We start from the raw sequence: 68,738 nt of genomic DNA, 5'->3' as shown, positions 1-68,738 counted from the left end.
TTTCTGTCTTTTTTTTCAGTACAACAAAAGAGATGATTCAGAATGAATGGTGTTTTGCCCCAGGGCCATGGTTTTAACACTTGGAAGGCAGGTTCATCTCTGCACTCAGGGAGAACAGCAAGAGTAGCGGGAAGCAAACTCGGATCACTCCTCAGCTCCCAGGCCTCCGCCTGCAGGGTGGGAGCAGCTCCAGCCAGATCTGCTCTTTCCGGACCTCTCTGCGGCCACCAGCCCAGGACCCCCACACCAAGGCGGCCAGCTCCCCGCTCTCAGTTTGGGAGTCCACTCCCCACTCACAGACCCCACGTGTGAGCCTGCAAGGCCCAGGGAGAGCGGTGGCCTTGGGGGGATGGGTGGGCAGAGGCACAGGCTTGGGGCAGGAAAGGCCCATGGGGACAGGCTGAAGACAGGAGAGTGGGGTCATGAGTCAAGTTGCAGCTAAGGTGATCAGAGAAGCCTGCATCTGTCACTTGCCTGATGCTGCAGGACTCTCCTCCTGCAGCCTCTCCTCCCCTCCCCACCCAGCTCCCCCCAGCCCCATCGCACTGGCACTCTCCCAAAGGCCAGGAGGCTCGGGCTGACAAGCAACTGATGGATAATCCCGACACCTGCCAACTGCACATGTCACTGAACCTTTGCTTGCTCCTGGGACACGTTGGGGCAAACCTCAGCAGATAAGACTGGAGAACGGTCCAGAAAGCCCCTGCCTTCTCCAGAGAGAGGCATGTCCCTGCAGAGCAGGGCCAGATTAACTCCGTTTGTCCTGTCAAGCACTTTGGGGCCGGGGAGGGACCCGACCCAGAGGGCTCTACGTGCCTGAGTGTCGGGAGGGAGGATTCAGGGAGGCCTGACAGGCAGACTGGAAGACACCTCTTCTCAGAGCAGGACGCTGAGGCCAGAGAGGGGAGCCGAACACTCAGGAGAGCCCTTTTCTCAGCCGCCAGCGCAGGGGCCGGCTTTCAGGGATACGTGATACCTGTGGGCAGTACCACCTGGAGACACAGCCTGGCCTCTGGCCCAGCTCCGAGCTTCGGGAGAGCCAGGGGGTTGGGGAGGGAAGCAAGGCTGATCCGGAGAGTCAGGAGGACACCTGGTCCAGGGCTGAAGCGCAGTGAGGCAGATAGAGCTCCGCAGTCCCCCAGGCTCCAGTTCAAATCCTGGCTCCATCAATGACTACCTGTGAAGCCCTGGATGTGTTCCTGCGCGAGGGGCACTCTCAGCTTCCACGTGAGGCCGAGAGCCCCCAGCCTGCCTCCTCCCACCTCCCCATCTTCTAGGAAGCAGACAGTGGGGCCCAGGACTTGGGGTTCCCGTCCGAGCCGGGGCGGTGCGAGAAGGACGGCAGGCCTAGGTGGATTGAGGTGCCTGAGCCGGGTCTCTGAGCGCGGGGCGCAGACAGTGCGGTATTGTCTCATGGGTGAGAGGGTATTGTCTTTTCCTCCAAAAGAAAAATAATCAAACTCAGATCAGCCACAGCTCATTAAAGCCTCTGCAGACATCACGGCCCCAGCAATTAACAGGGGAACAATTACACGCCATCACCCCAGGCTGAGGGAGGGCTGGGCCCCAGCCAGCCCCTCTTCTGCCCCCTGACTCCCCTCCAGCACCCCTCCAGAGGTGGCTTTCGTACACTATCAGGCCCCTGCTGGCGTGGCAGCTGCCCCAGTCACAAATCCCTGTTTCCAGTGCAAACAGCTCCTGTGAGCTCAAGGTCTGGGCCACTTGGTGCCGCTCATTAGCACCAGGTGGGGAGGCTGGGCAAAGGTGGGGCCCAGGTCTGTTTGGCTCCGGCCCAGGCTGCAGCCCAGGGCCCTGCCCCAGGCAGCACGCCCATGACGCTGTGCCAGTTTCTGTCCTTTGCCCACTGCAGAGACGCCATCCCCGGGGCCTTTCTGTCCTTGGGATGGGATGTGCGGCCCAGGGGAAAAGCCTGGGCTGGACTCCACCTCTGGGTGTGACTCTACCTCTCCGAGCCAGGCTCCCGACTTAACATTGGGCCATTTTGCCACTTACAGGAGGCGCTTAGGGTAGTCGGAATCACAGGAGTTACTGTTTAACAGATTTAGAGCTTCGGTCTTACAAGATGGACACAGTCCCGAGCATGCATGGTGATGCTGGTGGCCCCGTAATGTGAACGGAGTTAAGGCCACAGAACTGTCCACTTAAACACAGCTAAGATGGTAAATTACGTGTGTCTTTCACCAGAATGCACTAAAAGAAAAAAAATGGAGCCGTTAACACTGAGTCCTGCTACAGGGCCCAGTGAGCATCGGATGACACATGGAGGGGTGGTCTCCCTAGATCCGCCCTCCCCTCCCCACTCCCCAGGGAGATGATGGGGACAGAGAGAGCACAAGTCCTAGGGCCCGGATAATTCCTCCTCTCTTAGGTATGTGGCTCTCTGAGTAATCCAGCCGCCTCTCTCAGCCTCAGTCTACCAACCCAGAAAATGGAAATAACCCCTGCCCAGCCTGCCGCACGGGGATGGAGCTATGCCTATGACTGACAGGAAAGGCTCTGCAAACTGAAGTGGTCACAAGGACCAGGAGGGAGGGAAAGACCCACCCCCTGAATTCCCTCCCCTTCTCTCTCCTTCCCTCCCTCTCCCTTTCCTCCATCCCAGCCTCTGTCAACACAGCACCCCTGGTTTCAGCTCGCAGACTGAGACAGGAAAGTGTCCCTGCGCTTGCCTCTCCCGCCACACACAAACACACAAAGGAAGGCTTCATTCCTGACACCCAGACCTAGGACCCAGTCACCTGCCCCACCTGTGTGGGCCCAGACCCCGCCCCACGGCCACATTCCTGGGGCCTCTGGGGCATAGGGGAGGGTTTCAGCTGTGACAACAGAGGCTTTCATGAACAGGAGACAAAAATCTCTGGGCAGTCCCAGGCTGGGGGTGAGCCAGGCCTCTAAAATTAAGAGGGAGAGTGGGGCTGTGGGTGCTGGAGGCCACAGCAGAATAGCTAGGGAGGTGGCAGAAGGGGCTCCGGGCCCAGGGCGAGAAGGCAGAGCTGGGTTCTGGGGTCCCCAGTTCTGTGACCCAAAGCAAGTGAAGGAAGATCTCTAAGACCCACGGGAAAGTGGCAGAAAGGACACCTACTCAGGATGCCTAGTGCAGGGGACGAATGGGTCACAGCCTCCTCACGCACAGCGCCGGGCACTCACAGAGCCAAGCGCTCCCCTCCAGGAGACCTCCTGGGGACATGGGGTGGAGGGTTCCTCACTGCCGCGCCCCCCCCCCCGCCCCCATCACAGGATTGGGCAGACTCATGGGACCTAACCAACCCACTCAGCCTGAACCTCTCGGCCAAGGGGAAGTGGAACTACTTATTTACCTTTAATTGGCCTCAGTTCTTGGCAGCCGTCCTGGAAACCACAGGGGCAAGACCATACCCACACAAGGGCAGAGTTAGACCGGGAAGCTGGGACTCAAGTTCATTTGCTGGCCTGGGACCAGCCTCAGGCAAGCCAGGTCGGGGGTCTGTACGGGAGGTCCGGGTCACCGCTGGGTCCCATTCCAGGCTCTGGGCCCAGGTATGAGCTGGTGGGCGTAAGGGGCTTATGTGGGGCTGCCCAGGGATGGACGAATGTGTTAGTGCATGCACGCACGCTGATACACACCGACAGGTACACCCTCTTCGGCCCTCCTAGTGGGATGCCTGCCCCCATTACTCAGGCTCTGACCCCCAAAGCCCCAGGCTCTCTTTCAGTTAGATGGAGCAATGTATCAAAAGGAACTGCCCCAGGGGATCCCAGTCCTAGACCCTCACACGGAGCAAGACTGGTAGGTACTGAGCACCTGGCACAAGAAGTACCAATCCCAGGAGACTGGGCTCCGGGGTGGCACCACGGGCTCATAATCAGGAAACCTGGTTTCTGGTCCTGGCTCTGCCATGAAGTCACTGTGTGACCTCGAACAAGTTACTTAACCTCTCTGAACCTGTTTCTTGCTCTCGAAGATGCTACTCATACTACCTTTTAGGGTTGTTTGATCAAATGGTACATACTAAGTGCTCAATTAAACATTCATTTCAGACACACTAATACAACCCTTTAGGGACTAAAATGGAAAGAAAACTAAATCTGAAAAAAAAAACCACAGTTCAAATCCCAGCTTTGCCACATGAGAAGAGTTACGTATACAACCAACCACTTCACCTCTCTGACCCACAGTAAAAAGGGAGCGATGCGGGGCGCCTCCGTGGCTCAGTCTGTTCAGCTTCCGACTCTTGGTTTCGGCTCAGGTCATGCTCTCCTGGGTCCTGGGATCTGGCCCTGCGTTGGGCTCCGCGCTCAGCAGGGAGTCTGCTTGGGGACTCTCTCCCTCTGCCCCTCCCCCCCCACTCACACGGGCTTGCTCTCATGCATGCTCGCTCGCTCGCTCTCAAATAAATAAATAAATCTTTAAAAAAAAAAGCGGGGGGGGGGGGGACAATGCTTGTTTCACAAGATTGTTTTCAGGAACAGGTGAGATAAACGAAGAGTCCTGCAAACAGGAATTACCCTACCAGCAGGAGTTGGTGGGCACCTCCCTCCCCACTCCTGGGACAGGGTGCACTCCGATCCAGATAAAACCGAAACAGGACCAAGAAGTTCTGGCCCATCTCTACGAGCCGAAAAAACAAACCCAACATCCTTCTTCGAGCCATAAAACTTTATTGGCAGGTCAGGGGTAAGAGCCAGGGGTAGGGTCCCTCTCCTCCCAAATCCTCCCCTCCCTACCCAAGGGATCCCCTCTGCAGGAGGGCAGGAAGCCCAGGAGGCTGGCGGACTCAGAGAGCCTTGGGGGTGGGCAGGTTGTTGTAGTGGGCATCCTGGTCCTCCAGCAGGCTGCGGTAGGTGGCGATCTCCTGCTCCAGCCGCGACTTGATGTCCATGAGCTGCTGGTACTCCTGGTTCTGCCGCTCGGTGTCCGCACGCACATCGCTCAGCTGGGCTTCCATGCTGCTGATCAGAGCCTGGATCTGGGCCAGCTGGGCTCCAAAGCGGGCCTCTGTTTCCGCCAAAGTGCCTTCCAGGGCGGCTTTCTGAGGGCAGGGAGAGGGAGAGAGACTCAGCGGAGACTGGTTCCCAGAGAGGGCACGGGCACAGCCACGACCCAGGCTGCGCCAGGCTGCATCCCACAGGGCAGGGGGGTACAGACCATGCTTAGCTGAGACTGCAGCTCGATCTCCAGACTCTGGAGGGTGCGCCGCAGGTCAGTGACCTCCGACTTGCTCATCTGCAGCTGCTCCGTGTGGCCGGCCACCTCTCGATTCAGCTCCTCAGTCTGCAAGAGAGGAGGCAGAAGGACTAAGCATTGCAGCAGCCCTCTGCCAGACAGCATGAAGCCCTCTCTCCCTGCCGCCTCTCCAAAGGACACCTGCTATCCCCTGCGTACCCGGCTGGTGAACCAGGCTTCGGCATCCTTTCGGTTCTTCTCAGCCATGACCTCATATTGGCTTCTCATGTCACTCAGGATCTTGGCAAGGTCGATGCCCGGAGCGGAATCCACCTCCACACTGACCTGGCCACCCACCTGGCCCCTCAGGGCACTGATTTCCTGGAAAGACACAGCAGAGAAGGGCGTGTCAGAGCCCAGAGCCTGCTGGGCCTGGGCCAGGTCACTCCCCCATCCCCCAGACGGAAAGGGGCTGGTTCAGGTGCAGACCTTGGAGCCAGCACCAAGAGCCAGACTAGCACCTTCCACTGCTGGGATAGGAGCCCTGCTCCACAGCCCGGGCCACACCGAGGGTGCCGCAAGTGTGGTCATCCTCAAAAGGATACAGGATAAAAAAGTGTCCTCCGCCCTGGGAAGTTGGGGTCGGATGGACAGAAGGCCCAGCCTGAAACCCACCTCCTCGTGGTTCTTCTTCAGGTAGGCCAGCTCCTCCTTGAGGCCTTCGATCTGCATCTCCAGGTCGGTCCTGGCCAGGGTCAGCTCGTCCAGCACCCGGCGCAGCCCGTTGATGTCGGCCTCCACGCTCATGCGCAAGGCCTGCTCCGTCTCAAACCTTTCAGAGGAAACAGGTGTAGTCAGGCCAGCATTTCCTCTGAACCTCTGAAGACTTCCCCCATCTCCCCCAGGGTTCAGGAGTCCATGGTGGGGGCGGGGGGGGGGCTTGAGGCCAACTGGGGTGAGTGAGGACAGAGTCTAGTCCCCCCACGGCACTGAGCCCCCAAAGGGTCTGGGATTGCCCCTCCTTCCCTGCCCTGGCTTCTGCGGCTCTCCAAGGCAAACACATACTCACTTGGTTCGGAAGTCATCCGCAGCCAGACGGGCATTGTCAATCTGCAGGACAATCTTGGAGTTCTCGATGGTGGCACCAAGAATCTGGAAGATAAGAGGCAGGAAGTTGGCACCAGCTTAGTATATGGCACTGCCCACCCCTTTCTTCCTAGAAGAGCGAGGAGAGCCAGTGAGTATGCCTCTACCCCCTAGAGACCAAAGCCCCAGCCATGTCTCAGCTGTCCAGTGGCCGGCTCTCTGGGAGGTCTTGGAATCAGTCCATGCCCAGGAGCTGGAGCAGGAGAAACCATCGTCAGGGACGCTGAGCCAGGGGGTAGGGGATGGGGGTGGGAGGGCCGGGAGGTAAGACTGGGAGGAAAGTGTCTGAGGCCTGTCCCCAAGGAAACTCTAAATGGTCTTAAGGGAGGCAGACTCTAGTGATTTGCAAACCAAACAAAGTGTTGGGGTACTTTTGTCCGTAGCCCCATTCAAAGCACATTCTGCCTCAGGAAAGGGAATTCCCATTTGTTGAACATCAGTTATGTGGCAAGCACTGTGCACCCCATCGTTCATGCCAGGTCAGTGGGTATGCCTATGTCATAGAGGCGGGAAATGAAGCTCAGGATTTCTTGTCCACGTTCGCTCCCATCTGAGGTCCCTCTGCTGTGATGGCCATGTTCCCACCATTGATTAAGGTACTTGGGTTCATGTTTTCAAAGAGCAAGTCATGACTCACTAGTCATTGTACTCAGAGATCATTTGCAGAGTTTTTTAATGAACCTGAACAGAATATAAAATATGGGAAGAGATCACCCACAGTACGATTAAGAATTGTTTCAAGGAAGTTTTGCTGGGGCGCCTGGGTGGCTCAGCTGGTTGAACAGCTGACTCTTGATTTTTTGCTCAGGTCACAATCTCAGGGTCCTGGGATGGAGCCCCGCATAGGGCTTCACACGGCGGGGGGGTCTGCTTGAGGATTCTCTCTCTCCCTCTCCCTCTGTCCCTTCCACCACCCTGCTCTCTCTCTCTCTCTCTCTCTCAAATAAATAAATAAATCTTAAAATAAGTAAATAAAGTTTTGCTTCCGTTTTGGGTGTGTGTATGACAGAAAGAAAATGGGTGAAGGTACATGGTATAATGTATTTCTGATGGTTAAGTTACAATTTTTGAAGTGTGTAAGCAGTATCCTACTTTGTTTCCAACTCCAGCTGTCCCTCCTTGTCCACGGTCTGGTCTATCTGCTCTATGCCCCTGGCACCCAGCACCACGCCGGCCACATGGCAGGCACTGGGCAACATTGTGCGGAGCTGCGAGCTTGGAGCCCCAGCATGCGGGATCATTAAATATCCCACTGGCTTCTGATACATTTCTGGGGACAGAGCTCCCAGCTTTTCCCTGAAGGTGGAGACCAAGCCCCACCCTGCATACCCTTAGGGGCTCCCTGTTAGACCTGTGCCTCCAGCACCCCCAACCCCAGGACTCTCCACCCACAAAAAACTATTGCTGAAAAGGATGGGGGGGAGGGGGCTCTGCTTGTACGTGTGTCTGGCCTTTACCAGGTCCTTAGGCTATTAGCATTTGTCCCCTCCCATTCTTCCTAGAAGTTCCTAAGTACGTGTGCCCGCGCCCCCACCCCCGCGGGGCAGGGCAGGAGGGGTTTCAGCCTGAGCACGATGGAAACCAGACCTGCCCCACCAGAGAAAAGAATGCCGAGGGGCCCATGCCGGGGGCAGCAGAGGGTAGGTTTGGCCCGGGTGGACTGCATTCCTCTCCGGCCAAATTCTTCCTTGTCCCTGCTGCGACTGCAGCCCGGGCCAAGGCCTCTGGGCAGCCCCTAGCCTTGTCCCATCATCTCCTCCCACTCCTTCGGACCCTCTCTCCCAGGCCTCCCCACCCACCAGCCCCCCCACCACGCCGCCTCTGCACACCCCACCCACCCCACTAACCCGCCCCCTTCCCGGACACCCGGACATCCACTTCCTGCCCATTGTCCTGCCCCTCCTCACCTGCCCCCTGCTCTCTGCCCCACCCTGCGGCCCTCCCACGTCCTAACGGGCTAGCTCCCGGGCTAGCTCCCGCCCCGCCGGGTGGTGGCTCCAGTGCCTGCCGTCGCTCCTCGGGCCTCGCCCGGCCCGCGGGGCTGGGTTTGCGCGGCAGGTGCACCTCCCGCAGCTGGGCCGCCGCCCACCTTGTCCCGCAGGTCCTCGATGGTCTTGAAGTAGTGGCTGTAGTCGCGGGCGGGCCCGGGCCCCTGCTTCTGGTACCAGTCACGGATCTTCGCCTCCAGGTCGCCGTTGGCCTCCTCCAGGGCGCGCACCTTGTCCAGGTAGGAGGCCAGGCGGTCGTTGAGGTTTTGCATGGTGAGCTTCTCATTGCCCCCCAGCAGCCCGTCGGACCGGGCCAGGCCGCCCGCAAGGCTGCTGCCGAAGCCCCCGCCGTAGCCCCCGCCGTAGCCCCCGGAGGACGAGGACACGAAGCGGGCGGAGGACACAGACACGCCGCGGCCGCCCGACCCCCCGTGGATGCTGGGCGCGCGGAAGGCACCTCCCGCCCCGAGGCGCAGGGAGCCGCCGCCCAGACCCCCGAAGGACGAGGTGGCGGACGACTGGCGATAGCTGTAGGAAGTCATAGCGAAGGAGGACTCGGGCGACACCGGTCAGAGGAGCAGCGGACGGCGAGAGGAGTGGCGAGGGCCTCACCTGCCGCCTTTTATGTCCGGGGCGGGCGGGAGAGGGAGGGAGAGGTGGGAGGGAGTCGGGGCGGATATCTGAGCCCCGAGGAATTTGCAGGCTCCTGGGTGCAAATACGGGCACCCTCCCCATTGGTCGGTTCCCGGTGGCTCTACCCCCAGCTCTTCCTGCGGCCCTGCCCCTGCGGAGAACTGCCCCGCCCCAGCCCACTCCAGAGCCCCGAGCCCGGAGCCCTGAGCCCCGACTGCACACTCCTCACCTCCTAGCACACTCATTCCTTTCTTCACCCGCATCACACACGGAGACACCCTCATTCACATTCTGACCCTCCCCCGTGAAGCCCTTAACATTAACCAAGGCTTGAAACCCCCCAGGAATTAAGTCCCCCTGAAAGTAGACTCCTACACCCCGTCCTCCCTTCAACCCCCCATCACTCAGAGACCCCCTCAGGAATTATGTTCTGAAGCCCCTTCCTGGGGATCCGAGTTAAACACTTTCCTCCAGCACATTCAGGAAATTCCTACCCCCGACTTGGAATTACAGGCTCTCAGAGCCTGCCCCTTGGGGATCACCCACACCCTGACTTCCTCTCAGTCCCCCAGAGGAGGGTGCTCTGGCGGCTGGCCTCCTGAGACAAAGCTGCCCCGCCCTGCTGGAGCCCTGCAAAGCCCTGGGGTGACCATGGGCTCCTGAAAACTGCTGCAGGAAGTTTCTGCAGGCTTCTGTGGCTGGACTATGAAGAACTTCTTGGCAACCCTAAGCTCAAGCCTGACCCCACCCACCTGGGGCAGGCCCCCACTGGGGGCCTCTCACCCCTCCAGGACCACCCCAACCTCCAGCCCCAAAATCATGCATTCACTCAACACAGATTTACTGAAATCGTGATCTGAGCCTAAAGGAGGCAAATAACTTGCCCATGAGACATTTAGCACCTGCCACCCAGAGACGAAAATGAGACGGGTTCCCTCCCTCCTTGTGAGCACCTGGAAGGAGGGTGTCAGGCTGAATCCTGGAGCCTGGCAGGGTCCTGTCCTAGTACCTGGATCAGTGAGTGGACTGCTAGGCCCTGCAGGGTGCTCAGGGGCAAAGTGAAGAGCTTTGATAATAAGAGGAAGGAGCCCTCCTCTCCACACACAGCCCCCAGCCCCGCTCTTCACCCCACTCAACAATTCCACCCATTCTTTCTGAGCACGTGGGAGGGCCAGGCCCCCTGCCAGACACTCCCTGAACTTCACCCCAGTTCCTGGCCCCGAGGACCTCACCCCTCCTCAGAACAGTCCCCATGGGTCCTTAGGTCAGAGCAGTCACCTAGTCGCAAGACAGCGCCCTATGCCCTTTGGAGACAGTGTTAGGGAGGTGGGGCAGCACAGGCCTCAGTTTCCCCCCTGTGAAATCTCACCTCCTTTCTGCACATCATCACCTGGGTCACCTGTGGCTAAAGGAACACTTGTCCCAGCCTCTGACACCAGTCCCCAATAAACTGCCTTCCAGCTACCCACTTATCCAGGAGCAGGGGCAGGACACCGCCTACACAGCCCCTAACCCACGGGAGCAGCCCTGAGCCGCTTGGGAAGGCCAGCCTGAGGCTGTTGAAACTAGTGAATCAGACTGCAAGTGGGCCTGAGGTGGCCAAAAGGGAAAGGAGGCGGGCGGGACCCAAGGCCGCCATGAAAGCAGGGTGCGGCTGGGCCTTCACAAAGGTTGTAGCCGCCAGGGCTGGTCTGAGCTGAGTCACTCTTTATTTGACCCTGAGAAGGAGGCCTGTTCCTTCTGGGCCGGATAGTTGCTACCACACCAAGCCCCAGCTGGAATCTGGTTTTCTGGCCTCATAGGAGGCTTTGGGAGGGGACTTTGTGTTAGGAAATAAGATAATAAAACCAAAAATCCCCCCCCCCCCGATATCAAGGGGTTGTGAGCTCCTTAAACTCCAGAGGAACTTCGGGTCCCAGTGCGCACCCCAGGGCCACAATCCTAAGAACGACTGACTGAAGGGAGTACAGCTTACAGTCTTCGGGGGTCTCATTGGATCCTCCCGGCAGCCCAGCCCATTTCAGAAACCCAGGAGAAAACAGAGGCTCCAAGAGGAGCAATGACCTGCTGGGTCCCCAGCCGGCTGTGGCAGAGTCTGGCATCCAGCCTCTCGACCCTCAGCCCCATGGCCTGGGTTCCTGAGTGTGACAGAAGCTCTGCTTTCCCTTCCAAGGAGGTCCCAGCTCCAGAACAAGTCTTTTGGGTCCCGTTTCCAAAATATTATGCCAACTCCAAGGGCAGTACTGAAATGCAGGTGAAGTCAGGAAGAATCCCCCACTCCCGCTTTCTGGCCAGAACAGTGCCCAGCACCTTCCACCACGAGCCGTGTGGCTTCTGACCAGTTCTCTGGTACATCAAGAACTCAGGAGGACAGTCGGTACAGGCTGTCCGCCCCAGAGGTGGGACTGAGGGGTCAATCATGGACCGCCCACAACCAGGAGTCTGGGATCCGTTCCCGGCTGCTTGAGGGCAAAACCTGACTGGAGGAGCAGTCCCCAAGCCGGGGTTCTGTCACCCCCTGGGGAGGTGCGCACAAGGTCAGGAGCGGGAAAGGAATAGTGAAGCATGAAGGGACCCCACGGCGGATCCTGCCCAGCCGCACCCAGCTCATGTCCCCAAGGCCCCAGCATGGTGAGAGCCCCGTGGGAAAGGCGGGCTCTGTCCAATGAGATCAGAAACACTGCTTGCGCAAAGTAGTATGCATACTCAGTAATTTTTTCTTTCTTTAGAAATAAAGAAAATGATATGGATATTTTCAAGTTGCTACTAAAATAGCAGTACTATAGAAATTTGGTATACTCCAAAGGCATTTTTTCTTTTTTTTCCAATTTGTCTTCCTGCTTCTTTTCAGGTAACTAAGTCTACTGGGGACAACTGTGCCTTATGCATCCTTTGTTTTTGTTGTTTTAGATCAACGCTGTAATAAAAGACTGTAAAAACATTTAAAAAAAAAGAAAGAAAGAAAGAAACACTGCTTGTTAGAGAGTTACGGTGCGTGGTACCCAAGTCTCTGATACCCTGAGTCACTTGTAAAATAGAGATAAAAATATTGATAACAGTAACGACCTGGTTCATGGGGTTGTTTTGAGGGTTAAATGAGATGGTGTTTATAAGGGTGCCTGACACATAGTGAGCACTCAAAACATGTTATTATATATATAATTGTGGAAGAGTAAGATCACGATATTTCACAGTAATATTATATAATAAATACATGTATTTGTTATATTATCATTACAAGTATTATTATATATATTATTATAAGTATTATTTAACTTGGTCCGACCAATATTTACCAGCTACACTGGACCATGGAATCTTTTTTTTTTTTTTTAGATTTTTTAGATTTTTTTTTAGATTTTATTTATTTATTTGACAGAGAGAGACAGACAGCGAGAGAGGGAACACAAGCAGGGGGAATGGGAGAGGAAGAAGCAGGCTTCTGGCAGAGCAGGGAGCCTGATGCAGGGCTCGATCCCAGGACCCTGGGATCACACCCTGAGCTGAAGGCAGACACTTAATGACTGAGCCACCCAGGCACCCCTGGACCATGGAATCTTTTATCAGCTAACACCTATTAATAATCCGTATGTCACAAGAAAAGCGGATCCACTCCAAGGATCAGTGGAGGCTCAAAGAGAATAATAATTTGACCAAGGTCACACAAGTAGTAGTGAACCTAGGATCCAAGCCCAGATCTGTAATGCCCTAAAGCCACAGCACAACCAGGAGTGCTGTGTTCCTATCACAGGGCGGAGGTCAACGTAGCTTCCTTCACTGGCCTGGAACAAGAGTCATCAAACTGGGAAAGGCAGAGGGTCACCTGTTAAAATCCTAACTCGTCCTCCCTGCTCCAATATGCGATTATTTGGTCAATCGGTGGGTCATTCAAGCAAAGCTCTAAGTTGAGCCCCACAGAGGAGCCCCACATGAACAGAACAGAATTCATAAGCTGGAGGAAAGAAAAAAAGTGTGGACATTTCATGAACTTGCTTGTTGTGTAAATTGGTAACCCTTCCCTAGACACCATCCCCTTCCCCAGGGACCATCAGCTCAGGATGTCAAAGGTACTTTCTGACCTGTGCCTGCATTCATTGACCCTGTATCTGTCCCTGTCCCCTATCTACCGGGCATAGTACAGGTGCTGGGATACAGAAGGATATACAAGTTTTGCTGCCTCTGAGAAACTAACAATCCGGCAGGGGATTATAGAGACGTATTAGTTTTGATGAAATGTGTTAGATTGAATACTCACATTAATTTCCGCTCCTTCCTAAAACCCTGTTAAGCTGACAGTTAAGGAATATTGGAGAGAATAAAACAAGAGGCAAGAGAAGATGATTAACTTCCACAAAAAGTTGAAAGCCTGAAAATGGTAACAACAGACAGGAGACAGCTGAGACCAGGGCTTAGGAGCATAGGGAGCGGGGGAGGGGGCGGGGGGGCAGGAAGCCCATAGAGCTCTGGAACTGGGGTACCAGGTGCCCTGAGTGGAGCCATGGAAGCTAGGACTGTGAACAGTCTGGCTGGAAGTTTCCATAAACAGCACCAGGCTCCCCTCCCAGACTCCCTACCCAACCAAGGGCAGCCAGGACAAGACAGGAGCTTCACTCTTTCCCATCAGTCTGGCACAAGCACAAAGTCTGATCATGGCAAATGTTGGGGAAGCTGTGGGCAAACGAACTCCCTCAAACAGGGCAGGAGGGGAGCTGTAGCGGCCACTTTGCAAGCTGATGGGACGGGGTCTTCCCACAAAAATCCACACACCTTACAAGGCACCGGTGCCACTCTTTCTCATTTACCCTAGAGAACGCCTCGGCCCTATGTTCAGGGAGACATAGAAGGATGCTCTCTGAAGCACTCTTTGTAAGGGCGGAAAGACAAACCCCTGGTGACAGTTGAGTAAACTGGGTAACATAAACAGAATGAGTCATGTCAATATACAGGACACAAAATTCCCTAAAGAATGAGGTCTTAGATAAAAGTGGCAAGAGAGCAATACATGTGATGAATTAATGCTGGCATTAATGTACATGTGATTGTGCGTGTAAATGCATATGATATGATATAATTCCACATGTAAGCACATATGATGTACATATGATTCCGCACGTGAGCACGTATGATGTACATATGATTCCACATGTGAGCACATATGATGCGCGTGTGATTCCGCATGTAAGCACATATGATGTACATATGATTCCACACGTAAGCACATATGATGCACATATGATTCCACACGTAAGGACATGTGATGTACATGTGATTCCATGCATAAGCACTTATGATGTACATATGATTCCGCACGTGAGCACATATGATGTACATATGATTCCACATGTGAGCACATATGCGCGTGTGATTCCGCATGTAAGAACATATGATGTACATATGATTCCACACGTAAGGACATATGATGTACATATGATTCCGCACGTAAGGACATATGATGTACATATGATTCCGCACGTGAGCACATATGATGTACATGTGATTCCACACGTAAGCACATATGATGCACATATGATTCCACACGTAAGGACATGTGATGTACATGTGATTCCATGCATAAGCACATATGATGTACATATGATTCCGCACTTAAGCACATAGATGGGGGAGGAAATGCACCGGCCTGAAGACCAGGATTTCCTCTGAGAGAAGCAGAGTGAAGGCTTGTAGTCAAGGGAAGCCCACACTTATCTCTAATGTTCTAATTTTTACAAGGATGTATTTACATGGAACCTCTTTCACGTAATGTATTAACAGGTAATAATTTCGTAAGGCACACTAGATGGCGGACATCGAGAACCAGGCCCATCTGATATAATAAACACCTCCTCCTCTCCATCAGCGCCACTGACACCCTTGTCTCACTCAGATACTAGAGAGGAAGTTTTGGAAAGGGGAGCAGCAGATGTGGGGAAATGAGAGCCTCCCCAAAAGTTTTCTGGGCTCCTGCCTCCACCCCTGGGTCCCTTGCACTGGTTTTCCCTCTTTATGAAGCAAAAGGGCAGAAGGGAAGAGTGACAGGACTTTGCAAGAGGGACTTGGAAAGAGTCTGGGTGCAGGAGGGCTCCTTCAGGCCTGATGACATGGAATGGAGAGGAGGATGCAGTGGGGAGACCCCTGCTCTGGCTCCCCAAGGACCAGAAACTTTAGGAACATCCAGAGTCGGCCTGGCAGCAGGGACATGGACATTCACCCCAGGTAGTGCATGTGGACCATGGGGCGGGGTGGGGGGGGGACCATTCCTCCAGGGACTTTCTGAAATAACTGGGGGATTTCTAGAGGTGCTGGAGTAGCCACTATGTGGGCCACCTTTCTAGAACTATTGAGCCAGTGGGCATTTAGGCCTCAAACAGATCAGTCAAGTGTGTAGGTACTGGGAATTGGGTCCGCACAGAAGCAGAGTGGGGGCAAAGGGAAAGAGCCTTCATTTCTGCCTGGGAGCATGGAGAGATGTTTCATAGAGGGCACGACCCTTGAGCAAGAGGCTAAAAGACTAGTGGATGTTTATCAGACAGAGGAGCAAGGGGACGGGGGCCTGGAAGAGTAGCATCACTGGGGCCAGCTTGGGGAGCCACTGGTAATTCGGTCTGGTTGGGGTCTGAGGGGGAGGGCAGGCCTCAGGGAAAGAGTGGGGGAGGGGGCTGTAAGCTCAGCCAAGGAGTTGGAATTTATCCTGAAGACAATGGAAGTTATTTTAACCAGAGATGCCATGTGGCTAAACCTATACTTTAGAAATTGCTGTGGGTTCCATGTAGTGAGGGGGCTGGTGGGACAAGGAAGGGAGACGTGGTCTGGGGTAGGGAGACCAGTGTAGGTCTGTGGAGTTACAGAGAAAGAGCCTGCATTAAGTCCTAGCAGGGAGCATGGGTTGTAAAAGGACAGAGACAGAAATCCGGGCCACGCTGTGAGGAGCTCAGGACCTCGCTCGGGCCAGGCGTGTGGTGTCGCAGGGACCCCAGGCCAGCAGCCCAGGTCCTCCTGCCTCTGTGGCAGCTCATCTCACTTTCCCCCGTGGGAACCCAGGGAAGGTGGGGCAGGGCAGGCCGGGTCAGGATGGCCCCCGGTGTTCCTCTTCAAGCCCCAGGGGAGGAAAAACCAGCTTGACAGGAACCAGAGCCAATCCCAGGGGAGAGGAGGAAGCTCTGAGTCCTAGGGAACTGTCCCTAGTCCAGGCAGTGGGGGAAGGGAGAGGGTCAGCTCCCCCCCAAATGCCACATTCCACACTCTGGGAAGACCGGTGCCTCTCCCTCCCTCCCACCCCACCCCGCCGAAGGGGCTCAGTGTACGTGACCAGGCTCAGGCCGCTCTGAGCACAAGGAGGGGCGAGGCGGCCTCTTGGCCGGAGTGCCTCTCTCCGCCGCTGCCCTGGCCCCGGGCTCTCCGGGCACCATCCAGAGCCCTGTGCCAAGCCTCAGCCCATCCCACCTGGGCTGGGACACCAGGAGGGCCAGACGCAGGACAGACAGAATGAAGAATGTCTGGTGTCTGCCCTGATTCCACCGGGATGGTCCTCGGCTCCCTTTCCAGCCAGCTAACTGTCCCCCTTCAGGGACAGAGACTCTAGGACTCGGGGCTCCCTCCATTTCAAAACTCATCTGATCCTGCGACTCCCTAGAGCCCTTACTACCCTCGCCCCCGCAGTTCCTGTCCAGCCACTGAAACGGTCTTCCTCCACATCAGGCGTGGCTCCGGGACCCTGGCTACCCCAGCAGTTATGCTGAACATCTACGGAGCGCCACAGGCGACATCCTCGCCCTCCAGGAGGGACCCCGACCTTCCCCAGGCCCGGAGAGTCCTCCCTCCTCGCCTGCCTCCTCCCTTTCCCTACATGTCAGGAACTCCAGCTCCTCTTTCAAGCCAAGCGCTCAGCTTGGGCATCACCTCCTCCTGAACGTCCTCCGTGATGCACTCAGGCTGGGCCAGTTTTTCCCATGACTGCCCCCCACCCTTGACAAGCCCCTGGACTCTCCACCTTAGAGGCACAGCTCTGTCTCCCCAGCTAGACCGGGGTGTGGAGGGAGGAGGTGGCCTGCTGCATCTGGCCGCAGGGCGACTCCAGCCCTAGTGAATGATTAACGAGTATCTGCTGGGAAGGAGGACAGGGAGAAGCCCTTTTTTTCATTCAACCAATGATTATGGACCACCCTCTCTGTGCCAGGCACCTTTTGGATGCTGGGCTTCAGGAACAAAATGGTCAAAAACTCCCTGCCCTCCTGAGCTTTCAATCTGGGTGCGGCAAACACACTGTCATTCTAGCAGTGAGGGGTGCCTGCGGAGGAGCTAATCAGGGAAGGAGTGAACAGCCACTAGAGGAGAGCGGCCATGGAAGGAGGAGTGTGCAAACTCCTGGGGGAGCCAGGCCAAGGGCAAGGCAGAGGGCAAGCTCCCCGAGGAAGAATGAGCCGGGTGTGTCCCAGGAACACCCGGCACCCCCTGGCTGGGAGCGGCACGCCAGGGGAGGTGCGTGCAGGAGAGGAGGCCCAGAGGAGGCCAGGCAAGAGCACAGCACGAGGGGCTGCAGTCCCGTGCTCAAGACCTGGGCTTTTTTCGGAGAGCTTTGGCCAGAGCAGCCCTGGGAGCCCTGGGGCCACTCTCTGGAGCTGGATGGGGGCAAGGGTGCAAGCTGGAAATCTGATAAGAGACTCTAATAAAATTCGAGACGCTGCGAGCTTATTCTGGGGCCATGTGGGAGGGTGTGCGTGTGAGAAGTGGCCTGGGGTGTTCTGAAAGCAGAGCCTTCTGAACTAGGGGAGCTGGTGGGTCAGTTGCTGCAGAGGGAAGAAGAGGCATCCCGATGACTCCTAGCCTGAGGCCTGAGCCTGACGTTTGCATTGCAGTCAGAGGACTGGCCTGGGGCCATGGTTTCTCTGAGGCCCCTCCAGATGGACAGCGGTCACCCCAGAGTCATCCCCAGATCTGGATCATCAAGCCCCCTTAGGTTCTTATTGGGTTCTATCACCAGCACTCACTGTGCCCCGGCAGCCCTGACACCCACCGAGGGAGGGGAAAGGACAAAGGCTGTCCCCACCCAGACCCTCCCCTCACAAGCCCACAGATGGGGGACAGAGTCGGGAGGTGACCTCTGACCTGTGTTTTCCTAAATTTTCAACAAAGGTACAATGGACAGATATCACCCCTATAATCGGAGGTGAGGGGCGTTTATGTATTTTCGATTCCGATTTGCCCCAGGTTCCACTGACTTCGAGTGGGGACTGGCAGGCTTGGGGTAGGGATGGTCAGGTTAGCTGAGTTTCTGGGAAAGCTGCTTCTTCGCCAGAGAGGAAGACAGGCAGAGAGGGGGAGGGACATTCTTGAGAGCGACTGGAATTCAAAACTGCTCTAGAGACAGAAGTTGAGCCCCCGTCTCTCCTGGCCCCTTCTGGCTCTTCCTGGCTCCAGCTGGCTGCAGGGTAAACATTCATTAACAGACACCGCAAAGAATCCCATAACAAGGTGGGCTGCCAGAAGCTGGGAACGCCAGGAGCGCCCAGGTCTGGGGTCTGGTGGGTGAGATGCCCTTTACCCAGAAAAAGAACAGCTGAGGGCCCACCCTCCGCCAGGGGCCTGAGATCGATGGACAGTTGATTGGGAGAGAAAGGGAATCTACACTCCAGCCAAGATACACACACACACACACACACACACACACACACACACACACACATGCAGCATTACCAGAGGACAGAGCCTCATCGGCTCCCATGGGCACCTCACAGCTATTCCAGGCAGGACCTATCAGGCCCACCCTCAGGAAGGTGCATGGGCACCAGCCTGAGACCTTCAGGCCGGGCCAACACCAGAGAGGCAAGGGGAAGCAGCTGGGAAGCCACCGTGCTAAGAAGCCCTCCAGTCCTACCTGAGACCCAGACCCCCTCCCACGGAATGTGCTGGAGTTGGGGAGGGGCTCCTTCCTCTGCAGGCCTCATCTGGGATTAGGGCAGGGGCCTGTGGAGACCAGAACATCCCGCAAAGACATCGGTCCCAGCTCAGTAAACACGCAGCTAGGGCCCCTGGCACACGGAAACCAAACAAACGCGTTTGCACGGACAGATCTGTATCTGCGGTTTCTGAAGGAAGGATTTGAGCTCAGGAAGGAGGGGGGAAGGCTTCAGGAGCCCAGAACTTGCCAGTTTTGCCTGGCCTGTTTTCCCTTGTCCTCCTCCTGACCACTAAGGAACATCAAGCATCCACTAGGAGCCTAGCGAGATGAGTCAGGCGGACTCCTACCCTTGGAGGATGCGAGTGGAGAAACCTCCTCGCCCAGAGCTGTTCGAGCGTGGCCGGCAGGGCCCCTAACAGAGTAGCCGCGGCCCACCCGCACTCACACACATGTTCGGTCACATACACACGCACGCTCACACACACAACTCACACGTGCACACACCCTCACACATGCACACGTGCTCGCACGCCCTCCCATGCCCTACGTGCTCACATGCGCACACGTACACTCACACACTTACTCATACCCTCACGTGCTCACACTCACGCAAGAGCAGCTCTGCCCTCCCTGGTGCTACGAACACAGCTTCCTGTAGGGTTTTGCTGAAGCAGAAGTTCTCCCTCTTTGAAAGCTCAGTAGCTGGCCTTTAGCCCAACTCCATCCGTCTGTAGATCAGAAAACTGAGAGGAGCGGATACTCCAGCTGCCCCAGGTCACACGGGGGGGTTCCTGCTGAACGGACAGCCCCTCAGGCAGGTGTCCTGGACAGGCTGCCTGCCACTCGGGGAAGATCTGCGCTTACGGGAGCGTAAGGTAAACACTACATGAGCAGGTGGCCAGGGTCAGAGGAGAGACGCAAATCAGAGGGCTGCTGGGGCTCAGGGAAGGACAGCACCCCGGAGTGAGGCCTGGGGGGAGCAGGGAGGGCCTCCTGGAGGAGGAGAGCCCAGGGTGAACCACCATAAGCACTGAAGGGAGTGAGGACACGGAGATGGCAGATGGGCAGAAAGTCCCAGGAACAAAGGATCCTTAAAAAAAACAGTCGGTATCTATTGAGTCCTTCCTACAGGCCTGACTCGCTAAGCGCATGACATGCATGACTCCTTTAAATCATCAAAGCTCCTATGCCAGAGACACTGAGGTGAAGAGCAACAGCCCCATTTCACTGACCAGGAAACTGAGGGCAACAGGCTTAAGCTTAAAGTGTGGTAAGTGGCCGAGCTGGGATTTTAACCCAGGAGGTCAGGCTCTATGCCCCCTGGTCTGGCCTCTGTGCCAAAGAAGGATCAGGGCACGAGAGGTTGCAGAGCGGCCAGACTCAGACAAGGAAAGGCCTTGCAGACCAGGCCACTGGATTTCTTTCATTTTCTTTTTTCTTTTCCTGCAGAAGCAACAATGGCTTTTGCATCAAAAGGTGACACATGAGACACGTCCGATGAGTCAGACAGCCAGCTGCAGGGTGCCCCGAAGCTGGGAACACGGGGCTATCGTTCCGGCTGGGCGTCCCCACACCCCCTTCATTCCTTCCCTCTGCTGCTCCCCCCCATCTGAGACTTATCGCCTCAAGACCCAACAACAGCGGCTCCTCCCCCAGAGCTGATGTCCCGTGCCTCCCGCAGTACCAGGCTCCTCCGTCTCCAGCCAGCTTTGATCAAGTCAGTCAGTCTGCCCACACACTTCAGTGGCCGCCAGCCCACAGCAGGAACTCTCCACCTGGGGTCCTGAGACCCCCTGGATCAGCATCACCTGAGGAACTTGTTTAAAATGCTGATGCCTGGGTGCCCGCCGCCACCGGGTTGCTGAATCCAGTCTCTGGGGGCGAGCCTACATTTTTAATAAGTCCACATCTTCTGTCTGCTCCAGGCTCTGAGGCCCACTGCAGCTTGAGACCCACTAGAGATTCATCTAAGCCCCGTGTTGGAACCGTGCAGGAGGGGTGGAACAGACACAAAGATAGATCAGCCTCGAGAGCCTAGCCATGGCCAGCTTGCTGGCCAGCAGGGGAAGGCTACGCGTAGCCAAAACTCGGGGTGGGAAGTAAGAGACCCAGTTCCAGGCCCAGCTTTGCTGCTGTCTATCTGGGTGACCTCGGGCTCAGGTGAACAAAGCCTCCCCTTGTCCAGCTGCCAAATTGTCAAAAACCATAAATAAGGGTCTGAGATTTGTTCTTTCGGCAGGCTAACAAGTTAGCCTGCCACAGTTTTATGGATGCTGGCAGACCAGAGATTCCTGGGTCAGATACAACGGACCTGATTATTCAAGGCACAGCAAGCAGTCGGAGTTTCATGCTTTCGTTGATTCCTCTCCCGCTGTCCATCCAAGACCACGGGCTGATGCAAAGCTTGACCCAGCTGGGTGCTCCATATGCAATGGGTTTTGAATCACAGCTGAGAAACCCCAAGCTTTGGGAAACCAAATCTTTTATAATCAGCAGCAAGCAAACCTGTGTGGCCTTTACTCCAACGGGAAGCATCATCATTGTTATACAGAACAGGAAAAAAGTCACCTGCCTCTGCTCAAGTGGGAGATGCTATAGCTCCGCCCTCCGAGGCAGTCGGCTCCTAAAACAGCCTTGAAAAGACAGACCGCATCGGAAGCCTTTCGGCGCCTCTGGTTGCAAGATGCGCAGAACGCATGCACCAGATCCGTGGGCGATTGTCTCCCAACATAAATGGAGCTTCTAAGCTGTAAACCAGATCACACAGGGGAAAGACACCCGGCATAGGAGAGAGAATTACAGAGGAGATAAGACGAGTAGGCAAGTAACCAGAGTCAAAGGTGGAAAGTGATAAGCAGGGAGCCTTTCACAACAGACCTTGTGGAAATGACAACAGGGGAAATATTTGCAACTTATATCGTAGGCCAACGGCCAATATCCTTAACACATATGAAGAGTTCCTACAAATAACTGAATAAGAGATCGATCACCCAGGAGGGAGAAAAAGAGCAAAGAGTAGAAGCACACCGTTCCTAGAAAAGAATATACAAATTGCATTTAGAGATATGAAAATGTCCGGCCTCCCAGGAAGAGAAAGGCAAATTCAGACTATCGTAAAATCTCATGTTTTTACAGGTGTCAGATCAGCAAGGACGAAAAGGGTTGCTATCTTACCGTGTGTTGAGAACAGGGGAACCAGACACTCACACGTTGCTGGTAGAGGTAAAATGAGGATAAACTGTATGAACAGTGATTGCCAACATCTATCGAGATGTTAAATCTGATTCTTTGCCCTACCAACCTCTCGTACAGGTGTTTTCACTTTCAGGAGTAGTTTTGCACACACAGTGCAAAATGACATTGTGTGCTAAGATATTCATTGCCGCGTTATTTGTAGTAGCAAAAGAGTGAAGACCCCTAAATGTCCATTATATGATACCTCTTGTACTGTAGGCTACTGTGCAACCTTCAGAAAGAATGTGTCCAAAGGACTGATAGGAAAGATTTTTCAAAGCATTTTATTAAATGAAGAAGTAAGACTGCAGAGCGACGGGCATCACTGGCTACACTTTATACATGTGCTCCGGGGGGAACATAGACTTGGACAGGTTTGTAAATGCAGGGTAGCTTTAGAAGGACCCGCAGGAAGTGACAGCGCAGGCTGCTGCTTGTAAAAAAAAGAAAGAAAAATGGCAAACTTGAATGTTTGGATCTGCCAAGAAATTTGGGGGGGCTGGAACCCCAGGTCTGCACCTCGCACGGCCTCAAGTCTGCAGCCCCTCTGGGTCTCAGCGGTGGCCGGTGGCCTCCACCCAGAGCCACGCCCCGGGGAAGCATCATTTACTCCTCCATTCATGCGCCCGGCCAGGCTGGTGCTCTGAGACGGAGCTGGGCGGGATGCGGAGCACGGAGATGAGAGACCCAGGCCCAGCGCCCCGCCAGCTCCCCGATAGTGGCCGAGGGGGAGGTGGGGTAGGAGAGACCTGTACAGACGACTACAAGGCAGAGGGTAAGCAGCCTCGTGTGGTAGTTAAGATTAATGAGTGACCACGTAGTGAGACAGTGAAAAGGTTGGCCTTTGAAACGAGCCACACCTTGGTTCGGGAGCCACCCCTTAGCCTGGCCCTGCTATTGAATCTCCCCAAGCTTCGGTTCCCTCCCCTAGAAAATAAGCCCTGGGTTTAATTCATGGATCCACTATTTACCTTAAAGCCATGTCACTCAAGGCCAGTTACTTACCTACCTCTCAGAGCCTCAGCTCCCTCATCTCTGAAGTGGAGCCAATAAGATCAGTGTCAGAGGGTCTGTTGGGGAGAAGTCAAAACCGTGTGTCAAGAACAGTTCCCCGGAGGGGGGGGGGGGGCGCCTGGGTGGCTCAGGCGGTTAAGCGTCTGCCTTCAGCTCAGGTCATGATCTCAGGGTCCTGGGATCGAGCCCCACATCGGGCTCCTTGCTCAGTGGGGACCTCTGCTTGCTCTGCCTCCTGCTCCCCTGCTTGTGCTCTCTCTCTCTCTCTGACAAGTAAATAAATAGAAATCTTGAAAAAAAAAAAAAAAAACAGTGCCCAGCACAGAGTAAGCCTTCAAGAGTCAACAGTTCTTACTACCAGTAGGAGGATTGAAGGTGACGTGTCCACCATCCCAGCACTGGACAGCCACTCAGCAGGCACGGGCTATTATAAAAAATCCCGTGGAAGGCGCTTACTGCTTCCATGCTTGGTGGAGAAGGAGGCAAGGGGGAAACAGTCTTCCTAAGAGCTGGGTCTTCAAGGCTGAGTAGTGGGGAAGGGGGTGGGGGGCTCCTAAAATGGTCTGGGCCTAACTGGTGAGCAGATGGGGGGAGTTCAGGAGCATGGAACAGTTCAGGGTGGTGGGGTGTCAAGCTGGAGGAAAGAATTGGAAGGTGGAGGCTGGCACAGGCCACGGAGGGGAAACAAGCCCAGAGCAGGAAGGGAGCATGGGAGGGGAGGAGAGGGGAGGGTGGTACTGATTCTGAGGAAGTCTGCAGTGGGAGTCGCATGGCTGGGAGGGGGCAGGGCGAAATGGAGGACACCCGTGGGAAACAATTACAAGGGTATTCTGGCCACCATACCCGAAAAGAGCAGCGCTAAGTCCTGGAGGAACAGTCCCGCCCCAGCCCCACCACCCTCGGGGGGCCAGTCCGCCTCATCACCTCGGAGGCCAACTGGGTTTATTTTTGACATGGAGTGGGCACCGGCCTTCCAGCTTCCCTGGGGCTGGTCCCCCAAACCACAGCTTCCTGCAGCCACACACCAAGCCCTGGCCTCTGCTCAGGTCGTCCCCTCCACCTGCAGCAGCCCCCCCTCAGCCCTCACATGTCTAAGCCCCACCCACCCCCGGGGCCACCTGCTGTCGGCAGAAGAATGGCCCTCCAGAGATGCATGGCCCCAGAACACCTGACCACACGCCTTGTGGCAAAAAAGGGGCTCTGTAGATGTGGTGAAGTTAAGGGTCCTGAGATGGAGAGATTATCCTGGATTATCTGTGTGGGCTCGATGTAATCGCCAGGGTCCTCGAAAGAGGCAGGCAAGGTGGTCAAGGTCAGAGGGAGGAGATGGGACCATGGAAACAGGGCAGAAGGATGCGCTTGGAAGGAGGAAGGGGCCATGAGCCAAGGCATGCAGCAGCCTCTAAGAGCTGGAAAGACAAGGAAACAGACGGTCCCCTAGAACCTCCAGAAAGAACACAGTTCTGACGACACCTTGACTTTGGCCCATAAGACCCATTTCAGACTTCTGACCTCTGCAACTATAAGACACCAAGTTGGTGTTGTTTTAAGCCACTTCCTCTAGCCAGTGAGCAACTTAAGGGCAGGGTCTGGCTCATTCATCTCATGTTCCCATCATCCTGACCCTTCTCCTGGATCCTTCCAGATCCATTCCCCATGCTTCTGTGCCCTGCGCTGATGGAGGAAGGCTGATTGGCCAGCGGGAGGCGGCTGCAGGCGCTGGGGGGTATCTGTTAAGCGCCCTGGGCAGCCTCCCCACCACCGCCCTCACCAGCTACCATCCACCGCTCCCTCACCTGTCCTTCAGCCTCCTGCTGCTCCTCCCACTCCCCTCCCACCCTCCGCACCCCAGGTTCCCTACTCCTGTCCACACTTCCAAAACTTGTTCTTTCTCTAAACTCCTTTCAGTTGGTCCTGAGAGTCTGAAGTATCCTGCAGACCCCTGACCTGGCAGGCATGGCTAGTCTGCTGCAGCCGGCCTGATGCACGTGTGCATGTCTGTCTGTCTGTCTTAGATGGTGACCCTGTGGGGGCTGGGAGAGGCCCACAGAACATTCTCCTCCAGCCCCAGCCACAGGGGCAGGAAGAAAGGCCTTAGCAGGGCTGGAGAGCAGGAGAGGGCCAGCAGCTGGGGGAGGAAAGCTTCCTGAACCTCGCACTCAGCAAGGGACCCCACTCACCACACAGGCCCACCAGAGAAGTCCCAGACCACATTTCTCCTCTGGCCCACCCCGTTCCTGGTGTGCACCAGACAGGACAGGAGCCGGCAGCCTGGGGCGGGCACAGGGCCACACCCTTGCCTCCCGCTGTCGGGCAGGCGGCCTCCCTGCCTGGTATCCTGGTGCCTGGTGCCGCCAGGCCTGGCCAGCCCCCACACTCCTTCCCCTTCACTCCACAGCATCTGGGCGGCTGAGTGACTCACCCCGCAGCCCTCACACCCCGCCCTGCCCCGACCCCAGCAGACCTGGCCCCTCTCAGCTCCATCTCTGCACTGGCTCCAGCGATCTGAGCAATGCCTGCCCTACGCTCTGCACCCCAGAGTCCATGGCAGCGCACCCCTGCCTCGGGGAGGCACGGCAGGGCTCTGACATTCCCAGCCTGGATCCCAGGGGAGAAGGCTATACAGAGCACAGGGCCTGGCAGCCCCCCCATTTACAACACTGACTACCCTAGACCAGGTGCCTGGCTGTCTCTTTCCATCCTTATGTCTGCTTCTGATTGTCACCTCCCAACAGAAATGATTACCACCCATTTTACAGATGAGAAGAGGAGGTACAGAAAGGTTGAGTGACTTGCTGAAGGCCACCTTAGCAGGTAGTAGTGGAGGTGACTCCAAAGTCCCTGCCTGCCGCAGCACACCTTCCCATTAACCCTAAGCCAAATTCACGGGAACCTGAGTGTGTAGGAAACGGGGCAGGATTTTGAGTCGGAAGCTCTGGTTGGAGGCCAGGCTCTGCCTTTAGCAGCTGGCTAGACCTGGCCAATCCCTCAGCCTCTCTGAAACTGTTCACCATCCTAGCAACAGGGACAGTGATCCTGCCTGGCCACCTCCCTGGACATGGGGAAACTCAACAAGAAGAGGCAGCTCCTGGAAAGAGTAGTTTCGAGGAGGGGGTTGCGAGGTGGAGCAGAGGCTTGGCGTCTTGAGCCACGGAAAGAGGTGTTGGTGTCCACTCCGGAGCCAGCACGGCTTTGGACAGGGCAGTCTCCCCACACGCTCCCCAGGCTGGCCTCCTGCGTCTGCCTTTGTCCTCCCCTAGCAGAGCTAGCTCCGCCCCTGCAGCCGGCGCCCAGGACCCGGCCGACTCGGTGCCACAGCGCCCCCTGGAGGCCTGCGGGGACGCTGCCCTGCCACCAGGCGTGCTCCTTCCTGCCTTGTGCGCCCTCTTTCTGGACTCCTAACCCTCCTCAGTTCTGAAGCGAGAAGAAGGGTCAGACAGGGCCTAGGTGGGCAAGGGCAGACCCTACACTCCAGGCTACTCCCTGGCCTTGCTACACACAACAAAAGGGCGTTGAGCTGAGAGCGGTACAAGAGAAAGAGTCCCAGGAGGGCTAGAAGTCCAAGGACCTAGGTTCTAGCTGTGTGACCCAGGGCATGTGTCTTTCCTTCTCTGGGCAACAAAGGAGTGCAGGAGGCCATCTCTCTAAGGAAAGGTACTTCCCCATATGGAACACTCAGTTTCCCTGTGTGTAAAATGGCCACAAGGGGCCGCTGCAGCCACAGCCGTGAAGGAAGCCGGCACCCACATCCTCCCAGCTCGACTACCTGCCCCCATCGTGCCCCTGTGGCTTCAGCCTCCTACCTCCCAGTACCAGACCTGCTGGAATCACATGTAACCTGAATGATGAAAAACTTCCAGGAATAGGACCATCCTCGTAATTCGGTTCTATTGGGAGTAGAGTTTATTGGGACCCTTGGAGATCAAGCTACGGAAAGCAGGGCAGATAGGAGCATATATCCAATGAGACCTCAAAACAGCCCTAAATCTTTTGCAAGGGGCTGAGACAGGATGCCAAAAGAAAATCCACTAGTCATGGAATCCCATGCATGTGGGTTCAAATCCGGGAGGGTCGTGTGTCTGTCCATAGCTATCGATCCTAAGACAAGTCTCTGAACCTCCCAGAACCACCAAATGGGAGGGGACACTCTGGGGGGGGGTGTCTGTGTTTGGACTAGGGGACCCTCCACCAAGATTTCCTCTCCCCCAGCAGTTGCCCCACACAATGGGGAAGTGGGCATAGGAGGAAACTTTGAGAAATTTGACATTGGAAGATTGCACAGCCCGAACACAGGACCTTCAGTGAGCCCACTTCTCTGGCATGGTTTTCAAAATGCTTCATGATCCAGCCCAGCTACCTCTCCATCTTCAACCCTCAGAGCTTTCTCCCTCCCACCACTCCACACTTGCTCTAGTTTCTTTTATTTTTTTTAAGATTTTATTTATTTTTTTGGCAGAGAGAGAGCAAATACAAGCAGGGGGAGAGGCAGAGGGAGAAGCAAGCTCCCTGCCAAGCAAGGAGCCCGATGCGGGGCTCCATCCCAGGACCCTGGGATCATGACCCGAGCCACCCAGGTGCCTCACTTGCTTGAGTTTCTTGAATGTTCCAGGCTGGCTCTTACCTGCAGGCCTCCCCACTAACAGCACCTCCAGGTCTGTCCCATCCCACCTGCTTCTCCTTAATCCTCTCCCTGGTGTTCCCTAATCTAGACCGCACGCCCTGCTCTGAGCTGCAAGGCCTATGTTCCTCCCTCATCACAGCCCTTGGCTCACTGGACACGGTTTCTGTGTACCTATATGTCCTGGTGGATGGTGAGGTCCACGGGGACAGGACCACATGCTCTCGGGATATTTGCCAACTGCATGCATAACCTGGGAAGGGAACGGAGGGCCCCGTGTGGCTTTGCTGGAGACAGCCACTCTTGTCTTCCTTTACCCTCAATCCCGCAAGCGTGACTCCATCTCATAAGGTTACATCCGCTCTGAATAGTCTTTGTTCATTTCTAGTAAGCCTTCCCCAGGGCTGTCAAACTTTGGTCTGAAAATTCCAAAGCATCTCAGACATCAGCAGGAAGGGAAAGGAAGGGAACCAAGGGACGAGAAAAGAGGATTTCGCTTTCCTGGTATTCAGACCTAAGGGAAAACTAGAGCAGCTCTCCCCTGCAGCAGGAGGGGAGCCATGACATTGGAGAGAGAGATGAGAGGCCCCACAGGAAGGAGAGAGCTTGGGAAATGCAGGTTATCTTTGAAATTGATGAGTTTCAGAGTGATTCTTCAGTGGAGCCAGGGGTCTTCTGCCGCAGCCCCATCCCTGCATGTGTCACACTTGAGCACGTGTGTTCAGAAGCTCAGACATCAGCATCTCCGCCAACCCACCCTTGCCTCTCAGCAGCCCCTCGTCACACTCTGCCCTGGGAAGCGTGTTCCCGGTCCTCCATTGTGCCACACTCAGTGCCACCTCCAGGCCTTGACAGACGCAGGTCCCCCAGCCCAAAATACTCACCCCGCCCCAGCACGCATACACGTACACACACAACGCACCTCCAGCAGCTACAACCCAGATAAACCCAATCATCCCTCAGGTCTCAGCCCAGCGCTTCCTCCGTGGAATGTTCCAGGACTAGATCAGGCACTCCCGCTATGCGCCCAGAGCCCCCCAGACTTCCCCCGCAGGTACTCAGCATGCTGCACCATGGTTCCTGGTCTTCATTGGTCTCCCCGACAAGACCCTACAGGCAGAGCCTGTGTCTGCATGGGTCACCATTGTGGCCCCAGCATTGAGCAGCATGCCAGGCACAGGACAGTCCCTCAATGAGCACCTGTTGAATGAAGGGCTCAGTGATTTGATAAAAGTAGATAGGGGCTCCACCTGGGGGTCCCAATGAGCAGGACGCCCAGAGAAGCCAACTTTCTCTCCACCCCCTCCCCACCTTTGGGTTTGTCTCAAACATGACACTCTCCTATGGGTTTTGTGTTTTCGTGCTTCATTTCCCTGAGGTTTCCCTCTGTCTTGACAAAAGTTCCATCCAACAATCCCCAACACATCTTAGCCACGCTGAGAGGAACGCATGAAAGGGATGTGTTCCACTGGGTTTAGTCCAACTCCAAGTGAGAATGATAAGTCCTTGAGGCTGAGGGCACTGGTGGCAGCAAAGATGGATTGAGAGATTCCTGGGGAAGAGATTCCAGGAAGCTCAGGAAGACCAAAGCCATCTGACAATGTATGAAGGTCAGAAGCAGGTGCTGTTGGGGCAGAGAGGTCCTTAGACACCATCTGGTCCAATGGCCTCATCCACTCCTTACTCATTCACTTACTCATTCCTTTAACAAACTCAGACCAAGTGCCTTCAGAGGGAAACTGAGGCCAGAGACTGCAGAGCTCACTCTTGGCTGTTTGCACGGTTTTCTCAAAACAGCTCTGCTCATCGGAAGCCCATCTCTGACCTTAGAAAGTTCTAAAAATTGTTAGAGGCCAGGTGGGCAGTGCTGGGAGGGCAAGATTTGGAGCCAGGCCAACCTTGGTATGTGTGACTTGGGCAAGTGACTCCCCTTCTCTGAGCTTGTTTGCTCATTGGCGAGTGAAAGCAACAGTATTTACATCCCATGGCTGTTGTGAGAAATAATGTGTTCCGAGAAACTCAGTGACACACAGAACATCCCTGTCCCACACCTGTCATAGCAGCCTCCCCAGCCTCCGTGGCCAGGTCAGGAGGCCATGCTTTCCAGGCCCCAGGGCTCCTTCCACCGTGGACGGTGCTCACAGCACCATTCCCTAATTACCAACCCGCATGCCTGCCTCCAACACGAGACCGAGAACCCCGTGGGGAAAGACCCTTCATCCATTTTCCCCCCAGTTTTCTTTCTTCCCAGCCCTGATACAGAAAAGTCACCAATAAATTTTTGTTGAATGAAGGAACAGGTGAATGAAATGATCTGAAGAGGACATGAAAAGAGAAGCTCCGATGAGAGTTTCAGAGAGACAGCTTTGACACCCCACCCCCGCCTTGCCGTTCCTCGCTAACTTTTTTTTTTTTAGATGTATTTATTTATTTGAGAGAGAGCTCACAAGCACGGTGGGGAGGAGCAGAGGGAGAGGGAGAGAGAATCCCAAGCAGACTCTCCGCTGGTCGCAGAGCCCGACGCGGGGCTCAATCTCATGACCCGAGATCATGGCCTGAGCCAAAATCATGAATCCAATGCTTAACCGACTGAGCCGCCCAGATGCCCCTTTCCTCACTAACTTCTAACCTCATGCTGAACTGTGTCTCCTGGCTTGTACTTGGTGGAGGCGTCCATCTCCTTGAACTTCCCTTTGGTTTCATGAGAATCCCCAGACAGTCCTAGTGGTTCCCAGTCTAGGAAGAGGAGCAGAGAAGGGAATGTTGTTCCTGTCTGGGCCTGAGGTGGGGAGACAGCACCAGAGCCCCAGGCCAGGAGGGCCAGCAGCAGCCTCCACCCGCAGAAGAGACTCGCAGGGGCGGGGGCCTCCGTGAGATTTATGAGTCTTGGAGCAAGGGCTGTTGGAGCCAAGAAAGTTTTCCAAGGCCATCCAGCTGTCACTCTTCATTCCCCCACTATCTGCTCATTTACCCATTCTTCCCTCTGGCAAGCACAGACCCAGGGCCTTCTCCGGGGGGTGGGGGGGAGTGGAAACTGAGGTCCCAGGAAAGAACCTACATGGGCAAGTTTGCCCATCGTCTTCTCAGTTCTTGTGCCGTCATTGCATAGGGCATTTCTCACAAGCTTCTGCTTATGGGTGCTGCTTGCCTCTGTATTCATAGGGGGCTCAATAATTGTTCAAGCCCAGACAGGGCAGGAAGAGCACCAGCTTTGGAGCCAGGCCAAACTGGATTTGAGTCTTTGCTCAGTCACTTACAAGCTGTGTCACTTCCAACAAGTTACCTGACCTCTCTGAGCTAGAGTATCTTCTTCTGCAAAATGGGCATAATCATCTCCGCTTTGCTGGAACAGAGTTCTAGATTCACATCCTGGCTCCACCGCTTGGAAGCTGCGCGATCTTTTTGGCAAGTCATCGAATCCCTCGAAACATGTTTCCTCATGCATGAAACGAAAATATCAACAGCATCATGAGGTTGCTGGGAAGACTAAGGAAGGTGATATATACGAAACGCCTTGGATGCAGTAAGTACGTGATAAATGTTTCTCCCTGCCCCTTCCTCTTGCTCTTGCTCTTGGTCACCCAGCTCCTTTGCAAAGGAATTCTCCACGTGGTGGCTGTGCCTCCCCAGGGTAGAAGCCAGAATTAGCCCTCCAGGCTCCCTGGCAGCTGGAACACAGACACATGACCCGAATTCCCCCCCAGCCAAACCCATGGCATAAGCTTGCGAGCTGAGAGCTAATGACCTAAAGAAGGAGGTGCCCCGTGGGATCCATTCTGGCAGGAGAGGCCGCAGAGACCCCCGGAGCGGCAATGCCAGAGCCTTAGCAGTAGCATCGGGGGAACGTGCCACTGAATCCACGCCCACAGACAGGGGCAAGCGTGAGCCTTCCTCCAGCTGCAAGCCTGCAAGCCTCCTTCTCTGGGAGCTCTTCCCGGGGATTCTATGACGTCTCTAACGTCCCTTAACAAACTGGCTTCAGAGTGTGGCTTCTGATCTGTGCAGGTAAAAACCCTGACTGATTCAGAATTTAGTAAAAAAAAAAAAGTGAAGGCCGGCAAAAGATTCCTAAGAAATCTCTCCCTGGGTGTCTGACTTCCTCAGCCTGTTCAGGCCGCCAGACAAAAATACCACAGACTGGGCAGCCTCCACGACAGAAATGTATTTTCTCACAGTTCTGGAAGCTAGACGTCCGAAATTAAGGTGTCGCAGATTTGGTTTCTTCTGAGGCCTCTCTCCTTGGCTTGCAGATGGCCGCCTTGTCCCTGTGTCCCCCGCAATCTTTCCTCTGTGACAGCACGCCCCTGTTGGTTCCCTTGGCGTCCAAATTTCCTCCTCATAGAAGGACACGAGTCAGAGCGGATTAGGGCCCAGCCTAATGGTCTCGCTTTAACTTAATCACCACTTTAAAGGCCCTGTCTCCAAGGGAAGTCACCTCCTGAGGTAATAGGGGACAAGGCTTCAACATACAGATTTGAGGAGCTACAACTCAGCCCATAACGGTGTCAACAGACCTTGTAATTCAGGGTGTCCCCAAGTGACTCATCTCCCACCCCAGCTGCCTCCACTCAGAGCCTTCCCATCTCGGTGGGTGATGACTCCTCTCGTCCAGTTGCTCAGACCAGACCAAAGATTCGGAGACATCCTAGACTCCCTTCTTTTATACTAACATACAATCATTCAAAAATCCTGTTGGAGCCACATTCAAATTATGTCCAGAACCAACTGACCTGACCGTCTGCACTGTGAGTGCCCCGGTCTCTCGCCTGCATTACCTCCCTCCAAACTGGTCTCTGCTTCTACCCCTAGTCCCTTGTGACAGCCAAAGAGATCCTTCCAAGACATCACTTCGATGGTTCTACTCCCCTGCTGGAAGCTGCACATGTTAGTCATGCTCATCGACACCAGCTGCCGTCAGGACCCCAAAAATCTCACTGGCTTAACGTGATGAATGTGTGTCACTTGCTCGCAGAAGGAAAAAACTGGTTGGGTAGCTCTCCTGAACGCTCCCTCCAAACGATAACTCAGGCATCCAGGCTCCTTCCATCCTCTGCCATCTACCATGTTGGAGTCCTTTGCTTTCTTCTTTTTTTTTCTTTTAATTTTCTTGATTTGAGAGAGAGAAAGAAAGCATGAGCAGGCAGAGGGTCCAAGGGAGAAGCAGGCTCCCCACCGACCAGGGAGCCCAAGGCAGGGCTCGATCTCAGGACCCTGGGATCATGACCTGAGCCAAAGGCAGACACTCAATGGACTGAGCCACCCAGGCATCCCTGGAGTCCTTTGCTTTCAGCAGTGCCTTCCGTGGCTTTCCCATTCCACTGAGTGTCAAAGTCAAGTTTTTTTAGAGTACCCCACACAGCCCTGTGTGGTGAAGCCACGCCTTACCTCTCTGACGCATCCTCCACTGCTTATGTCCTCCTTTGCTCTGCTCCAACTACATTGGCCTCCTTACTCGTCTTTCAATATACCAGACATGTTCCCTTCTGACCTTAGGGTCTTCACACCACAGGGCACGCACTGTGCCCAGATCAGTCTCCTACCATGTACGTGCCTACCTGACTCCCTCACTCTGTCAGATCATTGCTTATATTTCAGCTTCTTGATGACGTGGACCTTGGCCACCTTTTTAACCTTGCCATCCTTCCCTCCCTACCACAGCACTCTAATCCCCCTCACCATTCCCTACATCTCTCTGCCCTTACCACCTTCAAATATATCATAATAATTTATTTATGTATTATACTTGGTGTTTTCCCCTCCCCCTACCTATAATGTAAGCTCCAGGTAGGCAGGAATCTTCGCCTCTTTTGTTCCCTGAACAGTGCCTGGCACAGAAGGAACATAATACATTTCTACCCCGTAAGTGTTGTTGAAAGAATGACATGAGAATCAGAATGGTTGTCTGGCCTACATGGACCAGTGTAAATCCAACTATTATTAAAATATGGAGCTCTGCAAGCCCAAGGGGGGCAGTGATGAGATGGGGGTATCTAGTTTCTTCTAACAGTACCGGAGAGTTTAGAGAAAGAGTAGTGTGCTCAAATTCCCAAGTTCTAGACTTTATAGGCAGTCAGGAGACCAGGGACTTTCCATGGCTACACCAGAAAGGTCTCTTATTTCCTGTACTTACCAAGCTGAAGTAGCTAAGGGTTCATCTCAAAGGAATTCCCCCAGTTGCCAAGCCTTGCGTCAATTGAAATCACAACCTTGTCAAGTCTCCTATGTAAAAATTAGACTGTTGATCTGGAAACAGGGACACTCACAAAATTGGAATGAGTATATAGGAGAGGATTTCATTGACTTACAGTACCTCAAACTCCTAATTATCCTCACGCTCCACCCTACCACCCTTACTGCCTCCAAATTCTAAATAAGTCGGATCTCTGGAAAAGAAGGTACATTATAAAGTCAAAGCTTAGAGAGAAAGGGTTACCCACCAGGAGAATTTCAAGATGTTGATAATCTGTATCAGCAGAAATGAGAAGATTTGGGATTGAGAATTAATTCTAATTTTTGATCAGGCTGAGTTAATCAATATGGAGTCATTCACCAGAGATTCACAGTTCAAGTACTAGCTTGAGTATCTGGGAGTGGGTCTAAATATTTGCTCAGTTGGGTGGCAGACACTGAACTCAATGGTGGCCTATACAAAATAAAATTGAGTTTCCAGAAAATTCCTGTTGTAATGAAGAAGGAATGCAACCAGTTAGGGAAACGGGAATGTTGGAGTGGAGTTATCATGTGGAACCCATTTAACGATTCTCCAACTATGAAAGTCCGGAAGACACTGGGTAGACTTTGGCAATTAAGAAATACCTAGGCAAGAGGGAACACAGAATCTCTGAGAAGCACAGTAGCAGTGTTCTCTGAGGATGTGGGTGAGAGATGCTACCACCGAATGAAGATCCCTATTTCAATAACAATGGATTCTAAGTGTCAGAGGACAAGTAGGGGCATTTTAATGCTGGAGGGCTAGAATAGTAGGTAGAATGATAAAATCTGTAGGGATCTATGATTGTGGTCAGTTAGTCATGGGTCTCTAAGATCAAAATATATGAGCAGCCCACCAAGGTCCTGATTCAGTCAGGATTCCATTTTAAGTAACAGAAACAAATCTCACTTTTTTACCAGAGAGGAATTTAATACAGAGCATTAGGTGCTTACAAAACCGTAAGAAGACTGGAGCCTCATACTCTAGATTGGGCCTCTGGGAATAACTCCCAGATTAACACCACAGAACTTGCCTCCATGGGAACTCCTGGTCTGTCATAATCACAAGGCTTGGGAATCTGTAAGCCACAACCAGATCTGTTGACCCCAGGACCATATAGTACCTACTGGATTGATACCAGCCAAAATATTTCCCACTCTAGACCCTGCGCCACTCGATTCATGTCCCACAGAAGCGTATGTGACTGGGAAAATCTAAATTGCACCTTCAGCCATAGCTGTAAGGGAGTCTGGGAAAGTTAGGTCTAAGATTATCAGCCTTTAGAGTACAGGAATGCTCACTAGAAGGATGTGGGACTGATATGAGCAAGTCAGTCTTCCATATGTGCCCCAATTCCCTATCCCACACTCCAAAGAGAAAACTTTAGGTCAAAAAAAGGCCTGTCTCAAGCCCCATGACAGAGAATGACAGACTCATCTAATTCCAAAACCAGAACTAACTCAGAGATGCAGAGGGCTTAGAAAAAAGGGAAGTCCAGGTATCCTTGAGGAAAGACTTCGCAATAACATCATAAGCACATAGTGTATGTCTACCTCCAAATCTTCCCCATAGGAACCCGTGGGCATTTACAAGAGTAGCTATATATTGGGGGAAGAGAAATACCCAGACCTGGTTGGATTATTGGGCACTGACTCCTCACTAGCTCTAATCTCTGAAAAATTGGAGGTTAGCATAATAACACTGTGGTTTACCAGTTAGACTGGAAGCTTATGTGGGTATATGTTATATCTGTCATTTTGATTACTGTTCTTTCCCAGGTACATCCAAAAACTACATTTCCCAGCCTTCTTTGCCACTAAAATGAGTTTCTACACCATGTGAGCTTTAATTTAGAAGAAGTGGGCTCCACTTGGGACATCCAGTTTGCCGGCATGATGGCAGAGAGAGAATGGTTCTGAAGTCCTAGCTGTGGACGCTGTTTTTTAATTCAGCAGGCCAGATCCTGACTTAGAAACTTCCAAACTCATGCCAGAGGCAGCAACTCCCTTGGCAGACCCATTCTGCTGTGTCTTTTTGGGAGATGTTAAAAATTCAGCCTCTATTTTTTTTCTCCGGCACTCCTAATGATTCTTCGGGTTATCTAGAACTCTTATAAATCCCTTACTTGTTGAAATAGGAAGAGTAGCTTTTGTTGGTTGCAACGGAGAATCTGACCAGTACAAAGGATAAGATAGCAAATGGAGTTTTGATTTAAGTCTGCTTCTCGTGAGCCCAGTAGTACACTGGACCTATCTTGTGGTTATTACCTAGTGTCTGAAGTGGAATAGATATAGTCAGTAAATGGCTCCCTGATCCATACAGTAAAGATTATTGTGGTAAGAAGAGCCAATAACACTACACTACACCTCTAGGAGAATGACAGGGATTAGCACCACAGAAAAGTTTTGATAAATTCAGGGTTGATGACTCTGATCATTTCCCAACTAACTTGCCATTTTCCCTGCGTAGAATACAGACAGCTGTTAGGGAATGATTACTTTGCAATTTATCACATGGGTATTCCAATAGCAATCAGTGATCCAGATTTGGTCTACTTACTAGAACAGACCACCATAGTCCCTGGCCCCTGATGTGGAAAACTCTTTTTTCTTTATCCCAATAAGCAGAGAATAACAGAATATGTTTGCTTTCACCTACAGAGAAAGCTGTACATCATTCCCAGGATATGCAGAGAATCAGACTTGGGGTATGGGCAACCAGAAACATTGCCCAAATCACTCAAAAGGATTGTGCCAAGAGGACACCACTGCCACTGCTACTGGGCCCAGAATTGCAGCTCGAACAGTTGATGTTGGGCACTGCATATCCCTGCAGAACCACCATTTCTGTGGCCTCAATAAACCATGTGTCTCTGCCCCAGCTCTGTTCCTGCCATATTAGATTCCACCCGGTGCTTCCTTCACATTCAAATCAGTCTTGTGTGGGAGCACCTGATTGGCAAAGCTGTGTCACATGTTCATGCCCTTGCTGCAAGGGAGGTTGGAAAAGCAAGTTTCTGGCTTTTCTCTTGAGGAGCCTCAGACTCAAGATGGGCAGTTCTCCAAGTAGAGGTTGAGAGAAGATATAAAGTGGTAGGAGAGGAAGACAGCTAGTAGTAGGAAGAGAACCAGGGAACAGAGTAACCAGTTGCACAATAAGTGGTGGAGTACTAGCGAAAGAATCACAAACTCTCACTGCTCCAGCAACCTGCTAGAGCCATCTTGGACCCAGAAACACCATTCACCTTCCATCTTCATAAATCCCAGGATCTTGAGTTTTCCTGAGCTTCTTGTCACTCCTGTCCTAAGTTTACCTTTATGTAACCTCTCCCCCAATAATCTGGCCAATCTGTGGCAAGTTGTGTTTTCCAAAGATCAATATATCCCATTCCACATGCTGATCTTCAATGTGACATTGACACTCCTCCATCTTGTTTTCTATTTCTGCTTAACAAATTATTGCAAATGTAGAAGCTTAAAGCAGTACCCATGTATTAGCTCACAGCTCTGCAGGTGTGACTGGGTTCCCTCTGAAGTGTATCACAAGGCTGAAATCAAGGTATCAACCAGTCTGAGTTCTCATTTGGAGACTCTGGTGAGAAATCTCCTTCCAAACTCTTTCTTGTTCTTGGAAAAATTCAGTTCTTTGCATCTAGAGGGCTGAGATCCCCTTTTTCTTGGTGGCTTTCAGCTCCTAGAGGCCACCCACATTTCTTGCCACATGCACTTTTCATCTTCAAGCCAGCAGTGGCGTATCAAAATCTTGTGCTTCAAATCTTGGACTTCCTCTTCTATGATCAGCCAGAGAAAACTCTTCCCTTTTATTTTTTTTTTTTTATTTTTTTTAAAGATTTTATTTATTTATGTGACAGAGAGACAGCCAGCGAGAGAGGGATACACAGCAGGGGGAGTGGGAGAGGAAGAAGCAGGCTCATAGCGGAGGAGCCCGATGTGGGACTCGATCCCAGTACGCCGGGATCACGCCCTGAGCCGAAGGCAGACGCTTTAACGACTGCGCTACCCAGGCGCCCAACTCTTCCCTTTTAAAAAGCTTATCTGATTATGTCCGGCCCACCAGATAATCTCCCTATCTTAAGGTCAACACATTAGAGACCTTAATTACTTCTCCAAAATCCCTTCACAGTAGTACCTAGATTGGTGTTTGATTGAATAACTGGGGTCATCTTGGAATCCTTCCCACTGCAAGGTCTATGCTTCCTCTCTTGGATCTAAGCAGGCCCACGACTACAGCAGAAGGGACACTGCATGACTTCCAATCTAGATAGTAAAGCAAAACAGCTTCTTCCTGGCTACTCAGAAGCTGCCCTGCTGGAGGGACCACACTGAAACTCTCCATACAGAGCTGCTGAAGAGCCCCTGCAGGGCCAGCCCCCACATCTGAGTCTTTCCAGCCCAGGGGCCAGACATATAAGCCAGATTTCAAATGACTCCAGCCCCGAGCCTGTGAGCCACAGTGACAACAAGTGGAGAAGAGGTGAGCTGTCCCCACCAGGCCTCCAAACCAACATTGTTCTTTTAAGCCTGCAAGATTTAGGAAGGTTTGATAACCAGCTGTAATATCTGGAACATAGACTGAGGGGTCATCTGTCCCTAGTCAGGACAAGGAGTTTTGTATCAGGCCCAATCAGAATCCTTGGAGAATTTTGTTGGCTGCTGTCTTGTGAAATATTCCTTACTGTGTCTTGGAGCACTTTCCTTGAGCTATATTTTTAAACACCTGTGAAATCTTCCAAAGCAAAACCATATTGTTTTTGTCCTGTCTCCCTCTGTACCTAACACATGACCTGCAAATAGACTATGGCAGACTATTTGCACACATTGGCCTCAGTTATGGCCCTCCCTATATCCATGTCCTTGCCATGTGACTTTGTAGCTCCCACCATCAAGAAGAGTCTATTTCCCCTGCTCTTGAATCTGGCCAAGGTTGGGACTTGCTTTGGACAGTAAGATGCAGCCAAAGTGATTACTCTGAGCCTAAGCCTCAAGAGGCCTTGCGTCTTCTACTCACTCTCTTGGGACACTTGCTTGAGCTAGCCAACTGGAGGATGAGAGTCATGTGCTTCATTCACCCCCAGCACCCTCAAACAACATGTAGCCAAACCCCAGAGGCAGAGCCACTAGCCAACTTTGCAGCTGACCATAGATGCATGAAGGAAAATAGAACTGCCAGTCTAAACCGCCAACTGCAAAATCATGAGCTAAATAAATGGTTGTCATTTGAATTCACTAAATTGTGGGTTGCTTTGTTACAAGCAAAAGTCAACTGATAGAAAACCTAACCAACACTTTACAAGTGGATTCAATTGGTTCTCTCTTGACCTCCTTTCTGTCCCTTCTTAATCCCAAAGAACAAATGGGTCAAAGTCCAAGTTTTATTTGCAGTAGGAAAGCTTTATTAGGAGCTTGAGATCAGGCAGGGAGGGGGGTCAGCCCCAGACCAGACAGTGGAAGAGAGGTCTCCCCAACCCTCCCAAGGGAGGGAGCCAATGGGCAGCTAGAGGCATACATGCCCACTCAGCCCAGTCCCAAATGAGCTCTGGGGCTCATTGCCAGCTATTCCTGATGCCAGAAGACAACAAGCAGACTTCTTCAGGGGGCTGCCTGTCTGGAGGACACTCAGCTGGGGCCAGGGCCAGGAAAGTTTACAGGAGCTCTAGTATTGATTCTGGTAGCCTGTGGAGAGATGGAAGAGAGGTAAGAGTGACAGGGAGACAAGGACTTGAAGAAAGATGGGCACACTGGGAGCAAGGAGACTGGATCTCAAAGAGCTGGAAGGACCTTGGGGTCCCAGTGGCCCCCATCTAATTCCTAAAGCACTCCTGAAGCAGCCCCAACAGATACTCTTCCGTTTCTTTTCTTTCTTTTTTTTTTTTTATTTATTTGACAGAGAGAGAGAGCACAGCAGGGGGAGATGCAAAGGGAGAGGGAGAAGCCGGTTTCCTCCTTCTACATTTAGATTATTATGTTCAGTATATGCCCCTTTAGATGGCTACACCATTTAACTGACTTGTATGAGCCAACCACTGACTACAACACCTGAACGTCTTCTCTAACTGAACTGTTGCTGATCCAGGTCTCCCCATCCTCATGATGATTAAAAGCACTTGCTGTGGAGAACCACAGAGCTGAGTCCCTCATTTATTAGTTGTATGACCTTGAATAAGCTACATATCTTCTCTGAGCCTCATTTTCCTTATCTCTAAAATGGGTATAACAATACCCACTTCATAGGGTGTGGTGGGAAATATATAAGATAATGCACAATTTCCAACCCATCTCCTATGCTATTGAGACTCAGGACATTTGTAGATTTGGTCCTAGCCTCACCCAAAGCTCTGTCAAAATTAATGATAATTCAGAAACAAGGGCAAGTGTATGACACCTCACTAGAGACCTCCCTAAAATCTAGTTCTTTTCAGAATATGCATTCCCCAGAAAACTCAAAGATACTAAAAAAGGGGTGGTACCTTGACAGCTTAACACCTGTGCCTCCCTGACCCCACAAGCTAGAGTTGTCCCTTACCCTGTTTATCATCACATTCACCAGATTTGGAGGAAGAGGACTGGGACTGAGATGATCTTCCACTTCCTCCTTTGGATCCACTTCCTTCTTCATAGCCACCACCACTTCCTCCTCCATGGCTGCCTCCACTTCCTCCTCCATGGCTGCCTCCACTTCCTCCTCCAAAGCTGCTGCCTCCACCATAGCTGCCTCCACTTCCTCCTCCAGAGCTACTGCCTCCACCATAGCTGCTTCCACTTCCTCCCCTGCCTCCACTTCCTCCTCCAGAACTACTTCCTCCACCATAGCTGCCACCACTTCCTCCTCCATGGCTGCCTCCACTTCCTCCTCCAGAGCTACTGCCTCCACCATAGCTGCTTCCACTTCCTCCCCTGCCTCCACTTCCTCCTCCAGAACTACTTCCTCCTAAGTAGCTGCCTCCACTTCCTCCTCCAGAACTACTTCCTCCACCATAGCTGCCACCACTTCCTCCTCCAGAACTACTTCCTCCACCATAGCTGCCACCACTTCCTCCTCCGTGGCTGCCTCCACTTCCTCCTCCAGAACTACTTCCTCCACCATAGCTGCCACCACTTCCTCCCCAGGATCCTCTTCCATGACTGCCTCCACTTCCACCTTGATATCTATTTCTGCCACCTCCAAAGTGACTTCGTCCAGATTCATGAGATTCACTGAGAAGGAAAGATAACACAGAGAGAAAAATTAGTGACCCCATATGCATACTCAAGGGTAGACCTGGACAGAGTCAAGACCCAAATGTGAGTCTTGCTAAGGTTTCCTTTTGCAAGGCAGAGGACAGCCTGGGCTGACACCACAGCTTGAAGGGAGAGCTTCCCTCTCTCTGGAGCAAGGACTAGTCCCTTTTCTCATCATCACCAACCTCCTTTGCCAAAGCCCAAATGCCTAGAGGTTCCCCTACAAGATGAAGAAGTCCTCAACCCATCAGACCCTTGTGTACAGGAACTTCCCTAGCTGCCTCTATCCAGAGGGACAGATGTAGTGTCAGGAGCTTAGAAATTCCTAGGGATTCCACAGAGTCCTGGGGAACCTACAAGTCCTCCTGGCCACCCTCAAGGAGGCTGCGGTAGGTCTTAATTTCCTGCTCCAGCCGTGTCTTGATGTTGAGCAGAAGGCTGTATTCCTGATTCTGGCATTCAATCTCTTCCCGGATCTCAGTGATCTGGCCCTCCAGGTTACTGATCTGCTCCTGTAACTGCTGCAGCTGGCCACAGTAGCGGTTCTTGGTGTCTTCCAAGGACTTCTCCAGGGCCGATTTCTAGGAGGCAGGAGGAGGCTATAAGAGGGATGCTACTTCATAGTTCCTCCCCTTCCCGCTCCTAGGGATCATGCCAAGCCTTCAGTGCCTCACCCTGGCAGAGGGTCTAGAGCAGAACTACCAACCTTGCTGAGCTGAGACTGCAGTTCAATCTCCATCTCCTGGATGCTGTGCCGGAGCTGGGTCACCTCCTTGTGGTTGGACTCCATCTCCCGGCCACTACTCATCACTTCGTGCTCCATCTGGCTCATCTGAAAACCCAAAAGCTCAATGAGAACCAGGCTGGACCAGAGACTGCTATGGGCAAGGTTCTGCCGCACTCATCGGGACCTTTGTCTCCAGGCCCAAGAGTGAGCCAAAAACAAAGACACGTCATCCTGAGTTCTGGATTCTGCTAGCCAGCCAGGGTAATCCAATTCTCTCAAATTAACATTCCCTCTCAGCAAGACTTCAAGACTCTTCACACTTGTCCCCAGACCACCTTTCTAACCTTATTTCAAACTGACTCCCAAACCCACACCATGCTCCCATGTGCCAGGGTCTATGCTAGGCACTGGAGGCTCAAGGAGGAAGGGAGTCATCAGAGAGCTCAGTGTGGCATGAGAGGCACACCATGTACCTCTACTAGATTCTGACGGCACATAGCTTTACATGAGTTGTTCCTGCTCTGCCTTGTTCACATATGTAATAAACTGTGAGCTTCTTGAGGGCAGCAGTCTCATTTGTCTCATCTCTGAGACATCAGGACTTCACATAAAACCTGGTACTGACAAGCTACACAATAATTTTGTTTATGGTTTAATAAATGAAGTTGGATAGATGGCAGCTGGACGAAGAGATGGAGGGATGGGAGAATAGAGAGATGGGGTGGAGGAGTGGAGGGATCCATGGAAGACAGAGAGAAGGTTGAATGGGCAGCCCACTCTGCTCACCTGAGTCTCATATTGCTCTTCAATGTCCCTACGGTTCTTAGCACTGATCCGCTCATACTCCTCACGCATGTCATTGAGGATCTTGGTGAGATCTTTGCCAGGAGCAGCGTTTATCTCCACACTGACATCTCCAGAGTTCTGCCCAGTAAACTGGTTCATCTCCTGCCAGGAACAAAGGAGATGTGAGGTCAAGGGCTGGGATCCTCTCCACCAACTTTTAGCCCTCCCCCTCTCCCTCCCCAGAGGGACAAAAAGGAGGCACAGTTGTGAAGGCAAAGCCCAACCACCACCATAGGCACTGCAAAGGAGGCACTGGGAGTGTCCTCAAAAGTCAGGGAGACGGTGTCTCCCAAGCAGTGCCCCACAGCTGTCCCTTCACTGTGTCTGCACTTCTGTTCCTCCCTCTCCTCAATAAGCCACAGATGGCCAGGACCTCCTCATGATTCTTCTTGAGGGCAATCAGTTCCTCCTGCAAAGACTCATACTGCATCTCCAGGTCAGACTTTTGCATCGTCAGATCATCCAGCACCTTCCGCAGGCCATTGATGTCAGCATCCACTCCTTGTCTCAGGCTGTTCTCCATCTCATACCTGCAGACCAGCCAAAGGTAGGGAATGAGCAAGAGGGCACCAGTCCCTATAGGGACCTTCAGAGTACTAGGGATGGAGAAAGACTGATGACAGCAGAAGGATTGGGAGCAGAACTCACTTCATCCTGAAGTCATCCAATGTCATGCGAGTGTTGTCAAGATCCAGGAGAGTCTTATTGCTGCTCACTGTGATGTTCACAATCTGAAAAAAAAAAAAAAAGAGGAGATGGCGTGGAACTCATGCTCCCCTGCTATGACTCACTGCTGGGAGAGCCAGAAGCCAGGCAAACACATAAGAGATGAGGACCCCATCCAGGAAGATGCTTAAGAGGTAGGAGGAGCTTCCAACAGCTGCTACAAGGCACAGACCCTTCACAGGCTTCAGCAAGGATGTTCAGTGTGGCATTCATTCATTCATTCATTCATTCATTCATTCAACAAATACTTGAAGATGTCCTACCAAAGACACTGTGGAGTGTAGAGATCAATGAGATATTGCTCCTCGAGGAGACTGCAGTTAACTACTTCATCCAAAGTTATCATAGAAGAGCTCAAGGAAAGGAGAGATGACATATGGTTATAGGAGATCAAGAAAAACTTCAGGGAGGAGGTGACAACTGAATTGGTCCCTGAAGGATAGCTAAGGTTGCACATGGATAAATAGATGAAAGAGGTTTGGTGTAGAAGAAACAGAATATCTAGAGGCTCTTTATCAGAAGTTGTAGGAACTTCCCCTTGTAAGGCAAGGGGAAGAAAGTAGCTAGACTGTGAGCTCCTCAAGACAGAGACCAAGTCTAGGTACATCACAATGTCTGCCAAGAGCAACAATGAGGGTAGTCATTCACTAAATTGAGTGAATGAATGAATAAATGGATAGACAGACATGTGGATGGATAGATGAGTGGATGGATAGATGGATGGATGGTGGGAGGATAGGTAGATGGGCGAGCGTGTGGGGGAATGGAAAAGTGGATAGATTACTTCAATACCCAGAGTTCTAGATCCTGTTCATCACATAAACAACTAGCATGTGTACCTGGAAAGATCAAGACAGGCCTCTATAGGAGCCCAGGAGAAGTAGGAAGGAAGAGATACAGCTTCTAATTTTCCAAACTAGAAAACTCTAAATTCCTAGGGAGTGAGAGGAGAAAGAGGCACAGATTTTCTCTTCTCTTGAGCCATATGATCTACCTGTTTGGGGAAATGGCACTGTTACCTCTTTGTCATATGATTACAGAAGTTTCAAACCAACAGGGACCTAAGAGCTGGTCTGCCCATCCTCTGCATTAAATGCATAGGAGAACAGGTGCAGAGAGGGCATCAAGTTTCCCAAGATCACACAGTGAACTGATGGCAGACCCAAGACTGCATCACTGGCTCTCAGGGGAGTGCCCCCATCTCTATGCTCCCTCCACACTGCCTCTTCATTCCCAGCCTGGGGCCAGGCCAAGAGGAGAGCCCCACATCTAGCCCCAGGCTCACCCATGTTAATCTAAGCCTCTTCTTGGCTCTGCTCAGACTCTGAAAGTTAGGAACATGGTGATGAAAGCCCAGAGCATAGGCCAAAGTCCCAGCCCTGGTGCCATCAAGAACCAAACACAGTTGGCTTCTTTTTTTTTTTTTAATATTTTATTTATTTATTTGACAGAGAAAGACAGCCAATGAGAAAGGGAATACAAGCAGGGGGAGTGGGAGAGGAAGAAGCAGGCTCCCAGCGGAGCAGGGAGCCCGGTGCGGGGCTCGATCCCAGGACCCTGGGATCACTTCTGAGCCGAAGGCAGACACTTAAGGACTGAGCCACCCAGGCGCCCCCACAGTTGGCTTCTGATGAAAGTATGTTTCTAAAAAATGGATTCCCTGACTATTACCTAAGCTGGGAGTCTAGCATCTGACCTTTTTGGAAGATAAGCATGTGTGTGTATGTGTGTGTGAGTGTGAGTGTGAGAGAGAGAAACGACAGAGAGACCAGGAGAAAGGGAGCAGAGTTTCCCCACTTACCTGGTTCTTGAGGTCTTCAATAGTGTCATAGTAGGGGGAGTAATCCCTGTGGAAGACCCTGGGCCCCTGCTTGTCATACCATTCACGGATCTTATTCTCCAGTTCCTTGTTGGCATTCTCCAGGGACTGCACTTTATCCAAGTAGGAGGCCAGCCGGGAATTGAGGCCCTGCATGGTCGTCTTCTCATCGGCACCCAGAATACCACCAGCACCACTATCAAAGCCACTGCCGAATCCCCCAAAGCCTCCACCAGAACCACCCCCAAAGCTTCCAGAGCCCCCAAAGCCTCCTCCAGATCCACCCCAAAAGCCCCCAGAGCCTCCAAAGCCTCCTCCAGATCCACCCCAAAAGCCCCCAGGGCCCCCAAAGCCTCCTCCAGATCCACCCCCAAAGCATCCTCCAGAACCACCACCAAAGCCCCTAGAACGTCCACCAAAGCTACCAGCACTAAAACCACCCCCAGATCCTCCACCGTAGCTGGAACCAAAACTGCCACCACCTCCCCTTCCACAGGCCCCAGAGCTCCCCGCTCCATAGCTACTGGAAGAGCTGAATCGGCCCCCTTCTCCACCAGCCCCTGAGCAGCTCCTGCGGCTGAATGAGGACATCATGCTGCCCCCAGCGCCCCCAGAGCTGTTGCGGCTCCACGGGGAGGACATGGACTGTCTGCAACTCATGGCTGGCCCTGCTGCAGCTATGGGATAGGAAGCAGTCGTCAGAGTGCTGCTAGCTCCCAAGTGCAGGGTGCAGAGCCATCCCCGAGCCTTCCTACTTATACCCCCAGCTGAAGGTGGCACACCTAGGTGTGCCCTCTGTCTGCACCAGCCTCCCCCCACGGACCGGAAGGAGGTCTGAGTTCGGGAGGCGGCAGAGCTGCCCCGGGCTCAGCGTCCTTTGGTGACTGCCCGGAGGCAGCCCAGCCTCTCTCCATTGTGTGGGGTAATTTGGTGATATTAGGCTGTCAGGGGCACCATAAATCAGCCCTGCTCCCAAGGGGGTGACCTAGATCTTGGAGTTGGGTCTCTGGCCAGCCCGACAGCAGGTCTGAGACTTAGCCCCTCTAGGATAGAAACTCCCAGGAGTAGACTCACCTCCCTCATGGATGATTCTCACTCTCTGCACCCCTCCCTGATCCCAGCTTGTGCCCACTGTGGGGAAGCTGGGACTGGGGTACCAAGGAGTTACATAGAGGAGGGGGAGTCACAGCCCCTGCCCACAGAGAGCTGCCAGTGAGGGCGAGAAGCCCAGCCCCTGCCTTCCCAGAGCCCCAGTCTGATGGCGAGCCCAGTCCTTGCTCTCAGAGCCCCAGTCTGATGGAGGAGAAAAGTGGCATGGCAGAGAGGCCGAGACGGGGACAAAGCAACATGTCCGCTAGTGCTCGGAAATGGCAAGCAGGGCTCACACAGAGGACGCGGGAGAAAGACTGAATGAATAAAGTGGCGCTGGTATCAGCTGGCTGAGCTTTGAGCAGGAAGGCAAGGGGCTCGACTGTCCTGGTCCTTCAGCAGGGCCCAGCAGTGGGTATGGAATTGACCTTGGTTGACTGCCTAGCCCGTATGGAGCCCTGGGAGGGATACGGAGATGTGTGGCTTTTCCAGCCTTCCTGGAATTTGCGAGCTCCCTGCTCCAGGCAAAAAGTCAGAAGCATGTTCTGGTGAGCAAGGCCAGAGACAGGGGTAAGGAAGGTGGGGGGCTCTCGTGCCAGACTACCTGAGTCAACCCTAGCTCCCCACTCACTAGCGTGTGACTTGGGCAAGTTAGGTAAGCACTGGGTGCCTCTGTTCCCTCCTCTGTAAAAGGATGATGTTGATGGTGTGTGTGTCTCCTAGGATGTGACGCATGAGAAGTGCTCGAGAAACTGTGTGACTGCCTCTGATCATTGAACCCCAGCAGGCTCTCTGGACTCTGCTTTCAGCTGTATCTTTGCCGTCAGCTCCTGGCTGCTCTCCCCGCCTCTCTCAGTCCTGACTCCTCCCCCATGCAGCAGCCGGAGTGGTCTTTCCAAACCCGGGTGTGACCATATCACTCCAGTCGCTTCCCTTCACCTCCAAAATAAGGTCCACCTTCCTGGCACTCAAGGCCCACACCGATCTTTCCATTCCAGCCCCATCTGCCATCATTGCCCAGACCCCCTAACCAAATCCTGCCATGCTCCCAAATGCCCTTCAAACCTCAGATAATGCTCAGAGCTTCCAGTTTGCTCCAATTCAAATATGCCTGCATCTTTTCTACCCAGAGACTCCTACTCATCTTTGGCGACCCAGGTCTGTGCCCCCTCCTCCATGAAGCCCTCTTGCATCCTCTCCCTCTGACTTTGCACTTGGCTCCGTTGTTCATCTTGTACTTGCCCCAGTGCCCAGCACCATGTCTTGTCCAAGTAAGATCCCAGCACATATGGAATAAAGGAAGGATAACCAGTCATTCCAGGTAGAAGATGCTAAGAGCTAAAGGTGAGAAGAGAGGTGCCAGGTGGTCAGCAACAGCTTCTGGAAAAGGCAATGACCTCTGGGCTGTAGCAACAGGATGCTCGGGCTTCATAAAGGACCAGTGTTTCTTGAGATGCTTTTAGGCAACGCACAGAAACTCTGTGAAATAATGTTGAGTCACTTGGTAAGAAAAACATTCCTTTTTCTATTTTTCAATCTTCCAATCAGTCAAGGAGCAAATCTCAGGTGGACCCTACAGCCTCTTCAACACCTCCCTCGTTGCAATCGCTGCTTCACAAACCAAAGCTGGCCTTGGGCTCGGAACCTATAGAAGCAACAGCATCTGGTTAGAAGTGAAGTATTTATTTATATCATTGCCTTCTATTTCCGGCAAGCGATTCTGATTTTTGGTTTTTGGTAGTAATAGAGTAGTATAGGATTTCTTTCATAAATGTGTATTTGTTGAAATGACAGGTAGGCTGATATACCGAAATGCAGTAACTATTTAAATGGGTAGTACAAAATATTAAATATTACATAACAAATTAAAAGGGTAGTACAAAAAAATCTTGAAGGCATTTTGTGAATGCCTAACACCCGGGACACTTACACCACGGCTGGTGGCGAGCGCGTTGTTTGTAAACCTTTCCCAGGCTCCTGCCAAGCTCTGCTGGTGAGCCCGGCACCTGCCTGCGATGTGATTGGAGCCCTGGGAAGGCCACAGCCTTCTTTACCTGATCCCCATGTGATGCTGCCACCCCAGGATGTACACCCCAGGTCTCAGATGCATGAGCCGGAGAGAGGAGGGGTGGGCAGAGCTGGGGTGAGCAGGGGAGGCCAGAGCCAGCAGAGCGGCACCCCTGGGACCCTGCCTGTGCATTCTCTGCGAATGCCCTCATGCTGGGGGGGGGGGGCGCTCCTAAACACCCAGGCCTGACTCTGTTGGGGGAGTCAAGACCGACCTGCCTGACCAGAGGCTCCCAGCTAGTGTACCACTACCCAGCTGGCCTCTGTGAGAAAGCCCCTTTCCGGCCCTGGTCCAGAGCCCTCCAACCCCTGCCCTCAGCCCCGTCCTCAACTCCCACCTCTCCCCGCCCCTCCCCCAGGCTGGCCGGAACCCACAGGCACTCAGAGCAGCAGGGGACACCCCTCAGAATTCCATTGCAGCTACTGGGGGAAGGCTGGGCTGCCAGTGGGAACACCCAACTCCCAGGGGGGTGGCGAGGTGAGGACTTAACAGTTCGTGTGCTCCGTGTCGACTGTCACATCTGGCTCTCGCCTGAATTTTGGACTCATTTGGCCAATTTTCTACCTGAATTGAGGGAACCCTGGTCCCTGCCAGCCCCGCTCCCTTCCCTGAGTGCTAAGGGGTCCAGGCCTTTCTCCCACATCTGGGCTGTCCCCACACATCTGCTCCAGGACTTGCTACCCTCTCCTGACTCTCTGTCTCTCTGCTCGCTCCCTCTGGCACTCCACACTGGTGCCCAGGGAAGCAGTGGAGTGGAGAGAGAAGGGGCTGCCTCCCAGCTCCACCTTCCCTGCCCTGGGCCTTGGCCTCAGTCTCCTCATGAGAAGCCCATTCATACGCGGCTGTCAGGGGCCCTAAAGACAGCACGTGCACCATGCCTCGTCTGGAGGGGTCTCTGGATGAATGCCCAATGACTTCGCATGGGCAGCCCTGCTCCCCACATCTGCCAGTCCCCTCCACATCTGGCCCTACTTCCAACACCAAGAGAAGCTCGCTGGGCTCACAGTCCTATGGCCGGTAAACGAGGCCCTCCTCCCGTAGTCCTGGGCACCCTCCCTTCTCTCCCCAAGTTCTCCGTCTGGCACAGGGATCCAGACTGCAGAAGATGGGTTCAGGATGGGGAGGCTCACAGAGGCCTGGCCTGGGTGAGCGATTTTCCTCTGGCTCACCTTCCTACCCTCTCAGGGCTCAGGGGCTGCCCTCTGAGTCCCACCCGGACCACCTCCCGTAGGAAACCTCCAGAGCGCGAGTGAGAAACGGTGCACCCTCAGGTCAGGGCACCCTGGCACCTGGGACCCAGGGCGGATCTGCACTGCCTTTGCAGCCCCACGCACAAGGCTGCAGCCAGCACCCACGGCGCCCGCACCCACAGTGCAGGCCCTGCCCGCAGAGGGGGAGGAGTGGGACACAAGGAGCTGCTCGGACTCAGGCGAACGGAGGAGCAGAGAGGAAACCAGATTCCACCTGCAAGGTGCCCCCAGAGGGCAGGGGGTAAGGGGACTGGGGGGTGAGGGGACAAGGACAGCCTTCCTGGGGCCACAGGAGCCCTGCTACTTGCCTGCAACCAGCCGCTCACACCCGCACTTGCTGTGTCACGGAGCCCCAGGTGGGGCCCAGGGAGCGCCCTGAGTCATCGTGCGTGGCTGTTCTGGGAGGCAGGCGTGGGCCCGCCGGCCAGCACCTCCATCACCCATCTAGGCAGGACCGGCCGCTGGCTCAGGGTCAGGCGCCTTCACCTGCTCGCCAACGCTTCTTTCCTCACATCTTAGGCGCCAGCCGCCACCCCACGTAGCCAGACCCCGTGACACCAGGGGCCCTGGGCAAGGGTGCGAGGACATACCTGGCAAAGAGATTCAGAGCACCAGCTTTTGGAGCCAGACAGGTCTGAGTCCAAAGCCAAGTTCTCCCACGCGTTGGGGGAAAGTTGCTCCCCTCGCTGAATCTCCATTTCCTCACTCTAAGTTGGGATTCACCTTCTCTTGAGTATTTACTGTATTCCAGGCATTGTCCCGAATGCTGGGGATAAAGCGGTGAGCAAGCCGGACATTAGTCCCTACCGTCTTTGACCGTTACGGGATAAAGCAGACCCTCAAGAATCAATGTATAATTCAAAACTGGGTGAGTGCTGTTGGTGGGAAAATGGGGAGCACATAATGAAGCTGTGGCCCCATCTGGGTCTCCCTGAGAAAGAGACACTTCAGTGAAAGGTGAGTAGGAGTGAGCATCCCCAGGAAGGCATAGACAGCATGTGCAAATGTCCTGAGGTGGGAAGGAGCAACGTGACTGCAAAGACAGAAGACCAGTGTGACTACAGGGTTGATGGTGAGGCTTAAAAGTGCAAATATAAAGCTACTTATGTGGGCCCAGCACCTAGTGAGACATTTTCCTGTCCATGGCATTGTGCCTGCGCCTTAACTTCCCCTGGAACCCTGTGGACAACTTGGGTCCTCAGCCCTCTCTCTTGTTATCAGTGTACCCCTCTGGTCTGTTGAGCCCCTAGTAAGATCGAGGACCTGTGCTCCGTGGGGGCCAGGGAGGAGGGCACACAAAGGTTAGAGGACCATGATTTCTTCCATCAAGGAACCTCCAGGGCTTCAAGCAAGACCCCCATTGTTTTGCCTGCCCTGTTGAATTTAATCCTCACAATTGTTTAATGAGGTAAACACTAATTTTTAGATCATTTTACGGGTGACTAAATTGAGCCCCAGAGAGGCTATCTTGGCCACAGTCACAGAGCCAAACAAACAGAAGGTAGAACAGGGCTTGTCCTGCAGTGAGTGGGAGCTGAGTTGGGCACAAGGCTCAGGGCTCCCTCTTTCCACCCCCAGCCTCACACACACCTTCTGGGGCCCTCTCTGCCTCCCTCCTCAGTCTGCCTCTCCTTGTTTCAGTCTGTCTCAATGTACCCCCATGTTCCTCCACACATGAAAGAGCAAATTTCAATAAATATGTGTGAGTGAATGAATGAATGAATGAATGATCCTCACTGCCTAGTTCTAGCCCACGGCCTTCACTCTTGTCTCCCTGTGACTCTGTCTGTTCCTGACCCTCTCTCTGTCTTTCTCTGTCTCTGACTCTGTCTCTCTGTCTATATGCATTTGTTTCTATCTCTGTGTCTCTTTTTACCCTTTCTCCCACGCCAAGATGCCCCGAAGTTCATAAGGGGACCTCAAAGGAAAAAGCTTCCTTTCCCAGGCCTGGGCCTACAGCTGATGGTGCCACACAGAAAAGCCCCAGCAGGAAAGTGCTGGCCCAGCAAAGGGCAAAGGGGGAGCTGCTGGTGTGTGTCCTGTCTGCCGGAGGCCAGGCCCTTGCCTGGAAGTCCCTAGCATCCCCTTGTCCCCTCTGTAGCAGCATCCAAGCTCAATGAGGTGGGCCAGGCCGGGACATCAGGACCTTCAGCCTCCTGGGCCTCAGGCGTCCTTGGGGCTGCCCCCTCTGACACTAGCCTTTGGGACTAGATGGCTGCATTACCCAAACCAGGTCATCTGCGGCCTTGGGGAAGAGCCTTTCACCAGACCAGGTAACCACAGGGCGATAAGGCACTTGGGCCCATTAATCCCTGGACACAGCTGAGCTCCTCTCACAATAAAAAGGGCCCCCAAAACTAAAGAGGACCCAGTATTACAAGGTGGCCCATCCGTAAGACAAGAACGTCGGAGTCAGCTAGGAAAAAATTCGTACTGGTCCCGTGGGGCTCTCAGCCTCCTCCAACCCGGGAGAGAACACAACAGGAAGGAAGCACAAGCCTGGTCAACCGGAGGCCTGAGCACCTGGTCCACTTCAGTCTGTATGACCTAGAGGAGGCCGCTATTCCCTAAGCTGAAGGCGTTGGAGGAGCCATCTCCCACACTCTTCCAGCACTGCCCTTCTGCACTCTGAGAGGGCGGGGAGAGAGGCTCACTCCTACCAAAGGGCAGCAGAATGGGAGCCAGAGAGGCCACGTGACCTGCCCTAGGCCTCGGAGAGGCAATTCCTCCTGCCTCCACTAGACTGTGCTGTGGAGTCACTTTCCTGGTTTCCTATCATTCAGATCTGGGGTGGCAGTGGGGGAGGCAGTCTTGCCATCCTCAGAGTGTCCGGCCCTGGTCTTTAGGTGGGTTCTTGTGGTGGCAGGCCTTGTGAACAAGAGCACTGGTCAGCAGCAGGACCCAAAGTGTTGACTCCAGTCTTCCTGGTAGAGTATGGTGGTAGGGAACCCCAGAGAGGGGTGGTCTCCATGTGAGATTCTGGTAGGACAGCCCTGCCTGCTCTCTTCCTCTGGGGCCCAGACAGGGTGGAAGCCCCTCAAGGCCCACTGTTTGAGTTCCTTCCCTCCCACTACCAAACCTGCTTTCCGCCAGGTGGCCTCCAGCCACCATCTTTACCATTAAGCAAGCCCACTCCCCCTATATTCCCTCCAAACAGTAATGGCAGCCAGTCAAGAGGAGGGAAGCTCACCACACCACACTCAAGTCTTAAAAAATCTCACATTCTATATTCCTCTAAAGCAGATCTCTTTGGGGGGGTGGAAACTTTAATCTGCCACCACCTCCAAAGCAGAATCTGAGGATTCTTACACAGTCTGGAACATTCTAGGCTTCAGTCCTCATGGGTGACAGCTGATAGGTTTGGCTCTTTTCCCAGGTCGATATGGCCTCCCAAATGTGAGCCACTCCCCAGATTCCAGCCACGAGTATGTTCATTGCCCAGCTGGGAACCCTAGTCCCTACGGTCCAGCATCCCTAGGGATATCATTTGGGTCCTATCACTCATAGGGCCACAAAATCATCCCTTCCCAGTATCCAAGGAAACTCCTTCAAACGCCCTCCTCCCTGAGTTGTCCCCTCCTACCTCCAAAACTAATCACTCATCTCCAGAACGGAGCACCCTCCCCCAAATATCACCCCAGATAAACCCTTCTTAATACCAAAACTCAGGTAAAAAAACACAAGTTTCAGGAGTTTCAGGAACACAAAGCAGGCCTCTCTTCCCTGGAGTGAAGAGGAGGTGAAGAGAAACCAACATCACTTCATTCCAATTCCTAATAACTCACCCTCTTACTCTACCATTTATAGAGCACAAACTATGTACCAGCCACAATGCTAAACTCTTTGCATGAGATCATTCAATCTACCACTGGCCTTATGCGGTAAGGGTTTTCATTCCCTATTTTGTAAAAGAGGATCTTTTCCAAATTCTTCCAGGCTAGTCAGTGTGGGAGCCAGGACTCCAACCCAGGGTGTCTAATTCCAAAGCCTAGGCTTTTGGATCCCTTGCTCTCCAGAACTAAGTCTTTCTTTAACCCCAGCCCCCTCCTTGGTTCCGCCTAGAAGTTTCATTCACACAACCCAATGAATGAGCTCTTGCAACTGACACAGTGACTAGTCAACTCTTTCCTAGCTTGGGGCCATGAGCCCTACCCACCTCAGGAATCTTCACTATGCACTCAGGTGAGATCCTTCCCTTCCTCCTCCTTTTCCAGCCCCCTATAGAAAGAAAAAGACACTTTCCACCAGAGAAGTCTCCTACAACCTGATTCTTAATGTACATTCACTTCCTGGATTCCCATATTAACTCCAAGAAGCTGAGTTCACCATACTTACTAGATAAGTGGGGAAACTGAGACTCTCCAAGATCACAGAGCTAATACAGAACAGAGCCAGGGTTAGAATCCAGTCAATCCATTCCCAAAGCCCCTAAAACTGCCCTCATCATAGATGGAGAATCACCACACAGGAGAGGTAGTTCCCCCAGTATTGCTCACAGTCGTGCCCTGAGCCCGCACAGTGCCAGGCCCTGCACTAGTGGACTTTGCGCATTCTTCCAGAAAATTCTCACAAAAAGCCCATGAGGTAGGTAGTGTCATTGTGCCCACTTTACAGACGTGAAAACTGAGGTTTGGAGATGATAATCAACCTGTGCTATGTCAACTGAGAGCAGGCAGGTTCAGCCCCAGCTCTAGAGGCAAGAGCAGGTGGGATGGAGGGAGACAACTTCTCGGTAAAGCATGAGTGCTTGCTGGGTTTGTGGACCTTCCACTGATGAGCTTTAGGGGACCCATGAACCTCATGAGTTATGTGCAAATGTGTGTGTGCTTATTGGGCTGGGGGAAGAGAGAAGATCTATAGCTTTCAATATATTCTCAAAAAAAACCCTGATGACAAAATTGTTTAAAAAAAACTTTAACCTGCCACAGTGCCCAGCACACAAAAGGCACTCAATAATATTGGCAAATGAATAAACAAACTAATGAATAAGTGAGTCAACGAATGAGTGTGTGAGTGAATGAATGTTCCTCCATGCCCTAGGAGACACCACAAATGACCTAGGACACACTTGATCTGTATCTTTCGAGATGGTGAAAGCGATCCCAGGACCTGAGCCCAGTCCGCCCCCAGGTCCTTTCCCCCAATCCCAGAGGCCACAGCCAGGTGCTAAGACAAGTTCCAAAGAGATCCTTCCCCCGGCTTTCTCCCCACCTCCACTCCTGACAATGACCAGGCAGAGGCGGGAGTTGTGCAACTCAAATAATGAAGCTTTATTGTTTGCCAGGAGGGGGCAAGGGTGAGGCAGGACTCAAGTGTGAAGTGCTTGGGGGGCAAGAGAAGGGATCCCGCAGTAAGATCTTGTCCACGTGGGGGGCCTCCTAGGCCTGAGCAATGCCGAGCAGCCTCAGTTCTTGGTACGAAGAACCTGCTCGTGGGTGGACACCACCTTGCCATCGTGCACATCCATGACCTTGGTGCGGATCTGGCGACTGGTTGAGGTCACTGGGGAAGAGGGGACAGAAGCTATTACCGGCAGTGGAGAAATCAGGAGTGGGGAGACCAGGGAGTTGAGGGACTTAAATGAACGCTCTCCCTGCTGCCCTCTGTCCTGATTATCACTTTGCTCATGGCTCTTATCGCAGCACTGATACCATCAACACATTTTTTTTCAAACTAGAGCTCCCTAAGATCAGGAGCAGAGTCTGTGTCCTCAGAGTGGAGGCCCTGAAGAACTCAGACAGGACTGGTCCCAGCATGTGGGGGCCCTGTCCTTGGTGCTGACCACCAGAACCGTGGGGTCCGCCACAGACACTAGGTGACACAAGTAAAAAGTAGAGGCCACTAGCTACTGACTCTAAGGAAGATTTAGAAAATGGCTTCTTCTACCCAAGGAGGTTTATAAGGGACCCTGGGTGAGAAAACTCTAGCTCAACCCCTCAAAAAGCCAACTTCCTAGACCTGCTGGGAGACCGTAAGTGGTGATGAGTCCAGGCTTGGGGAGGAGGAAGGTCTTACCGTCTCTGGAGGACTGAGAGCCAGAGGAGAACTGGGAGGAGGAGAGGCTATGAAGACAGAAAAGGGCAAGATCGTTAGACACATGGAGTAGAGCAGGTGAATAGTGAGGGAGGGAGCAGGACTAGGATGGAGGGCTGGGCACTCACTGGGCGTCCTCGCCCTCCAGCAGGCGGCGGTAGGTGGCGATCTCCTGCTCCAGCCGCGTCTTCACGTCCAGCAGGATCTTGTACTCCTGATTCTGCTGCTCCATCTCGCAGCGCAGCTGGGCCAGCTGCTCCTCCACGTTGCCGATCAGGTCCTGGATCTGGGCCAGCTGCATGCAGTAGCGGCCTTTGGTCTCCTCCAGGCTGTTCTCCAGGGATGCTTTCTGTGAGGGAGGGAAAGATCAGGGATCAATGAGGGTAGTCACTCCCTCCCTCCTAGTCCTGATTCCAATCCATGCCTGGGAGCCCCCCTACCATGCTGAGCTGGGACTGCAGCTCGATCTCCAGGTTCTGCACAGTGCGCCGGAGCTCGGAGATCTCGCTCTTGCCGCTCTGCACCAGTTCGCTGTTGGTGGCCACCTCGCGGTTCAGCTCCTCTGTCTGCAGAAAAGAAAAAAATCATTCACACTAGAAGTTCCTGGAAGGCGGGTCTCCTGGGTCCCTTCCACCCAGGATAACACCCACCTTGCTGAAGAACCAGTCTTCGGCATCCTTGCGGTTCTTCTCCGCCATCTTCTCGTACTGGTCGCGCATCTCGTTCAGGATGCGGCTCAGGTCCACGCCGGGGGCGGCGTCCATCTCCACGTTGACATCTCCACCCACCTGGCCTCTCAGAGCGTTCATCTCCTGCACGACCAAAGCACAGTTCATGGTCAGGAGCCGCACTATGGCAGCCAGTTGGGGTTCCCCAGTCAGAGGCGTTCCTGGCCTGAGCATTGCCCTCCCCCATCTCAATTCCATCACTTCCCTCCCAGCTCATCTTCTAAGCTGGCCCTCACCTCCTCGTGGTTCTTCCTCAGGTAGGCCAGCTCCTCCTTGAGGCTCTCGATCTGCATCTCCAAGTCGGCTCTGGCCAGGGTCAGCTCGTCCAGCACCCGGCGCAGCCCGTTGGTGTCGGCCTCCACGCTCATGCGCAGGTTCAGCTCTGTCTCGTACCTGGAATGACCCGAGACGAAAGGAATGAGACACCCATCCTGGCCACACGGAAGGCTTTGTTCTCAGCCCCCTGCAGCTTCTTCCCATAGCGGGCACCCTGTGGGTGGTTTAGGGAGTCAGTCTTGAAAATGGCATGGCTGGACACAGCGCCCATTGATGGCTCAGCTCTGAACATTCCTGGGGCCAGGGAATAAGGCAGTTCATCATGCTGTAGAATTCAGTTCTGGCCTCACAACCAATAGCATGCAGGCCTCCAAACTGACTGCCTCCTGCACTTCAAGGACAGGTGGGAAAATAGGGAACACCTCTCCCTAAAGCAATGGCACCCAAACCTGGCTGTGGATCAGAATCACTCAGGTAGCCTATTAAAAAATAACTGAATCAGAACTCCAAGGGTGGGGCCCAAGCATCTTGTATTTTTACAAGCACCCCAAGGGGTTCTCACGTGGCCATCCTGGCAACTCGTCAGCTCTGGTTAGGGAACACGAAAATGCCCCACCCTGGGGAGATGGGACATCCAGAGCCACCACTGCAAACTCACTTGGTCCGGAAGTCATCAGCAGCCAGGCGGGCATTGTCAATCTGCAGGAGGACGTTAGCATTGTCCACAGTGGCCGTGAGGATCTGCAAGTGGAGGGGACACAGGGGGTTGGTCAAACGGACATCACCAGCCAGATTTCACTGCAGCCTGCGTACATCAGGCCTTTGCTTTCCTGCTCTCACCTGAGTCTCCCCTTCTCCCGAAAGCCTTTGCCACAGCAGCCTAAAGAATTAGCCCCTGTAGTCCAGCTTTGACACAGGACTTTGATGACTCCTGGTCAGAAGAATGGATAGAAACAGCCCTGGCCTTGGAACCAAAAGCCCTTGAGTGCTGGTTCCTGGTTCTACCATGGATGGGTTGCAGGGACTCCCTACCTACAGAGCAGAGGAGTGACCTAAGGCTCTCCAGACTCCCTTCCTGGTCTGAATTCTCCTCTTTCTGCCTCAGCCAGCCCTGCCAGTCTTCAATATTCCTTTTCCAGCCTGCAAGAGCATGGGCCCTCAGGTGGGGCTTTCCCAAAAGAGGAGACCCAGCTAGCACAAGGGATGAGAAAAGAAGAGGCAGAAGAACAAGAACAAAGATTGAACCCCGGATTGTCTGGAGTTCCCTCCCTCATCCTCTAATTTACCTAATCTGCACAAGGCATCAGAACCAGACACCAAGAAGCAGGATCAGTGGGGAGGGCTTCCAGGGTGAGGTTGTAGCAGGGGGTAGAGGTGAGGCTGGAGTCAGGTGACACAAGTCCCCCAGGCTCCCTCCTGTGCAGGGCACATAAGGTGGGTCACCACTGATTGTCTCTGTGGAGTTTCTGTGCCCCCTCCCTGGCTGTGGGGAGGGGCCAGTGCCAGGGCTCATGGGCGGCAGCCGCCACAGCCCAGACTAATGAGCTAATGAGTGGTTTGGGTGTCTAGCCCGGTCCCGTTACAGCCTCGCTCCGCCCCTGCACTGGGCAACAGGTAGCTGCATCCTGTGCTAGCAAGTGGGCGCAAGGGTTCTAGCCTCAGTGTAGGGATCCCCTATCTCACATGGCCTGGGGTCTGGAGCCCAGAAGGACATGAGCTGGGCTGGGGACACTGACCAGCTCTGCCGGAGGTGTTTGGAGCCAGAAGACGGGGATCTGGGGTTGGAGTCTGCCCTGTCGGATCTAAAGATGCCGACGGCCTGAGGCATCTACTGCTCCAGAGGGAGGTGAGGGCATGGCAAGTCCTGCGCCCAATCCACGCACCTTGTTCCTCAGGTCCTCGATGGTCTTGAAGTAGGGGCTGTAGTCCTTGGTCTCGGCGGGCCGCTGCCTCTGGTACCAGTCCCGGATCTTCACCTCCAGGTCGGTGTTGGCCTCCTCCAGGGCACGCACCTTGTCCAGGTAGGAGGCCAGGCGGTCGTTGAGGTTTTGCATGGTCACCTTTTCGCTGCCCACCAGGAGCCCATCCCCACCACCGAAGCCACCACCAAAGCCAGCACCGAAGCCAGCACCAAGGCCACCACCAAAGCCAGCGCCAAGGCCACCACCGTATCCTCCCCCAAACCCGCTCCCCAGGCCCCCACCGAAGCTGCTGCTGCTGCTGAAGCCACCGCCGTAGCCGCCCCCCAGGCCGCAGGCCCCCCCGGAGGAGTAGCGGGAGGTGGAGACCGACAGGCCTCCGTAGGCGCTGGGGGCCCGGCAGGACCCTCCGGCCAGGACAGAGGACACGCGGCTGGAGCCACCACCGATGCCACAGGAGCCCTTCATGGAGCCGGAGGAGGTGAACTGGCGGCTGCAGGTGGTCATGGTGCCAAGGACGGAAGTGAGTGAGCGAGCGAGCGAGCGAGTCGGCAGAGAGGAGAGAAAGGTGCTCAGGTAAGTTGGAATAGGATGTGGGTGCTTTATACTCCTGAGTAGGGGGCGGGACTGGCATTTTCCATTCCCCTTGGCTTTCATCACCCACAGGCCAGTGCCAACTCCCAGTCAAAGCCCTCCCCTCCCCCGCCCCATCACGTCTGTCATATTTTACTGGAAACTCATTGTTTAGGGTGTTTTTGGTTTCTTGTCCCGCCAGGCGTGATTCACATAGGAGGTGTGGGCCTGCAGGCTACACTTTCCCATCTGGTCCTGGGAGCCGCGGCCCTCGGGAGCCCTCATGCCGGGCTCAGCCAGGTGGCAGGGAGTAGGGCCTCTGCACCATAAACCTGGTGACCTGCAAGTTTCCCATGAACCAGGTGGGCCTCTGACATCCACCTAGAGGAAGCCCACCACTCCAGGGGGTACCTGGCAGGAGAAGTGCCAGCATGGCAAGGTTACGTGAGGCCCGGCGACACCCTCCCAGCATCACCATCTATAAAAAGAGACAAGTTCTTGGGGGTCTTGCCAGATCTGACCTGCTGGGCTGTGCTGTGCTAAGAAGCCTGTCACATCCCTGAAATATGCCCAGTCAGTCCGGCGGCTCAGGCTTCCACTCTGACATCCTCCCCTTGAAGGGAAACCCAGGCAGCTTTCCCCAGCCCTGGGCACAGACTCCAAGATCCTCCACACACCTGTGGCTGGACGCATGGCATTGGCTGGCCAAGAGCAGGTGGCCAAGGGCAGGTGGCATCTCAGGCCCAGCCAGAGCCGTGGCGAAAGAGCATGGAGTCAGACTGCGTCCTGGCTCTGCCATGTACCCCTGCGCCACCCAGGACCTGGTATTTCTCTGAGCCTCAGTTTGCTCATCTGTAAAGTGGGGTGAATATCATCTGCCCTGCCTGGTGCAGAGTCAGCTCTGAGAATCCACTGTGGTCGTGTATATGAAGGGGTTCGGTAAGCCAAGTGTGAAGTCGGTTAGCATTGCTGTAGCCTAGTCTGGGCCCAAAGAGGGTAGAGCAACAGCCCTGGAACAGGACAGAAAGGCCTTTTTCCTTCGAGCCCCAGGTGTCCCTCAGCTCCCAGGGCTGCTGCAGTGGGAGAGCCTGGCTCAGGCACCCTTACTGGAGCCCCTTGTGGAGCCGGCCTGCGGGATTTGGGGGTGGGAGGGAATGCAGACACCGGGAGTGGATGTGCAGGACCCTGACTCCTGAACCCCCTGAGGCTCAGGGGACATTTCCAGAGCTCCATTTGGCTCTGCCTTGAAGGTTTGCATATCTGGACCTCAGTTGCCCCGTGTCTCCCAGACAACCTCCAAAGCACCCCCTCCAGCCCCGCCCCGCCCTCCCGCCAGCCCCTCAGCTCCATGGACCCCAGCAGGCATGTTGGGAGGAATGCAGTCGTGTCTGGGGCTGCCTGACGCGTCCCATCTTCCCAGACAGGCCCCAACAGCCCCTCGCTGGAGGCTCCAACTCACTTCCTACGATCCGCTGCTCCCAGAAGGGAAGCAAAACCGCCCTCTTCCCCCCACCCCGACTGCCACCAAAGCAGATGCCAGTGAGCACCCCCTCGCCGGGGCTTAGGAGCTCAGAAGACAATGCTGAGACAGACACTTGAGGCTGTGGGCTCCCCAAATCTGCCGCCCAAGGACTTGCAAGGATGTGAGTAAGTAAGGGCCCCACCTCGCCCCACCCACCCCTGACAGACACTCTAATCTCCTTCCAGAGGATGGTCCCCCACCCTGGCCCAGCCCTACAACTTCCCCAGCGAGAGGCAGCAGGGATTTTGGCTGAGGGACAGATGCATTTGTTAGGAGACATATTGCTATCAGGTGGGGCAGGGGGGCACTTACCAGAGAAAAAATGCAGCACCCACAGGGACCTGGGGAGCGGAGTGGGTGCAGAGCCCAACACCAGCTTTCTCCATGCTGCCCACCACCCTGTCTCCCTCCACTGCGGGCAACCACGGATAAAATCCCTAAAGCAGAGGACACAGGAAAAGCTTTCCTCCCCCACCCTTACACCTGATTCAGGGGAGCCCAAAGAGGCTCCTTCCTTGCCAGCCTCCGAGGGAATCGAAAAGTAAAGAGGGTAGGGAACCCATGACATATAAGTTCATGCATACAATCTAAGAAGAGACCTTGCCAGCCCTCCTTGTCCTTACGGACCCTTGAACCCCAGCATGGAATATAAGTCTGATCTCCCGCCAGCCCCACCCTGCCAGCACCCACGATTAGAACCCTGGCCCAGATCCTGGGACTAAGCCCTGCAGACATGGAACCAGGCACAAATGGTCTAGTCTGGTGCTCACGACATTGGGAGGAGAGGCGGCTTTCTGGGGCAGCAGGGACTCATGGGAAGGGGGCTTGTCAGCCGGGCCCCGGACTCCTAGACAGGCTTTGTACCTGCCCCAGCTGTCCCAAGAAGGAGGGGGCAGAAGAGGCGCCTGGGGCGGTGTCTCCTGCGGTCGGTGAGTCTCCCTGCCAGCCTGCAGGGGGGGACCAAAGCCAATCCAAACAGGTGAGGCCGCAGAGCCGGGCAGCCCCCCACAGAGCCCACATTGTGTGCTGAGGATGGGCTTGGCACCTGGGGATGGGTTCCCAAAGAAGGAGGGGAACTTATGACATCCCAGTCCAAAGGGAGAGGCACGGCCCCTGTCCTCAGAGCCCAGTCTAATGGAAGAGACGGTCCCTGGCACTAGGAAGCCCTCAGCCTGCAAGGAAAAAGAGGATACACATCAAAACTACTTAAGATGAGGACAAACAGAAGAAAAGTGTGACCCGTATGTATTCGTTTCCTGGGACTGCCGTAACAGATCCGCACAAATGTGGGTTAGAACGACAGACGTGTATCTCTCGCTGTTCTGGAAGCCAGAAGTCCAAAATCAAGGTGTCGGTGGGGCCACGCTCCCTCTGGAGGCTCTAGGGGAGAGCCCTTACTTACTCTTCCGGCTTTTGGTGGCTCCTTGCATTCCTTGGTTTGTGGCAACAAAACCCTAATCTCTGCCTCCACATCTTCACATAGCCTTTTGTGTCTGTGCCTGTCTCTCTGTGTCCTTTTCTGTCACTTTTAAGGACACTCATTGGGGGGGCGCCTGGGTGGCTCAGTCAGTTAAGCATCTGCCTTCGGCTCGGGTCATGATCCCAGGGTCCTAGGATCGAGCCCCACGTTGGGCTCCCTGCTCAGACGGGAGCCGGCTTCTCCTTCTCCCACTCCCCTCACTTGTGCTAAGTCGAATAAATAAGTAAAATCTAAAAAAACAAAAAAAAAAAAAAACGGACACTCGTCGGGTTTGGTGTTCACCCTAACCCAATATGATCTCATCTCAATTCGTGCCATAATGACATCTGCAAAGACCCTATTTCTAAATAAGGTCACACATTCCAAGGTTCTGGTGGACGTGATTTTGCAGGGGACACTGTTCGAAGGACCCACTACACGTGTGACAGACCAGGGGCTAGCCACATTGCAGGGGTGGGGGTGGACACTTGGTGGAGGAATGACTGTAATGAGAGTGGGCAGGGCCTGTCCGGAAGACTTCTGGGGGCAGCTGGGAGCTCAACATAGAAGGGCGCTGGGGAATGCGGCAGCAGAGAGACAGAATTCTCAGGTGTCCGGGCCACTCTTCCCACCACCTGATTTCTCTGGGCTCTTTACACATAGACAACTGCTCTGAAGAGAGATCTTTATTATTTTTGTTTTGACATTTTTTTAAAGATTTTATTTATTTATTTGATACAGAGAGGGAGAGAGAGCCCGGGCGTGCACAAGCAGGGGGAGGGACAGAAGGAGAGGGAGAAACAGACTCCTTGCTGAGCAGGGAGCCCCATGCAGGGCTCGATCCCACGACCTGGGATCATGACCTGAGCCGAAGGCAGATGCTTAACCTACTGAGCCACCCAGGCGCCCCTGTTTTTTAAATTTTTATTTTGAAATCAAAAAAATTGCAAAAATAGTACAAAGAGCTCACGTGCACCCTTCCCCCAGCTTCCCCAACAGGGTCATGCTGCGTAAACATTGCACAGCTATCAAAACAAATAAATTCACATTAACCCAACGCTGTTAATTAACTACAGACTTTATTGGAATTTCTGGCTTTTCTACTGTCCCTTTTCTGTGGCAGGATGGCATATTCCGTTGGTTATCAGGTCAGCTTGGTCTCTTCTGGTCTGTGACAGCTCTTCAGTCCGTCCTTGTCTTTCATGGCCTTGACAGTTTGGAAGAGGCCTAGTCAGTTATTTTGTAGAATATCCCTCGGTTTGGGTTTCCCTGATATTTTTCTCAACACCAGTTGGAGGTTATGCATTTCGGCAAGAAAACCACAGAAATGATGTGTCCTTGTCAGTGCATTGCCTCAGGCATAGAAGACATATATTGAATGGGTTTATTGCTGTCTGTTGGTTAAGGTAGTGTTTGCTGAATTTCTCTGTTGTAGCATTACTATTTTTCGCACTGAAAAATATTAAAAAATACCCTGCAGAAGATACTTGGAGACTGTGCAATCATACTGTTTCTCCTTCAACTTTTTTTTTTTTTTTTGCACTAATTCTGCGTCCATTAGCGGTGGGAAAGAGCTCTTGATACCCAGTGAGCTTGAGAGCCTCATTTGCCCTGGACTCCTTGAGGGACTGTGGCTTTTGGGAAACACTTTGGGGAAGGGGGTCCAGGCCCAAGAAAGAACTCTTTCTTCCTCTCTCATCCAGTCCCAAAGCCAGACTGGGCCTCCCCGAACCCTCTCTGTACCCTAACACACTCCCAGGCCACTGCCCTTGAAGACACACCAGCCATTTCTGTAGTCATTGATGTCCAGAGTCTTTTCCCAGTACCCCACCAGCCTGGAGGAAAGAAGGGGACAGTCAGGGTCTTCCCGAGGTCACAGGTAGGAAGTCTGAGGCCCAGAGAGGCTCATAGCCAAATGACTAGTTAGAGCCCTCCTTGTGATTCTCAGATGTCTGCTGGGGGCCAGGCTTCTCCTCTCCTCCCAGCAGAGTTCTGTATCCCTTGCCCTTTCTTTCCTGTCCCTCCACACCCTTCCCTGTCCCCCCCCTCCGCCGCTTTCACTTGGCCCATCCCTTTCCCCGCCAAGTCCCAGCCATCTGTCTGCCTGTAGCAAGGGTAAATTCTCCTAGAGTCGAGGGCTGTCACTTCTAGGAATGACATACTGGGACCTGTGCTGACCTGGAGCTCAACTTCTGCCTCCAGAAAGACTGGGCTAGCATGGGGACAGGGAGCAGGCTGGCAGGTAGGATTGCAGGCACAGGAAGCAACCAAGAGCCTGGAGCACCTCCTCGAGGCCTCATGTCCCCGTTCCCCTAGAAAGGTCTGCCGCCCACTGGTTTCCCAGGCCAGCCTGCCCATCTGGGCCTTGTCCTTGTGAGAGCCTGCGCTGACACAACAGAGGGGCCGAGCCAAGTGTTTCAGTGTCCACGGCCTTGTCTGTACCTGCCGGCTGCTGAAGACGACAGGACAGAAATCGGCTGTCCACGTGATAGATGCAGGAGGCTCAGAGTTTGAGGTAATTCCCAAGGTCCGAGGACAGAAAGCCGCTCAGCCAGGACTCGGTCCCAGCCGTGTCTGGCTCTGAGCCTCCCTTTTCAATGACAGGTCCCCTCCTGATAAAGGGTCCCCGAAAGTCAGAGCCAAAAAGGGCCTCAGGAGTCGTATAAACCAGCCTCTTAACTTTACAGATGGGAAAACTGAGGCCCCAAGAGGGAAAGAGTCATGTCCAAAGTCCCACAGAGCCTGCTTTGCAAGTGCAAAATGTTTAACAAGTGCCTTCCAGAAATCCGAGCTAGGGAGATTGAGAATATGTGGGGTGAAAAGAGCTGTGCCTGCACCCCAGCATCACATTTAGGTTGTTAAGAATATGAAGGGTTAGGTAGCCAAAGCCCAGCAACAGATGGGTTCACTAACCATCTATTAGCTTCAGGGAAAGTAAGATTTACCTTCTCTAGCCAATTACCCATAATGCTCCTGAAAACTGAGCCCCACCCACTATAGCCCAGTCCCCTCACCAACCCCTCCATCCCCACCCATTTTCCAGCCTCTGCCTGAATTTCCACTTCTGTCTTCCCTTCCTGCCCAAATTCTTCATGTTCTTTAAGGCCAAGCCTCAGTTCAACACACAGATTTAAGATATAGTTTCTGCAGACTGTGTGGCGTAAAGTAGATGAAAGATAAACAAAAGGGAGAGAGGAAAGGAGGAAGAGGGGAATGGGAAGATTGGTAAGGGAATGTGAAAGGATGCATGGGATGGGTGGATAGATGGACAGATGGATAAGTGGATGGGCAGATGTATAGATGGATGGATGGGCAGGTAGGTGGGCGGGTGGATGGATGGATGGATGGATGGATGGATGGATGAACTGGCAGGTGCGTGGGCAGATGGATGGATGGTTGAGAGGAAGGCTAATGGATGAAAATAGAAGAAGGGAAGGTGGATAGATGGTGGATGGGTAGGTGGGTAAAGGATGGATGGAAAACAGAGAAAAGGCAGTCATCCCACCCATCCCAGGGTGGGCAAGCATCCTACAGGAGTTCTCAACTCAGCTGAACCTTGACGATGAACAGATGCTGAGCAAGAAAGGAAGTGAGGAAGGACATCCCGTTCACTCACCAGAGCAAAGACTCAGGGACATGGAGCACTGGTCCGAGGAAAGTGTGGCACCAAAGCGTTGCAACAGCGCAGAGCTGAACCGCCTGGCGGAACTGAGAACAGACGTCGGGGGATACACGTGGATCACAGACTTCATCCTAACAACACTGGGGGGACCGAAGGTTCTACACAGGGGACTGACACTGTCAGGTGTGTCTCACAAAGGCCCCTCTGGTGTCCATGTGGAACATACGTTGGGAGAAGGGACAGAAAAGGGAAAACCAGGAAGATGCTGCCTTGCCATTATCCAGGGAAGGGATGGGGTCGCCTCACACCTCTCCTCTGCCAGGAAGGCTCACGCCATCACCTGGATCACCTGGCTTTCCACTTCTCAGCCTTCCCACTGCCTCTGTGATGTGTGCCACCCCCCAGGAGACCTACTACAGTGCCTGAGGGGGCCACAAAGTGTCTCTCACATAGCAGGTGCTCGGCATGTTAACTTACTATAATTACTCCAGCCTGATGGGGGAGACACAGCCCTTGTCCTTGGGGATGTCCAGTCTGATGGGGGAGGACAAATGAGTATAGAGCTTTCTCTGCTCTCTAAGGGGAGGCCAGAGCCAAGGAGCCGCCAGGTGGGGTGGGTAGTACATAGAAGACTTCTTGGAAACGGTGCGTTTGACTCAGGTTTTGAAAGAAGGAAGAGCCTTGCATGGGTGGAGTGGGGAGAGGGCATTCCCAGGCAGGGGCGTGGCTGTGGGAATTCCAGTGCCAACAGTGAGTCGAGAGAGAGGAACGTCAGCACCTAAGCTGAATGGCTGTGTCAGGAGTCTCAAGCTATGGGGCCAGGAGAACAAAGAGCAAGGGAAGGAAAGGAAAGCAGTGGCCCAGTAGTTCCAGCCTCATGAGTAGAAAGAATAGGTGGCTGGGTCCTAATCTCAGTGCCCTGCTGCCCTCCCCCAGACTGAGCCATCATGTGGGACTGAGGAAGGCTCAGGGCCTCCCAAATCAGTCAGACCAGAGTTCCAGGCAGGCCTCCCCCACTGACCAGCCATGTGACCTTGGACAGGTCACTGCAGCCCTCCCAGCGAGTTTCCTATCAAATGCGCATAGCAGTTCCTACCTCGCAGGATTATTGAGAGGACTAGATTATTCATGGCAAGTGGCCAGCATGGTGTTTGGCACAGAGTAAACGTTTGGCAAAAAGTTCTCTTAAAGTAAGCCCTCGAGTTGGACCCATGGGGGACGGGAGTAAGCTCAAATGGGGGACAGGTGTCGAAACGCAGGCAAAGACAGAGTCAAAGAACAAAGAGGGTCCAGGATAGTGCTGGGCAGCGGAGTGGCAAGAGGAGGGAGGCCTCGGGAGAGCTGCTGAGGCCAGCAGACCAAGTGGTGAGCTGCTGAGTCTGTGAGCGCCCAGCCAGGGTGGAGTCTATGGGAATGGGCAGGCCCGGAAGCCCTGCCGGGAAGGAGTCAGCAGGATAGTTTGGGTGTGAGGGGAGAAGGCATGGGAGCTGCCATGAGGCCCACATTCTGAGGATGGAGGCCCAGCACTGCCTCCCCTGCCTGGGAGTGAAGGGGACAGGGAAGCAGGAGCTCAGGAGTTCTGGTGACGCCCCAAGGCCAGGGAAGCCCCCCAGCCACTCAGCATCACCTAGAGCCTGGCTCTTCTCCTCCCAGCCCTGGCTATCAGTGCAATGGGGGTGACATCTGTGCGTCCACATGCACACACACACACACCCCACACCATTTCTATGTCACTCACTTCCAAAAGAGGGGGCTGGGTCAGCTTATGATAAAAGGCACATATATAATAAACCTGAACATAACCAGCAAGGGTTGAAGTCAAATCAAAATTAGGTAATAGGGCACACTGATAAACATGTTTTGGTTGCAAGCAATGGAACTTGAATTCGTTTCAAAAAGAAGCAATTCATTGACTCATTGTTCTCTCCCACTCTCCCCTCCTGCCCCGACACAGGCGTACAAACACACACATACACGCACACCCCTTGGCCTTGATCTGCCTCCTGGCTTCACCTGCACATGCCAGCCACCCCCATGAGGCTGGAACCTTAGTTGAGGCAGCCCTGAACTCACCCTTCAGCCTCACGGCCAGAGAGGATTGGCTCAAATTTGACAAACCCCAGGAAGGATTGATACAGCCGGTGGTCAGAATCTTATATGACCAACCCAGCAGGCAGACCTGCCCTCCGTCCATGACCAAAGAAAAGGGATCTGACATCAGAAGAAGGAAGGCACAGATTTGGCCCCAACCTCTGCAAGCTAAGCAGCTACCCCAGCGCGTGCCCACTGCCAAACTATAGGGAAGAGGCTGCGAACCCCGACACGTGTATCTGGGTTTCCTGGCGGCCAAGACAAAAAGAAAGACCTAATGGAACATGACACTTCACTAACTAAGAAGGAGGCATATATATATATATATTTTTTTTAAGATTTTATTTATTTATTTGACAGAGACAGCCAGCGAGAGAGGGAACACAAGCAGGGGGAGTGGGAGAGGAAGAAGCAGACTCCCAGCGGAGGAGCCCGATGCGGGGCTCGATCCCAGAACGCCGGGATCACGCCCTGAGCCGAAGGCAGACGCTTAACTTCTGTGCCACCCAGGCGCCCCAAGAAGGAGGCATATCTGATTGTCCAGAGACACAAACGTCTTCTAAGTTCTGCAGTCTGAGAAAAATCTATCTTCAGAGATTCTGAAGGATGCGAAGAGGTTCTGTTTACTGAGTCCCACGCTGCCCAGCACCGTGCTAGACTTTGCCACTGACTCTCATTTAACCTTACAAACCCCCTTGCAGAAGGCGTTACTGTGTCCGTGTTCTAGACAGAGAGAGGTAAAGGCAGGGAAGCTCCACTGGGCCTTAGTCCCCAAGGGCCAAGCACCTCCCAGCTGCCCCTGAATAGGTAGGTGCCCCAAAAGTGCTGATGTGCTCCCTAAAGCCAGGT

The 68,738-nt window shown here is 53.6% G+C and overlaps 3 protein-coding genes across 3 annotated transcripts; all 3 read right to left on the bottom strand.

Moving 5' to 3' along the window:
• Positions 1 to 4,642: 4,642 nt before the first annotated feature.
• LOC113265452 (keratin, type I cytoskeletal 19) lies at positions 4,643 to 8,906 on the bottom strand. The gene is made up of 6 exons (XM_026512857.4): positions 8,400 to 8,906; positions 6,234 to 6,316; positions 5,840 to 5,996; positions 5,384 to 5,545; positions 5,147 to 5,272; positions 4,643 to 5,030 (listed from the first exon to the last, which is right to left on the bottom strand). The coding sequence occupies exons 1-6, from the start codon at positions 8,838 to 8,840 to the stop codon at positions 4,776 to 4,778; spliced, it is 1,224 nt and encodes a 407-aa protein (XP_026368642.1). The 5' UTR covers positions 8,841 to 8,906; the 3' UTR covers positions 4,643 to 4,775.
• Positions 8,907 to 39,576: 30,670 nt separating this feature from the next.
• Positions 39,577 to 45,919, bottom strand: KRT9 (keratin 9). Its single transcript, XM_048212598.1, has 9 exons — positions 45,562 to 45,919; positions 45,242 to 45,486; positions 43,363 to 43,445; positions 43,088 to 43,244; positions 42,655 to 42,816; positions 41,848 to 41,973; positions 41,499 to 41,722; positions 40,447 to 41,117; positions 39,577 to 39,596 (listed from the first exon to the last, which is right to left on the bottom strand). Exons 1-9 carry the CDS (start codon positions 45,917 to 45,919, stop codon positions 39,577 to 39,579), a joined length of 2,046 nt encoding a protein of 681 aa, XP_048068555.1.
• An 8,998-nt stretch (positions 45,920 to 54,917) lies between these two features.
• On the bottom strand, positions 54,918 to 59,208 carry LOC113265450 (keratin, type I cytoskeletal 14). The gene is made up of 8 exons (XM_026512855.4): positions 58,587 to 59,208; positions 57,362 to 57,444; positions 56,664 to 56,820; positions 56,350 to 56,511; positions 56,140 to 56,265; positions 55,828 to 56,048; positions 55,682 to 55,728; positions 54,918 to 55,168 (listed from the first exon to the last, which is right to left on the bottom strand). The coding sequence occupies exons 1-8, from the start codon at positions 59,127 to 59,129 to the stop codon at positions 55,071 to 55,073; spliced, it is 1,437 nt and encodes a 478-aa protein (XP_026368640.3). The 5' UTR covers positions 59,130 to 59,208; the 3' UTR covers positions 54,918 to 55,070.
• Between the last annotated feature and the right edge of the window lie 9,530 nt (positions 59,209 to 68,738).

Source organism: Ursus arctos, unplaced genomic scaffold, assembly GCF_023065955.2.
Source record: "Ursus arctos isolate Adak ecotype North America unplaced genomic scaffold, UrsArc2.0 scaffold_24, whole genome shotgun sequence".
Classification (NCBI taxonomy): Eukaryota; Metazoa; Chordata; class Mammalia; order Carnivora; family Ursidae; genus Ursus; species Ursus arctos.
The sequence above is the reverse complement of the archived record's forward strand: the minus strand, read 5'-3'. Positions and strand labels throughout refer to the sequence as shown.

Excerpts from the sequence above, each read along its gene's own strand:
- LOC113265452 (XM_026512857.4), bottom strand. The coding sequence starts at position 8,840 with ATGACTTCCTACAGCTATCGCCAGTCGTCCGCCACCTCGTCCTTCGGG. Across the intron at positions 6,317-8,399 it reads TCGAGGACCTGCGGGACAAG|ATTCTTGGTGCCACCATCGA; the intron begins GTGGGCGGCGGC and ends CTTATCTTCCAG. Across the intron at positions 5,546-5,839 it reads TGAAGAAGAACCACGAGGAG|GAAATCAGTGCCCTGAGGGG; the intron begins GTGGGTTTCAGG and ends GTGTCTTTCCAG.
- KRT9 (XM_048212598.1), bottom strand. The coding sequence starts at position 45,919 with ATGAGTTGCAGACAGTCCATGTCCTCCCCGTGGAGCCGCAACAGCTCT. Across the intron at positions 43,245-43,362 it reads TTGGATGACTTCAGGATGAA|GTATGAGATGGAGAACAGCC; the intron begins GTGAGTTCTGCT and ends GCTGGTCTGCAG. Across the intron at positions 39,597-40,446 it reads TGAATGTGATGATAAACAGG|GCTACCAGAATCAATACTAG; the intron begins GTAAGGGACAAC and ends ATCTCTCCACAG.
- LOC113265450 (XM_026512855.4), bottom strand. The coding sequence starts at position 59,129 with ATGACCACCTGCAGCCGCCAGTTCACCTCCTCCGGCTCCATGAAGGGC. Across the intron at positions 56,821-57,361 it reads GCTGATGACTTCCGGACCAA|GTACGAGACAGAGCTGAACC; the intron begins GTGAGTTTGCAG and ends GGGTCATTCCAG. Across the intron at positions 56,049-56,139 it reads TGCAGTCCCAGCTCAGCATG|AAAGCATCCCTGGAGAACAG; the intron begins GTAGGGGGGCTC and ends CCTCCCTCACAG.